The following is a 72,089-nucleotide window of genomic DNA, read 5'->3' as shown; positions in this document are numbered from 1 at the left end:
AGAAAAAAAATTCGAAAAGTTTACTTTTTCCTATGAAAAGCTTCGTCGATAAAGATTGTTTTAAATTTTTGAAAAAAAATTTGAAAAGTTTATTTTTACCTTTGAAAGTTTTCGTAGGTAAAAAATGTGTATAAGACTTTTACTGACGAACATTTTCATTGCTAAAAGTGTTAGATTTTTAAGTTAGAAAAGTTACGCAGTGAGTTTTACCGATGACACTTTTCATCGGTAAAAAGTAAAATAAAACTTTTGTTACATTTTTAAGTGGAAAATTTACGTGGTGAGTTTTACCTTAGGAAGAGTTGTACCGACGAATGATTTCATAGGTAAAAATATTTCAAAATACTTTTACCTATGAAATCATTTGTAGGTAAAGAAACGTGGATGAGACTTTTACCTATAAAAATTTTCATAGGTAGAAAAACGTGGATGAGACTTTTACCTACGAAATATTTCGTAGGTAAAAGCCTCTTTTTTTTGTTTTCAATATTCCTGCACAAAATTCCTCATATACACCTGTTACAATATATTTCATCATATTCTTCCTACTATACACCTGTTATATGATATATTTCATCATATTCACATTCACATCCATCTAAACCCAAACTACATAAATCCATCCAAACATAAACTACATCCATCCAAACACAGCAATCTTATCCACATCACATTCATCCACGCATAAATACATATAAGTCTAACATCATAAATAAAATACAAAAAATTATTCATAGCCTATTTCCTGGTGGGGCTCACAAAATTCAGTGTGGTAAACACATCGCCGACTGTGCACACACACCTAGGTCCTTACTCATGCCTTCATGGTATATTCAAAATAGTTTCAATACAAGGTCACGAGTTAAAGTACCCATTGTGGCCATAAGCGACTCTAGTGTGTGAGTGTGTGTTAAAAGAAAAAGAAAGAAAATGTTGATTTATCTTCTTGGGTTGAGCCTTATGGTACTTGGCGATTTCTCATCAGGTAAAAATTATTATTAGTTATTTTTAGAAAGGTGAGATTAGGCCACTTATAATTATATTAACATGATAAGATGTTGTACGTAAGCAGACACCACAAAATAAACAATCCTATGAAAAAAAACAAATGAAAAGAGAGAGAACATATGAGAGGTGATCCTTATCTCCTTTGATGGATTCAAGCTGCATGTGCCCTACCCAACTTCCTATAAGGAGAAGTTATATGGGTCTTGGAATAATGTTGGTGACAAATCCACCTTGTCTATTAATATTGTCATATTGTATTAGGACATGACTCTAAAAATGAGATAAATCCAAATCTCAAATAATCTATGCTATAAGAGATAGTGGAGATGGAAATGGATGCATTGTGATGCTTGAGTTCAAGTACACTTGCCAACAAAGCAAGATTTTCTTATTTGTAGCCATGTGATTGGGCTACATTATTACATCAATCGGGTTCAGGTTCGGGATCGGGTTTAGGTTTGGGTTTTCAAGTTTAGGTTTAGGTTTAGGTTAGGGAGTTGAGATTAGGATTAGGTGTAGGTTTAGGTTTAGTGATTTGAGAATACATTTAGGTTTTAGGTTTAGGTTTAGGTTTTAGGTTATAGGTTTAGGTTATAGGTTTTAGGTTTAGGTTAAGGTTAGGTTATAGGTTATAAGTTTAGGTTATAGGTTATAGGTTATAGGTTAAGGTTTAGGTCATAGGTTTTGGTTTAGGTTAAGGTTATAGGTTTAGGTTTAGGTTTAGGTTAAGGTTTAGGTTTAGGTTATAGCTTTAGGTTAAGGTTTAGGTTAAGGTTTAAGTTTAGGTTATGAGTTATAGCTTTAAGGAATTGAGAATAGGTTAAGGTTTAGGTTTAGGAAATCAGGTTCGGGTTCGGGATCGGGTTTAAGTTTGGGTTTTCAAGTTTAGGTTTGGATTTTGAAGTTTAGGTTTAGGTTTAGGTTAGGGAGTTGAGATCAAGATTAGGTGTAGGTTTAGGTTTTAGGTTTAGGTTTAGGTTTTAGGTTTAGGTTATAGGTTTAAGTTTAGGTTATAAGTGTAGGTTATAGGTTTAGGTTTAGGTTAGGTTATAGGTTAAGGTTTAGGGAATTGAGTTTAGGTTATAGGTTATACTTTATAGGTTAAGGTTTAGGTTACAGGTTAAGGTTTAGGTTTAGGTTATAGGTTAAGGTTTAGGTTATAGGTTTTGGGATTTGAGAATAGGTTTAGGTTATGAGTATAGGTTTAGGTTAATGTTGTAGGTTATAGGTTTAGGTTATAAGTTTATATTAATGTTGTAGGTTATAGGTTTAGGTTTATAGGTTTAGGTTTAGGAATTTGAGAATACGTTTACGTTTTAGGTTTAGGTTTAGGTTTAGGTTTTACGTTTAGGTTAAGTTTACAAGTTTGGGTTTAGGTTTTAAGTTTAGGTTATAAGTGCAGGTTATAGGTTTAGGTTTAGGTTAGGTTATAGGTTAAGGTTTAGGGAATTGAGTTTAGGTTATAGGTTATAGGTTAAGGTTTAGGAAATTGAGTTTAGGTTAGATGTTATAGGTTATAGGTTAAGGTTTAGGTTATAGATTAAGGCTTAGGTTTAGGTTATAGGTTATAGGTTTAGTTTTAGGTTATAGGTTTTGGGATTTGAGAATAGGTTTAGGTTAATGTTGTAAGTTATTGGTTTAGGTTATAAGTTTATGTTAATGTTGTAGGTTATAGGTTTAGGTTTAGGGATTTGAGAATACATTTAGGTTTTAGGTTTAGGTTTAGGTTTTACGTTTAGGTTAAGGTTACAAGTTTATGTTATAGGTTTAGGTTTAGGTTATAAGTGTAGGTTATAGGTTTAGGTTTAGGTTAGGTTATAGGTTAAGGTTTAGGGAATTGAGAATAGGTTAAGGTTTAGGTTTAGGAAATCGGGTTCGGGTTCGGGTTCGGGTTCGGGTTCGGGTTGAGGTTTAGCTTAAGGAGTTGAGATTAGGATTAGGTGTAGGTTTAGGTTTAGGGATTTGAGAATACATTTAGGTTTTAGGTTTAGGTTAAGGTTAAGGTTATAGGTTTAGGTTATAGGTTTAGGTTTAGGTTTAGGTTAAGGTTAAGGTTATAGGTTTAGGTTATAGGTTTAGGTTTAGGTTAAGGTTAAGGTTATGGGTTTAGGTTATAGGTTTAGGTTTAGGTTATAGGTTATAGGTTATAGGTTATAGCTTTAGGGAATTGAGAATAGGTTAAGGTTTAGGTTTAGGTTTAGGTTTAGGAAATTGGGTTCGGGTTCGGGATCGGGTTTAGGTTTGGGTTTTCAAGTTTAGGTTTAGGTTTAGGTTAGGGAGTTGAGATTAGGACTAGGTGTAGGTTTAGGTTTAATGATTTGAGAATACATTTAGGTTTTAGGTTTAGGTTATAGGTTTAGGTTAATGTTATAGGTTTAGGTTAGGTTTAGGTTAATGTTATAGGTTTAGGTTAGGTTTAGGTTTAGGTTATAGGTTATAAGTTATAGCTTTAGGGAATGGAGAATAAGGTAAGGTTTAGGTTTAGGAAATCGGGTTCGGGTTCGGGATCGGGTTTAGGTTTGGGTTTTCAAGTTTAGGTTTAGGTTTAGTTTAGGGAGTTGAAATTAGGATTAGGTATAGGTTTAGGTTTAAGGATTTGAGAATACATTTAGGTTTTAGGTTTAGGTTTAGGTTTAGGTTTTAGGTTATAGGTTTAGGTTTAGGTTTTAGGTTTTAGGTTAAGGTTAAGGGTAGGTTATAGGTTATAATTTTAGGTTATAGGTTATAGGTTATAGGTTAAGGTTTAGGTCATAGGTTTTGGTTTAGGTTAAGGTTATAGGTTTAGATTTAGGTTAAGGTTTAGGTTTAGGTTATAGGTTTAGGTTAAGGTTTATGTTTAGGTTATAAGTTATAGCTTTAGGGAATTGAGAATAGGTTAAGGTTTAGGTTTAGGAAATCGGGTTCGGGTTCGGGATCAGGTTTAGGTTTGGGTTTTCAACTTTAGGTCTGGGTTTTCAAGTTTAGGTTTAGGTTTAGGTTAGGGAGTTGAGATTAGGATTAGGTGTAGGTTTAGGTTTAGGGATTTGAGAATACATTTAGGTTTTAAGTTTAGGTTAAGTTTACAGGTTTAGGTTATAGGTTTAGGTTTAGGTTAGGTTATAGGTTAAGGTTTAGGGAATTGAGAATAGGTTTAGGTTTATAAGTGTAGCTTATAGGTTTAGGTTAAGGTTAGGTTATAGGTTAAGGTTTAGGGAATTGAGAATAGGTTAAGGTTTAGGTTTAGGAAATTGGGTTCGGATTCGGGTTCGGGTTTAGGTTTGGGTTTTCAAGTTTAGGTTGAGGTTAAGGAGTTGAGATTAGGATTACGTGTAGGTTTAGGTTTAGGGATTCGAGAATACATTTAGATTTTAGGTTTAGGTTTAGGTTAAGGTTATAGGTTTAGGTTTTACGTTTAGGTTAAGGTTACAAGTTTAGGTTATAGGTTTTGGTTTAGGTTAAGGTTATAGGTTTAGGTTTAGGTTTAGGTTATAGGTTTTGGGATTTGAGAATAGGTTTAGGTTTAGGTTTAGATTTTGGGTAGATCCAAAGCTCAAGTGGGCCTTGAAACGAATTGGGGCTATAAAAGTTTTCGATCAAGCTGATATTTGTGTTATTCCTTCTTCAGGTGTCGGTCTGTGTGAACTTACCAACAGGTTGGATCTCAAATATTCACCATGGTGGGTCCCAGGGAGGAATCAACGGTTGGGGGCACTGTCCCCACCATGATGTTTAGTTTTAGGTGTAGGTTTAGGTTTAGAGTTATACTAGGGTTTGTTCCAACAATTTTGAGCTAATACATAAACACAGCCTATCCAAATGGTCAAGCCACTCCAATGCTGTCCATAGGAAATGGACAACTTCATCATGGTCATAACAGCAGTTCCCATATTCCAAGGACCCCCGCTCAACATCCGGATAGCTCTGACACACATCCGGGTCTACTCCATCAGTTTCGAGCAAATACATAAACACGGCCTGTCCAAATGGTCAAGCCACTCCAACGCTGTCCATAGGAAATGGACAGCTTCATCATGGTCATAACAGCAGTTCCCATCTTCCATGGACCCATGCTCAACATCCGGATAGCTCCGACACACATCCGGGTCTACTCCATCAATTTCGAGCTAATACATTTAAAAACAACATAAAAGATAAGTAAAGCAAGAAACATCCATATGAAGATATTGAGGAGAATTACTAGTGTATCTATATTCCTTCTATGTAGGGTTGCTATTATCCTAATCTAAACAGTCAAGAAATTCAACATGATTTCAAAAGGGGGAATGCTATTATTCTCACTCATTCATTTATTTTTCACTAGTAATTGTCTCAAGTACAAGTTTCTGCTTCCATGGAGTTGGAACTCTCAACACTATATAAAATGACACTAATAAAGGCCCAACCTATTGTGTTGCTATAATTTCGAATGGAGTTAATGCTGAAAATGAAACAAGATTGGTTTTTAGTAAATTTCTGAAAATTGGGATCATTTCATGCATTCTTTGATGATTCTGATATCTTGTTTACTTGTAATTGCTTCATATTCAAGAATGATGAAACTTGTAACCATGTGCAAGAAAAGTAGACTCCAGAAAAGGGAAAAGTAAGTAAAATCAGGTTTGATAATGCTAAAAGCCAAGTCATATCTGACAAAAGAGAAATAAAAGTTGATGTGGAATTCCGAACAATTCTAGTGAGGAATGGTTAATTGATTCAAATTAACATATCATGCAGCATACTTTTCTAGCTCATTTCTAATGTCAAGTACTACTTCTTTGATAGCAATTACCTTATAAAGGCACTTGTAACTAAGTCAAGGGAAGAGGTTACTATTAGGTGGCCACACAACAGGAAATAATTTAGAGGGTGTGTGTTACTATTTTATTTTGGATGGCCCACCTAAATCATGGATCAGGCTAATTTTTAGTCCTTATCGCTAAAATAGGGTAGTGCACCCGATGATTAGGGTGGATTTTACATAAACATCATGATGGGCTACATATGAGAATTTTTAAATGTGTATGTAGTTTAGTCAATAACTTGCATAAAAAATGGCTTGAATTTGACTTCAAGAATTAGTGGACCCTACTAAAATGAAGTGATGCATCTACTAATCAAGGTAAATTTCATATAAACATCATATAAGCCACATTCGAGAGTTCCTAAAATTGATCTCATATCTTTACATCATTTTTTTATACATGAATTCCATCTACGTAATACCAAACATAACTAAGAATATCAATTCAATAAATTTCATGAAAGTATTATACTTTTCAGATAAGTTTAGGGCATTATCTAAAAAATGAAGCAGTTCCAATTATCAGATGGACCATAACATAGGAAATAGTGGTGACTGACCATTAATGTGCCATACAAGTTTTGGATCAAGTTTTGGAAATAGTGGTGATTGACCATTTATGACTATTGTACATGTGCCATATGCCAAAATGTGCAAGATATGAGATAGTCATTAGGTGGTCTTTGTCATGTCATTGCCTAAAAATGGTTGTTCTGCTTATATGTGACCCACCCTTCTATAACAAGAGAAGGGCAGTTGAAAAAGAAATGACAAAAGGTCCATCCTCAAAATACAAATGCAATAATGATCAAACTGGCCCCTTTTTTTTTCAACCAGAGCAAACGTGCCCATACTCAACATACATAGGATGTAACCTGGACTACACACATACACATGCCAGGTATAAATATGGGCATTCATTTCAGGTCCAACATGAGTACAGATATAGGTTTTAGTACCCTTGCACCTAACTCAAACAGGCCAATTGCAATACTTTGAAATGATTAAGCCTTGGAAACTGGTTAGCCTGTGGTTGGTTCGGGCCTTATAATTGAACTGGTTGGACTTTTTGGGACATTTAGTAATCAAATAATTGCAAAAAGAGGCATATATGATAAGTTCCCATTTTATGGGGGTTTAAAAGCATGTGTCATTGTAAAATATCAGTGCAATAGTAACCAGAATGAGTTTGTATAATATAAATGCATCCAATCCAATCATCCATCCATGCATATGTACATGTTTAACCATCCAACCATCCATCCATGTAAATCAGAAATCCCTAATTCTGGTTGGATCCTCATATCCCCAAAATCCTAAAATCCCCAAATCCTTAATTTGTAAAATCAGAAAAACCCCAATTCGGGGTTCACATTCAAATCTGTAAGCCCCAAAATCCCTAATTTGTAAAATCAAAAATCTCTAATTTGTAAAATCAAAAATCCCTAATTCTAGTTGGATCCTCAGATCCTCAAAATCCTAAAATCCCCAAATCCCTAATTTATAAAATTAGAAAAAACCCAATTTGAGATCCACATTCAAATTTGTAAGCCTTAAAATCCCCAAATCCCTAAATGAGGGTCCATATCAAATCAAAAATCCATAAATTACTAAATTCCCAAATTCCTAAATCGGTATTGAGAGAGAGAGAGAGAGAGATACCTCACGTTCGACAAATCCCTATCAACCGAGCTTCAAAGGGAGAGAGCGAGGGCGTACATGGGCAGGGCATTCATGGATCAAAGAAACACAAGGAAGGTTAGGGAGACAGAGACAGAGAGAGAGAGAGAGGGAGAGAGGATTAGGGCGAGAGAGAGAGAGGAGAGGGGGACGCGGATTAGCTACTAACAGGTTGAGAGAGAGAGAGAGAGGGAGGGAGAGGATTAGGGCGAGAGAGAGAGAGAGAAGAGGGGGACACGAATTAACTACTGACAGGTTGAGAGAGAGAGAGAGAGAGAGAGAGGGAGGGAGAGGATTAGGGCGAGAGAGAGAGAGAGGAGAGGGGGACGTGGAACAAAATCGAATTGCATACTGAGTTACTCGGTACGCTCTTATCGTACTGAGTAAACTCAGTTGGGCCCACCGTGAATGTATGTAGTCGATCCACACTGTTCATCTATTTTTCCAAATAATTTAAGGGGTTGAACCCAAAATTGAAGCATATCCAAAGATCAAGCGAATCATACCACAGGAAACAGTGGGAATAATGATTTCCACCGTTGAAACCTTACTAGGCCCCATAGTGATGTTTATTTGTCATCCAACCTGTTCATAAGATCGTATAGACATGGATGAATGGAAAACATAAAAATAAGCTTGATCCAAAACTTATGTGGCCCCCAATAATTTTTCAACAGTAGATGTTCAATTCACACTGTTTTCTGTTGTGTGGTCCATTTTAGTGTTGGATATGCTTAATTTTTGGGTTAAAGTCCTAAACTTATTCGATAAAATGGTTGGACGGAGTGAATCAAATACATAAATCATGGTCTACCTCATGGAGTTTACTCAGTACGCTAAAATTTGGATGTGCTCCATGAGCTGACAAAACGGATGAATGCTATGGATACACAAATATCATCTTGATATAAAACTTTTGTGGCCTTTAGAAGTTTTTAATGGTGGGCGTCACTATCCCACTATTTTCTGTGCTGGGGTCCACTGGTCCATTTCAGATTATGATATGCCTCCTTTTGGTCTCATGCCATAAGATGATCTTTAAAAATATATGGACGGCATGGATTACACACATACATCATGGTGGGGCCCACACAGCACCAACCACTTGCCATTGGATGGTGTAAGGGGAGTTGTCAATCCGTTCCCCTTATTTGTGGTGTGGTCCATTTAAAGGGGAGTCTTTAAGAACTAGTAAAGATCCTCATGACTAAGCATTCAATGCTTCATAGCATACAAATTTGCCAATAAAAGTGGTTGCTAGAGCACCAATGAATGCTAGAGTTCATTGTTCAATTCAAGCTTTGAATATGCCAATGATTACCTTTAAAACAAGGATTGAATGATAAACTCCATGAGAAAAGAGGGCATAAGAAAAGAGGTGTTTACTCTTCGCATTAACTATCTCAAAGCTCTCTTAATAACTCACCAAGTCACCAAGAAACAACTCACATCAATGTATAGAACAAATTCCCAAAGGTTAAAAGATGGGTAGAAAACAATCAGGTTCGAAGTTAACGAAGGGCATTTGATGTCATCGAACGACCTTCAATGACATCATGAAAATCAACAATATTTTAAATTTGGTTGTTGGACTATTTATGTTCTTTTGTCGATGCAATTGAATGACTTTCAATGTCATCAAAGGGGTCCTTCGACGCCATTATAAAAATCTGAATATATGACCTAAGGTTGTTACACATTTTGGGTCTTATTTCGATGTCATCAAAATGACCTTCAATGCCATTGCAAAAATTCAGATTTTATGTGATTTCTTGCAAGAGAATTTAAGCACTTCTTCGATGTCATCGAAGTTTAAGTTTTGATGCCATCGAAGAGGCTTCGATGCCATCAATAAAATCTAAATTTTCCTTGTTTGCTTGTTATACAAATTGTACTTTTTTTCGATGCTATCGAGGCTGCGTTCGATGTCATCGAAGAGGTCTTTGATGTCATCGAACTGGCTTCGATGCCATCGATAAAATCCAAATAAATCTTCAATTTCTTGCTGGACAATTGGAGGACTTTTTCTATGTCATCAAAGCTTTAGTTCAATGCCATCGAACATGTCTATTTTCAAATTTTAACATTTAACTCAGATATCAAACTTCATAACTTTTTAGTATATTTAAAGATAGTTTTTCTTATATGTTTTTAGTCAAGTATGGGATATGTTAGAAGGGTTCTAGTATAGGGTTTGGCGAGGTCATGAGGCTTTCTTACCTTGTCTTGAATCTGAAGCCTCCAATGAAAATAGTTGAAAGAGAGACACGCACCTGTGATTTTTATAAGGCCACCATAATGATTATATGAAATCCACCTAAATCATTAGATGCAAAACAAAAATTTTGTCTAGGGAATAAAAATTAGGCTCATCCGTGATTCGAATAGGCCGAACCAAGGGAAATATTTTGGAGGGTGAATGTTGCTCTGTATAGTTTCTAATTGTGTGGTCCACTAGAAAGATGGATAGGGCTAATTATTAGGACCAGTTCCTAATATGAGGTGACACACTTAGTGATTGAGACAGATTTCACATAAAGATCACGGTGTAAAAACAAAGTCAGATATTGTTACCATCGAGTACTATCACGTTATGAGGCTTTATATATATTTTTTTCATTATGGTGCTATGACCCATAACTTAATAGTAACGATAATGGTCATTACAACCACCATTACTGTTATTAATCCCCTAGCTAGGTGAAAGACAGGGTCATCTTACTGCAACATCAATCCTTGTCCTCCATCAGTCCTTGGGGGAGCCAAATTTGTCTACATGTTCATGCATTTCTAAGTCAGATTGTTGATGCAGCACCCTATGATTGGCCCACGGTGCACATTCGAGGAGGGCATATCGCTAATATTTACTCTAAACAACTTGGGCACTTGAAGTTTCAGCAGTGTGAGAAAGGGTAGCTCTTGTTGGAGGTGCACAACAGGCCTTGCAACATTGTTTGGTGTTGGCACAAGTTTGAGCTGCAATAGATGCCTAGATGGCTTTAAAAACAACAATTGATTTTAGCACTTTGTTCATTGCTACCAGTGTTCTTGATTGTACCTCATTAGTGTAAAAATTTTGCCTAAGAAAAGACACAAAAATGAGTTCTTTATGGGCCTTAAACCCTTTCGAATTGTTATACATACCCTTATCTTAGTGGAGTATGTAAAATATAAATTATTGATGGTTAAGAGGATAAAATCTGAACCGTTGATTGTTAAGCAACCCCACACCTCCAAATTACCTAAATGCCTTTAACTGTATTTCATTTCCCTTCTCATGTCCTTTGAAAATCCAATGTTTGGTGATCCATAAAGACTAATTATAGAGAAAAATTACATGTGGCTTTTGGTGTGTTAAAAATAGTAGAGAAGGGAATTGATGGCATGTATGGCCAAGAAAACCATTTGTTATAATAAAGTCAACCTCTATAGTCCCTACCTTCCAAAAATTCAAGTCATGATCAGGTGCCCCCATGGTTTTTGGCCCAAGCCCCAAAAATCTACTCCATACATAACTTAAGTGGGCTTCACCTGGAAAATAATGGAGAAGGCATGCAAACAGTTGGTTTCCACATGGGATATGCCATCCAATCTGTTCATTGTATCCTCCCCACATGAATGGAGGAGCAGAAGAAAAAAATTGGCCATTCTAGAAAGTGAAATGCCCCAAACTTCAATCAAATCCAACCATCACGTAAGCCACAATATGAATTTGGAGGTTTTTGGGTGGCTTTTCATATTTTACGGTGCAATCTTAATGTTAGGGGTATTCTATCATCATGGTGGGGCTCATGACTTTATGTGTGGCTTGGATAGCATACACTTACCGGGTGGGCCCCACTTTCATACTGAATCAAAAAGGAAATTGGATGGTGAATGAAAAATACTTTAATACTCTATCAACGTGTGTTGGACATTATCAACTAGTATTAATTCATAATTATAGTGATATAAATGCAATGCATACAAGTATCTTTAATTAAACTATATAAATTATGGGCTGCAATTAAGTGGAACATAAAACAAAACTTATAGCAGTTTAATCATAATGACAGGTAGTTGGTGGATATTTAATAATGAGAGAGGCTCAATTTTAATTTTAAATTTGAAATTGTATGGTTTTTTAACCCGATACTATGACACGCAGAAGCTTACAAAACTTAGAATAATGGCCAAGTCCTTCCGCACTGGGGGGGGGGAGTTATCAATTTTAAACAATTTAATCCACAATGTGAATTAGGTCCAAGATCATAAATTATAAAATATTCAACTATATGCAACAAGTTTATGAGGTAAGATATATTTAGTGTACAATGCATTAATTGCCTATCATACAATTTAATCATGCATCCATATTAAATTTACAAATAACAACACAAGAATAATAGAATTGCATCCACAAAAATAATCGCAGACATAAAGATATATAGTAGTTCGACTAAATCCCTACCACTCCTGGATGACGAACTCAAACTCAAATTTTTCGGATTTCACCATCTCAGTTGGTTTTCTATAGGTTCACCAATAAACTTTATAATGATTTTCAATATGTTCATCACAAACTTTTGTTGTCCTACACAAGGACCTACATGTACACACCCGTATTTGTGGTAGTCCTACACAAGGACCTACACGTACACATTCGTGTCGGTGGCTCCCTCGAAGACTCATAAAGTTTTCTATAGGATAACTAGGAATCTTGCACATATGCACCCATGTTAGTGGCTCCCACAGAGACTTGCAAAGGTTTTCTATAGGCTTACTAATAACCTACATGTACGCACTTGTGTTGGTGGCTCTCTCAGAGACTCTTAAGGTTTTCAATAACTAATTATGAACTGATTCGGTCCTACACAAGGACCTACGTATACTCTTGCCAAAAGCAGTCTTACATAAGGACCTACGTATACTCTCGTCAGAGGTGGACCTACACAAGGACCTACGTATACTCTCACTAGAAACAGTCCTACATAAGAACTTATATATACTCTTGTTAGAGGTGGTCCTACACAAGGACCTATTTGAGTTTGAGTTTCAAACTCAATGGACTCTTATTAAACTCTTACAAGTTTTGCATGAGCCCTGTTGATAGCTCCTTCTTGAGATGTTCAATCAATCTTGATACAACTTCTCTTTTGCTCATTTAATCTTTGATGTGGATCTTCTTCAGGTCCAACGATTGGCTACCTTGCAATGATGTACATATGAGAATGTCAAGATAATGGGAAGGTGGTGGAATCTCCTCCAACTAAGAGATAGTTGGTTTCAATGGGGGATTCACATATATGGGTATTCTAGAGGATAATAAACACAATGTTTTACCTATAGGGTTGGTGTCTAATATTTAGAAAATGCAAGAGAACATTGCATATCTTCAAATAAATCTTAAAATACCCATTAGAGTGATGAATCACAAGGAATATAACATGAATATCTTTGGTTTAGAGTTTAGAAGCATGTGATAAGATTTGTATGTATATAACCTCTAAAAACACTAAAAACCCATATAAAACGCAAATGTTTGATTGACTGTTTTATAAGAAAAATGCATCAATGGATCTATAACGGCTAATTGTTCGGTCAGACTAAAGTAAGTTTGGTTTGACCGAAAATAGCTAGAGAGAGTTCAAAAGTTCACTGGACGAAAGTCGACACTATTGGTTGGACTGAAAATGTGCAGAATTTTCTGATTGTTTGCTGGAGACTTTGGTCATTTGCGGTTAAACTAAAATTGATATAGGTCGAACCAAAAATCTAAAGCCTAGCTGATCTTATTCAAGATAATTCCTAATGCTTGAGATGATGAAATAAGGTTTTTCTATTAAATTGAATCATCTAGAGATATGTTGTTTTGGAACTAAAGAGGCATATGGTTAATTTCATCGAGGCACCACAATTTACCTGTGTCTTTGAACCTTGATGCTGCAAGTTTTCAAGTTTTTGGTCTTCTAATGGAAGCTCAACCAACTCAAGACACACTAAGACCCGCTTTTGACAAACTGAGGTACTAAAAAAAAAACTAATTGTAAATACAAAATCCAACTAGTTATGTTTGGGGCTCACCGTGGTGTTTGTATGACATCCAACCAGTTCAGCAAGCCCACCGTGAAAATTGCATGCCTAAAAATTAAGACAATCCAACTATATGGTGCACCACACCAGAGAAAACAATGAGCAACCAACTAAAAACTTATCCATTCATGTGGGGCTCAACTAATAGTTGGATACATTTGATTTTTGGTGTGTCCATTTATATGGTGTGGAGAATTTGCTAGACGGGTTGGGTGTCATAGAAACACCATGGTTGGCCCCACATACCCACTAGTTGTATTTATAAATTGGAGATTGCCTATACAAATAATGAAAATGCATGCTGGTCAGAGATTAACATTGCTAAAACTAATTCAATCAGAGATTAACTTTGCTAAAACCAATTCAATTTTTATATAACCTATTACAGTGAGTTCCACTCTGCCTGGTTTAAATTGGAGCTGATGGATGCCATCCATGTGTACAATTCTAAATTCCTATCTATCCACCAAGATGCTCTGCCAGGGTATCAGATCATTCCCCAGTTGAAAACAACTTTCCAAGTCCAAACTATCAAAAGAAGTTGGTGCATCCAAAAGTTGTGATCAGGAATTTGGATTCATTGTGCTTAATGATGGTGGAATTATTCTTTATTTCTTTTTTATTTTTAAATTTAAAATCATAAATAAATATCCGATACTTTTATATATTCCTAAGATTATAATAACTAAAGGAAAAATTATCACTTTCAATCCTGCTTGGGAAGGCACACCCATTGGTGGGTATGAGCATAGCCACCTGTAACTGACTAAGAGCTCTACTCGTTTAGGGCTGTTAATGGGCCGTGTTCAGCTCGGGTGTATACTACCATATCAGGGCTACCTAGGTTTGGGTATGGCCGGGTGCGGGTCTAGCTCTTGCAAACCCAGGCCCAACTCAGGTTCAGGTACCAATAAGTCTTTGGATCTAGGTTGAGTTAGGTTCAGCTAAGAGCATTTAAATGCCCACTTAATGGATAGATTAGATACGGATTAAAATACACACATGTGAGTGACTCTTCGACATGCGCATGGTGTAAATGGGCTCTCTTCTGTGCGGCTCAGGAAACTTCCTTTCTATATTAGAATAACCAATATAAATTTAATATGAATAACCGAAACTTGACTGAACTCAAATTTTATTATTATTATTTTTTTTTTACATACCAAAACCCACCTCAATTCAGGCAAAATAAATGGAACACAGACCAATTGACAATCCTAGGACCACTGCCGCCACTAGGGCAGGAACCTGTGCACATCCAGAAATAGGAGTTGTAGTGTTCATCATCATCTTCATCAGCTTAGACCCTGTTCGGTAGATGCCTAAAAATGAGTTCATCTTGGTTAAAAGAAATAGCTCTATGCATTCTTTTATCCGTAGAGTACATTTGAATGTACAGTAATGGCTATAACAGAATTTTTGTTATTGGTATTAATAGCTACTCTAGGAGGTAGGTTTGGAATTAGAGATCAAGATCTCAGACATAAAATACTGTTAGCTAAAATGGGATGGACTCATTTGTAATATCAATATCTCAAATATAAATTTCTGTTAACTAAAATGAGATGGACTCATTTTTAAGCAACTGCCAAACAGGGCCACTTTCTCCCATTATTTTGATATAGTTCAATGGCACATTAGCAAAACTTTACCAACGGCTGCATACCAAACACACGTTTTCCATTAAAGATTTGTTATCCACCCTCGTTTAATCATCCGAGCTCTCAACTCTGAGGTCAGAATCATTCAATCATCCGATGTCTGGATGATGACCTACCATTGAACATGTAAACAGTTTAAACTTGAGTCAAATGCATGCCACCACCTACAATTGAGTGCCCGCATCAACCATCAGACTTCGCAAAGTCCTTCACAGCTCCAGAGGGACTTTTGACACAATCAATGACATGCAAGTGTAAAATATCAGCTAACCATTGACTTAACTGCTTTTGAAAGTGACAGGGGCCTTCTTATTTTAGCTGAGGTTAGCACAAGGACCTAGCAGATCATCATCATCCATCAGTGGGAATTCCATATCATGCACCATCAGGTGCTGGGAATAATAATAAATAAATAAATAAAGTGGGGATGAACAGTAACTATTATGAGGCATGGCTACATGAATGGTGGAATGCCTGAGGATTTGCAGTCCCTCTTACTGGCCTTTTTCCCGTCTTTCCAATCCATCAAAAAAAAAAATCCGTCTGTTGAAAAAGCAAACCTAGGAAGGAGAAGGTCCAAATAAGGAGGCCGCTCTAGGCACTCTTAATCAGCTGTTACGAAGCACCTTGCTAAGATGTTATGAACCATCACCAGCAATGTGTTGTGATTAGACACGTCACATTATGTTCCAAGTACCAAAGAAAAAGGACTGAAATATTCCATCCTGCATAAATGGCAAGCTACCAAAGAGAGTCCACAGCAATTTGCCATCCTCCCCAATGGTGTTTGGAACTGACCCATTTACCCCCTATTAATACTGAGGAAATGGCTACTAGGCCATGAAATTCAAACATGTCTGCATCACCAGCGCATTACAATTTACAATATCAGAGATGCAAAGCATCTTTTTTTTTTTTTTTTGGTTGCAAAATTACAGTCCTCCCTAGCTAAAAAGGAGAGATGAGAGAGAATCAGTGTCAATCATTCAACCCCTTCCACCAAGTTGAGGAGGTTTCTGCTCACTTGCCTTTAGTTGTACTCCCATTATTTCCCTCTCTTTTTGTTTTTTTGTTTTTTTTTTTTGTAATTGCTTTTTCTTTCTTGGTTTTGTACATATAAAACAAGGGGGCATTCTTCCTCTGAAAGAATACAAGATATCTCTACTCTACTCCCGTTTGTCTTCCTCACCTTCACCAAGCCCAAACACATGATCTGAGGCACTTGCCGTCTTCCTCTCCTTCCTCTCCAGCTTGCTGACCATATCCACTGTTGCCTTGGCAACACTGCTCGTCAACGAAATGCCCTCCTCGTCGAAGTCGTCTCCTGTTTCCTCAGAATATGCATACCTGTAGTATATGACGACACCAATATTGTAATTAAAATAAATATGATGATCTTTTTCCTTTCATGGAAGTCATCCACACATTTGCAAATAACATGCGTGCATACAGGGCAGGCCATCTATATGCAGATGCATGCATGGTGTTCGAAACAGTTACATTACGGACCTAATGCCCATCAAGTAGCAGTAACAGTAACAGTGGTGACTATTACATGATACAGGGTTGTAATGCCCAATTTGAAAGGGGAAAAAAAAAGGCCCGTAATGGACCTGTAATGGCTGTAGTGGACCAACTAATACAAGCCCGCAATGGGCCAATACCGGGCGATACATTTTTTCCTCGACCATTACAAGGCCGCAATGGCCATTACGGGGGGTGTAACGGCCATTACGGCCCATATCGTAATGGACATAAGGCTGGCCATTACAGCCAGCGTTACCATTACTAAATACCTTAACTGCAAGTGACATGCCAGAACTAAGCTGTCCATTAGAGGGGTCCCACCAATCTAGATGTCCGAGAAAGGCAGGCTGCATATAGATGCCCTTCCCATTCAGGCAGTAGCATGCAGTATAAGAGTGTGGTTAAGAAGGGTTCTGTATCGCTTGTGGGTTAAGAGAGACAACAGCTTCAGAAGTGACTAACAACCAGCAAATACAGGGGAATGAGGGGTTTGGTTCTAGAAAGTCAGGGACAAGTCCTATGATGTGGAAGCAGCAATGAAGGCACATCTGCATGAGGTTGGAGCTTGTCGTGGTCAATGGGCAGGATTGGTTTGAATAATTTAGCATTAAAAGGGCCTCAATAGTGGACACCAGGTAACTCAAGGGAAGGGGGAGACGCTGCGTTCCTTGAACAAGTTAACCAACACTTGACGCCAGGAAAGGAACGCTTACCAGGCTAAGGTGTTGGAGACTATCACCACATTGCAACAATAAGTTGAGACAATGAGGGGTAGCGCTGAGGGAAGCACCCAAAGGGCAAACACTGGACCCCAGGACCTTCAGCAGATTGAGGAGCATGATTTCTTGAAAGAGCCATCATCAGGAAGTGAGCTTTTTTTCTTTTCTTTTTGGGAACAGTGATGAGTTTATTGCAAAGAGGCTGAAGCCTAAAGAATTACATAAAAAGAAAACAAAAAAGAAAATATAATCTACAAATCTACCCAACTAACAGGAAAATGAGCCGGAGAAATAGCCTTTGATTCGATTGCTTATTCTATAACATGCCCTTAAGCCAATTTGAAAACCTCCAATGGTCTCTTTTCCGATTCCTGAAACAGCAATTATTCCTTTCCAACCACAAAAACCAAATTCCGGCTAGAAGAGAGAGACGCCAAACCTTCCTCCCTATCTTTCCTTTTCCTCCACCATGCCCAGACAAGAAGAAGACTCAATGGACCCCAGCAAAATCCAATTAATGCCAAACAAGATAAAGAGTTTAATGCAGGAGCATTTTCACACCGGGCTCTAGTGGGGTGGCCTGTGGGATGCAGGCGCACACTTGAGGTAGGTGGCTCGTGTGAGGCCGGCCACATCCATGTGAGGCAGGTAGCTCGTATGAAGTGGAATCCATGTGAAGTGGGGCCCACGAGGGGAGTTCGGCCGAGGTCCTAACCCATGAGATGTGAGGCCTGGGCTATGAGATAAAGGGATTAATTTGTCATGCTATAGCTGTATGAGCTTCTAGAGCAAGTGGTTAGTTGTCCTACATCAAAGTGGTATCAGAGCGGAAGGTCTTGTGTTTGAGACTCACACTCGAGGTGGGCGTTGTCCTGCATCAGAATTTCTCCCACATCTTCTTGCGAATAAACAGTGGATGAAAGGATGATCCACCAATTCCTTATCTTGAGAACACATCAAGCACACATTTGGGAAAATCATCTCTTGCAAAGGTTATCAACCGTTAAACACTTTGTTTCTTCCCACTAGCCAAGCTAGTGTGGCCACCTTCGGGGAGCACCATATCACCACACATAGGTAGTGTAACTAACCCCATCAACATTTCGTCCACCACTAATCATTCGATAAAAGGATTCCACTAAAAACTTGCTAGGCTTGTCTTCCAACCATCTCATTGAATCCCTTTTTGATGTCATAAGGTGTACCATGCTCCACTTATCCAACAAATACAACTCTTCTTCTACCTCTTCATCATTTAAATTGCTCCTACAGGAAGGAGCCCAAAAAACTCCTTCCCCTTAAAAGGAAAAACACCTTGCCGCTATCATGGTTGACTCTAGAGAAATCCCCACTAAACGGGGGAATACTGTTAGTGCACTCATTTTTGCACCATTGTTTGTTAGTCACGTGAGTAGTTGTGTCAAGTAGTTGATTGAGCCTTTGTAAAGTACAGACCAAAGACACAAGCGAAGACGAAGCATCGAGCAGCGCATACAGGTAAACAGGTGGCCTTGGTGACCCTAACCCTTGACCCAAAACAACCTTATAAGCTCTAGATGATCTTGACCCAATAGATATATTAATTTGATCATCCCTTAGCCTTAGGAGACCAAGAAAAACAAGATAAAGAAGGCTAGAAGAGGTGAGAATCTGTTGTGTAGAAGATAGCCCAAAACAGCATATTTCAGGCCATGTTCGATGGCATCGAGTTGCCATCGAATGGTCTTCGATGGCATCAAAGACCTGGCCAATGACATCGATCGAGAGTCGGGAATGTCTAGCAACCAAATTGGATTTTTTGGTTGGAATTCTCGATGGCATTGAAACTTAAGTTTCGATGGCATCGAAGTCCCCTAGATGGCATCGATTAGATATCCGAAATTGTCCAGCAAGGTTTTCGGATTTTTCCCTGATTATCTCAATGGCATCGTAGACACTTTGATGACATTGAAGGAAGATGTTCAATGCAATCGAAGAGGGTCCGGATTTGTCCAACAAGCAAACATCATTTTTGCCTAGAAATTTCGATGGCATCGGGGAGCCCTTCAATGGCATCGAAGATCCTTTGATGGCATCGACAAGACCGTTTTCTGCTCGTTTTTTACCGTTGGATCTTGAACTGTTTATAAAGGACATTCAGTTCTTGGACTTTTTGATGGGTTTTTGGAGCAACCAGGGGTAGGGTGATTCCATATGCATATCCCTCATCCCTAGCCTCTACTCCATTGAAGTTCAAGCATCTCCCTAGAGATTTCAACTCTAATGAGGATTCCAACCTCACCATTGGAGATGTGCTTGAATTCATCCATTTCCTAGAGATTGGACTTAAGCATCTTGGTATATCATTGTCCAAGTCTTTTAGGAGACCCATCCAACTGAATTCCCTAGGATAAACAACTTCCCATTAGTTGATAGGAAATTCAACCCACTCCTATCACCCTAGTCACTTCAATGGAGCACAACATGCAAGGTGATTGATCTTGGAGTTGAAGCCTTGGCGAAGCTGCGACAGCATGATCGGGGGAGCAACAAGGAGCTGTTTGAAGCACGGGAGAGCGGAGATCAAGTGACCCAAGACAGAGCATCAAAAGGGACTCAATCCGACACGTGTCATGTGTAAGAGTCTAGTTTGTACTCCGACCTTATGTAGGTTAGAGTGCAAGAGTTCGTGTTCAAACTCACCTAGGTTCTTCCGTAGGACCTTTGCTCTTCCATAGGGCATAAATCCATGGTTCTTGCATAGGACCAAGGTTGTTGGGTAGCCTAAGGAAAAACCGACAGTAAGTCCTTGTGTAGGCCTCCAACGAGAGAATACGTGTTGGGTTCTGGAGTAGGACCCTTGCTCTTGTGTAGGGCATTAATTTCAGGTTCTTACGTGGAACCTTGGCTCTTGTGTAGGGCCTAAATGTCCAGGTTCTTGTATAGGACCTTGGCTCTTGTGTAGAGCCTACAGCATTGGGTACTTGTGTAGGACCCTTGTCCTTGTGAAAGACATAAACTTAAGTTCTTGTGTAGGACCTTGGCCTGTGTAGCCTAAATCATCGGGTTCGAGATTAGGACCCTTGTCCTTGTGTAGGACATAAAGTCTAGGTTCTTGTGTCAAGCATAAATTGCAAAGTCCTTGTGTAGGCATGTATAGGTTTGAGGTGAACCTGATTTAAAACCTCCAATAGTGAAATCCGATACACTCTGGGAGAGAGTACGTCTGCCGGGAGTGGAGTAGACATGTAGCCGAACCACTATATATGATCGTGTTTGGGATTGCTATTTGCGCATTTATTTAATTATGCTTATGTACTAAAATGCTTAATTATGATGCATGATTAGATAAATATCTAGGATTGATAGGAATCACATCCCACACACTCATATACACTAACTCTATAGACTAGTTGCTTTACTTGCATATCATTTGTAGTCTATATATGATTGGACCCTCTATTGGATTGGAAGCCTTAGAGTTAAATTGCCTTGCTTAGTTTAATTGGAAAATAGTTTAAGTAAGGCAATTTAGATTTTTAATTGGTATAATTTTAAATAGGTCATAATCACTCCCCCCCCCCCCCCCCCCTCGCGAACTTGGCCATTCATTCCTTACCTCCACCAAGCTTTCGCACTTAAAAGGCCAAATACCTCTCCATTTTCGCTCCCCTAACCAAACATCCTCCCGAAATCTAATATGCTCATTGTTACCCAAAGAAAAACCCACCCCTTCCCAAACCTTATTTTTCTTAGCAAGGCCGCCACTTTCCAAAAAGATAATGCCCTATACAACGATGAGGGCTTTATCCACCAAGATCCTTCTTGTACCCCATACTTCCTCCCCACCACTTCTCTCCATAAACTACCCTTCCATACCAAACCTCCAAACCCACTTACCCAAAAATGCTAAATTCATCTCTCCTTAACACCTTAGACCAGCTCCCCCTTGATCCCATGGCTTACATACTTTCTCCCACTTCATAAGATGAAACTTATGTTATTCTTCTACCCCTTTCCACAAAAAAGTCTTGGCTAATTTTTTTCCAACTTGTCCAACACTGCTTTCGGGCACTTGAAATGGACATGAAATAAACTAGTGTGTTAGACATAGCTGCCTTGATTAATGTTAACCTTCCTCCCAAAGAAAAGCATCTTCTCTTCCAACTTGATGGCTTCCTTTCAAACCTCTCGATTACTGTCCTATAAATGCTTAGCCAGCTTCCTCTTACATAGTGGTAACCCAAAGTATGTAAACGGAAAAGAGCCCTCCCTACATCCAAAGATCCTAAGCAAAGATGCCTATCTCTTCTCTTGATAAACCCACCCCCAATAGTTCACTTTTATTAATATTTACCTTTAACCCTGACGCTACCTCAAAACACACTATAATCATTTGAAGACCATTCACCTTTTCTTCATCGGCCTTGCAAAAGAGCAATTTGTCATCCACATACCGTAAATGAGATATTTGAAGCTATGAATTATCAACCCTGAAGCCTCTCACTAATCTAGACGCTACTCCTCTACCAATCATCCTACTTAGGGCCTCTACTATCACCACAAACAAACATGGTGAAAGTGGATCCCCCCATTGTTACCCTTTAGACACTTGACTATAGTCATTCGAGGAACCGTTTATAGAACAGAAAATTTTGCCGATTTGACACAAACACAACTCCAAGACCACCATTTCTCCTCACAATTCGACTGGCCCAACATATAATCAAGTTAGTCCCAATTCACATGATCATATACTTTTTCAATATACAGTTTGCAAATAACCCCCTTTATGCCTCTTCTATTAAAAGAGTCAATACATTCATGAGCTATCAATGCATTGTCCGTTGTCTATCTCCTAGCTACAAAGGCTCCTTGTTAGTTGGAAATCACTTCCACTAGCTCTACCTCGATCACGGATGGTTCCACTTCATGTCCTTCTCACCTTTGAGAATCTGACTCTAGCAAATTTGAGCTATTAGGTATCATCAATGCTCTATCCACCTTATCCATTAACGAAGGCTAGGCATAACCCTTGTGGTACTCTACAGTGTCAATTTGGCTCTTGGGGACTTCCGAAATGGAGACACACTCGATCGCCCTTGTCCCCTAGGCCCTACCCCCTCTCCTATTGAAGAAAAGTTGAGAAAGAAAGAAGGATAGAGACGGGCTACAATATCATTATATAAAAAACCCAGACACATGCCATCACTTATAATTTCACCTACCTATGTAAACCATACCACACGTGCCTCCCACCTGTGTGAACAACACCACACAAGAATCATCTTCCACATGAGTCGAGAAAGTCGGTTTAAAAGTGCCTCCCACCTATGTGAACAACACCACATAAGAATCATCTTCCACATGCGTTCAGAATGTCGGTTTAAAAATCCCTTTCAAACCTTCATATATCAGTGAAGGCCTCTCTTGTATGATGTCATCCTCACATGTGACACCCTCTCCTTCATCTTCATTAATTCGATCACAAAGTCCAACACGGTCCGATGTGTCTATCAAGCTCCTATATGCAACCTACGTGCATCTTCCCAGTGTAGGGTCTTCAAAGATGCATGAACATGCATATGGGGTCTTCAACATATCTAGGAATGTGAATTGGGCCAAGTGGGCCCCATGTAATGGTCGTCTAACCATAAGGAGACTGGCTAAGCCGTCCTCCTCTAGTATGGTGCTTGGATGTCCTCATCAATTCCCTTCGGCTGAGGAGATTTCGCTTATGGCAAAATAAAGCTGCAGTGATGCTCGAGGAGATTCGGGTCTCGTCATTGAAGCTTTGCCTCTGTGATCCATGTACTGTCTGACTTTGGTCTGCCCTTCCACTTGACAAGGTACTCTTGGTAACCTCCATGTCATGTGGAAACTGCTTCTTCATATAAGATATCCTCTATACCCTTTCTTCTTGTAGGTATGGATGGTACGAATGGTAAAGATTGAGAAGAGGGGTCAGGAAATGGCCATGGGTTATGGGACAGGTCAGGAGCATCATCATCAAAGTTCATGTGAGGGTTAGGGGAATGTACATGAAATGGTACAAGATCTTCCATATTAAATGTGGAACTGATACAAATGTTAGATGGAAGATCTATCAAGTAAGCATTCGAACCCAGTCTTTTCAAGATTTTATATGGTCCAGTGTTACAGGCCTGTAATTTTTTTATGGTTCTCTGTGGAGACATTTTTCGACGTATTTTAATCATGATCTCATCACCCATAACAAACTCTTTCTTTAAACCTATGGTGTGAGTAAGCAATCATTTTGTTTGTTTCATTACTTATATTGATTCTTTTTCTAATCTCCACATGCAAGTCATGCATATGTTGTGTAGATGCATGTGCAAACTCTAAAGGCCTATGGAACATAGACATCGGTATGCAATCTATAGGGGTCCTAGGCTCATCTACTTATCTTTCCAAATTCACTTCCTCCCCATGACTCATTTGATCGTGATGAAGGTTTAGTAGAGTCAATGCGTGAATGTCCCGCACGGGTGTAAGCTCATCTGGCATGTCCACTGAAATAACAACACTGGACTCCTCCAATACCGGACTCACCTCATATGGTAACTCTACATTGCCATCGAGTGTACCTCAGGTGGCATCTCCATAATAACCTCACTTGCCACGTGGGCATACAACATCAAATCAGTTTTAGTCTCTCTTTCAGACTCTTTGGCATTAACTATAGGAAGAGACTCAAGCTGGAGTTTCGTCACACCTTTGGGACCACGTTTCTTATTGTCCTCCTTTTCCGAGGTGCTTTTGGGCAAGAGAGGCTTCAAGACCATCCATTTGCCTCTATATAGAAATGATGGGGACATCATGCGCACACCCCCCACCCTACGCACATATTCAAGGAGGAGGCAGGCCCCACTTTCAATCGGGATCGATAACAACATCTTTGGAGGGCCTCACAATTAGGGGCTACGCTATAGGGCTTTGGAGTGGACCCGATCATCACATAGATTCTACCATCGGATCTCATGATCGTGGCCCACTAATTTAGATGATCTAGGATTTTGAGTTTTGATTACTTTTGTTATTAGAAACTTCATGAACGGTTTTGATTGCTTAGTATTTATTTGCTTTAAGTTTTGGTATTAGTGCGTGCACATGGCGCAAGGGTAAAATATCTTTTGGGGTTTAGGGTTTTCTTATAAATAAAGCAACCCCATGTAGGTATTGGTATGAAGTTTATGAATAAAATTCCTGCGTTTTCTTCCTCTCTATCTCTTTGGGTTGAAGAATCAAATTGGGTGCGAAACTCTCCCTTCCTCGAAGGGCTAACTACCGTGGTGTGAAGCCACACCCGTTCCAAATCACCTCCACCTCTTTACACCCCACATCCATCATCTTTTACATCCCTTCCATCTTCAGATTCACCCTCTCTCATACCCAAGTTCTCTTCTACAACAGTGCACAACAAATTTCCAGATTCTGGTCCATCTGGGGGGTTGAAACTTCAACGGAGTACCACGCACTCGCCTGGCTACGGATCGATGCGAAATTTGGCATGGAGGCAGCCCTACCCTGGTCGATCCTAGCCTAGAAGTCAGTTCCTAACTTTGTGGGCCCCACACACATGCGAACGGTTGGGCACCCACGTACGCCCAGGGCCATCTGCTGTCCAACGCATGTGGCTCATCTCAGGTTCTGTTTTCCTCTATTTTCCTTCTCTTTAGACTTAAATCAAACCCCTTAATCTAGATCTTTAACCCTAAGAGTCCCAAATCCTAATTATTCCCAATTTTCGAACCCTAGATTTTCTCCCAAATTGAAACATGGTGAATCTCTTGAATTTGGGAACAATCCTTTGCAAGAATGGATGACTCTTACAATCCTTTGGGCTTGTTTGGTTTATAATTTTAATTTGATCCAACCCTAAAATTGTGTAGGCTTGGACCCCCATAGATTCCCCTTTTTGAATATTTGATCGTGTGTAGGATACGGAATTTTGTGATTGTTTAAAATTGGTATAATCCAAAGTTTGAGATCTTGCATGTCATATTTAATTTCATGTCCTGCATCAAGAAACGAATACGTATTAGAGCGACCGAGCAGTGTTGCATCCCTGTTTGCCCAAAATGATGTGGCCTCTATCCATAGGCAAAACATCACACCACAATGTGTCCATATAGGAACCAAATTGGATGGGAATGGGACAACGCTGAGAAATCGGAATTGAAGATGCATCAACCCATAAGACTCAATAGGGCTGAGGGTGAGGAAAGACTAGCATGCCTAAGCGGTCCACGGTGCGAGCAGATACAACATTGATGCAATTGCCACTATTAATGATCACCTTACAATTTTTGCTACCACACTTGGCATAAGTGTGGAAAATTGAATTCCTGCGCCAATCAACACTTTCTACAATTTGGCTTAAGGCACGGCTAGTAATTACAAGTGGCAGTCTCAACTCCTTCAATTTGATCCCCGGCTTGTGATTGGACATCTTCCCCAATGTCGGGCTTCACCTGAAGGGGGGCTTCAAGCTGATTGACATGCGCATTAGTCACAATCAATTGAGTTGCGGTGGTCTTATTGTGCACTTCAATAGCCTTCAGATGATTATTGATATCGTTAAGGGCCTCGGCAATCTGTTCTAGATTCATAGTGGGACGTAGGCCAAAACCACGTCCTGAACGACTGAGCATACACAAGGACACTCTGAAAGGAAAACCTACATCTTAGGATAATGTGATAACAATGATAGTACTAACCTAGAGATCACGCTAGACACACTAACCAGAAAATTCAGCAAGTCGCTATCCTCAAATCTTATGTTCAAAATTCAGCAAGATAGTAATCCGAGGGTGCTAAACTGAAAATTCCGCACGAGTGTAATCCAAAAATTACAAGCTGAAAATTCAGCAAAATGTGACAACCTAAAATTACTATGCTGAAATTTCAGCAATGATACGAGTGGGGCCACAAACTGAAAATTCAACAATAAGATACTCCAACAAAAATTCAGCAATATGATCCCATATGCAATCCATACTCTATTAACCCTAGATATGACTCTTAACCTAGATGCAACACAAATATCCTATGCTAAACCTATTCTCTGATACCAAATTTGTTGCAGGATAAATGATTTAATGCTAGCAAGCAACATGGAGATTATAAAAGACTCCATAAAGTAATTCAATTAACAAAAGAGGCTAATCAACCAAGTAATTAAGAGTAAACAATAGGCAATAAAATCTTATTTAACCAAAATCATATGCCCATATGCTAAGAAATCACATAAATCAATTAAAACTAGGCCCGATTGAAGGATAAACTTCCAATTTAACATAGGCACGTTCCACATTCAAGGGACAGATTTTTAGATTTTATGATTAGGGTTAGGAATGGGAAAATCTGAAATTTGGAAAATTAGGGTTTATGGGAATTGAGGATTTTGGAATTAGAGTTTTTAGAAATTGGGGAAAATAGGAAATTGGGGATCTAGGGTTTAGGGTAGGGTTATGGATGGGAAATCAAGAGATTTTTATGGGGAAGCAAGTGGATATCAAAGGAATGAGCGGTTGTCCATGCGGTTAGCCTAGGGGCTTATACGTGTGGGTCGTTGGCTAGGCTTTTTAGGTCCTCAATGGTTGATTTCGGTTGGGGTTGAAGTTGGATGATGAGAAGTTGAAGAAAAATATGATTTGGATGGTCTTGGATAGGAAGGGAAGAAAAGAGATGACGTTTTTGGAAAAATACCTCTTTTGGATAGAAAGGAATTGAGAAGGAAGATGATAGATGGAGACCTCGCACCTTCGTTGAATGGGGAATTGAATCACACCACACTCAAGCTCCAAATCACATGGAGTATTCTTCAAATCATATGAAGAAAAGAAAACACAAAGCTTCTTTTTTTTTCAAAATAATGGCATTAGGGTTTCACACACCCATCTTTCTCTTTTATAGTATCAGAAAAAACCTTTTACAAAAAGATGCTCTCAGATAAGATTCTCAACATAAAGACATTTAATAAATTAAAAGTTCTTATCTCCCTAATCTCAACACAAATAAAAGGTATATCAAAAATAATGAAGCATGTAAACAATCTAAACAACTAAACTATTTCGCGGCCCATGGGGGTCTACGATCAAGATGTCCGATGATGATGATCCAATGGTCCGATCATCGTGTCCACCCAATCCAATGGTCCGATCATTGTGTCCACCCAATCCAACGGTCCGATATGTCTATCAAGCTCTTATATGCAGCCCATGTGCATCTTCCCAATGTAAGGTCTTCAAAGATGCATGAACATGCACGTGGGGTCTTCAATGTAGCTAAGAATGTGAATTGGGCCAAGTGGGCCCCATGTAATAGCCGTCTAACCATAAGGAGACTAGCTCAACCCTCCTCTGGTATGGTGCTCGGATGTCCTCATCATTCGTTCTCCGATTCGGGGTCCCCCTCTTTCTCCCCATCTATTCTTTTGGATTTTTATTTTCCCAATTTTTCTTAGCCCCCTGCCCCCCAACAAGCTAATTCCTTGGTATTACTATTTCTCTTACTTTCCCGAATCTCCCAAATGCTTAGCGAAAATGGAGATCATTCCAATCTGCCAGAAAATTATCAACGAAGGCAGTCGGATGTACCTTTAACTGCCTTCCCCACCCCCACCCCCCCCCCCCCCAATTGTCAAACCCACCAGGAGGACAATAGAGCATTTCTCCATTTCTCTTGATATGGAATGTAGGACATCAGGTGCTTGCTCCAACCTCTTATCCTAGTGTTAATCAGTTTTCATCACTATCCGAGTCATCAAGGAGAGGCTTGCCTATTGAATGATGGACCGCACTCCCTCCATCAATGATACAAAGGAAATGAGTTCTTACATTTCACTTCCCCAAAAAGGAGGACATCAATGATTTTGGACTGATCACTCCCAACTCATATCAGTTTCATCCTATTGGATGACTTGTATTACACAGAAATAAGGCAAGCCATGCAAAATTGGTCCAACTAGGACATGTGGCTCCGAGTCGAATAGACAGACAGACAGACAGGTGATAGATAGTCTTTGTTCCCTAAAAAGACGTGATGATTGCATATATGAATTATGAAGAAGAGGAATTAGGCTCTTCTGAACATGTGCGATGTTTAAGAATCACCAAGAGAGCATTAACCATCTTTTCATTCATTGTGATTGCAGGAGACTTGTGGGATCATTTGCTTCAACATTTTTGGTCTTGCGTGGACCCTTTGTCACTCCCTCCTAGAGGTGATTTCTGGTTGAAATGCAGACCTTCAGGGTAGGAGAAGAATTGCATGGAAGATGATTCCATGTGGCATTTTTCTAGAGCTTGAGGATATTCAAAGAAAAATTCAACTCAATTGAGGTAGTTAAGAAGAGCAGGTCCAGTCAATGACATTCTTAGGTCATGCCCCTCCCACAATGAGGCCAATGATTTGAGCAGTTTGGATTTAGGTAAATGCATGACGAATGTATAGCGGGCAGGTAAATGAATATGGTTCATCATAAACTGCCAGAGTATAATATGGTTCCACAGTGTGTTATTTTCTCGACACCAGCATTTCACACTCCTGGTAGATTAAGAAGCCAAGTGATGACAGAAGCTGTCTTTTAGTGTGCAAACTACTGTAAAGGAAAATGAACCCATCAGTCTACTTAAATACAGCCATGATCTGGGCCACCCAAGCAAAATCAAAGTTTTGAATAGGCTGGACTGACAGGCCTAGCCTGACCAGTTTAAAATCTGGGTCCACACTATGCCAGGCTACCAGATCTTTTACAAGCCTATACTTGAGCAAACCTGTGCGAGTGTTATCCTGACCTGAACCATTCACATGTTAAAGTTTCCTCCAAAAGCAGCACATATGATTTTAATTTCCTAGATAAAAACTGGACAGTTTAGACCTCTTGCCAAGACTCAAAAGCCAGGAGTAAACCCTAATTTGCAACAGCAGCAACATTGAAATTTTCAGCAAGTAGTAGACAAGGGAAAAGGAAAAGCTAAAGATTCCAGAAATTACCTAGTTGGGTTATGCGATGGGGCCCAAAGGATACATATTACAACAAGTAACAAGTATGCAAGGATGTTCCAAAAAGCTGGGATGATCCAAGCTCTTTCCCACAGCTCGCTCAAGGGATCTGATGCATTGAAGTACAGCTGCATTTTCACAAGTACACAAAGCTAGGATCATTAGCACTCATGAATATTAAAAATAATAACAAAACAGAATCTAATATTCCTTTTTATTAACTTGACCACTGAATTTAAATTTAGTAATACCAAAAGAGGCAGGAAGAAAGATCAAAAGGAGCAAGTACAAAACAAGCTACTGTATAACCAAAACAGTGAAGGAACCGTGAGTAAATGTAAGGGGGAAATCCACCATAACTAGAAGATTCCTAAAAGCAATCAACAAAGAGAGAAAATGATTTGCACAACCAATGTTCAAAAACTCATTACTCAAATGAGAATTTTCCTTAATTGACTTGATTAGCTGTGCTCTTAAGCCACAAGAGTCCTAATTGCAACTCCAAACTTGAATTTCACAAGAAATCAGTCATGTCAACTATCAAATAGGCCGGGTTTCTCAAAAGTCAGTAATTCATTGACTTGGCCAGTTGACTGAGTCACATTGGAAATGGAAAAGCTTCCATGTTTAACGTTATTGAACATCTCAAGGAAACAGCAAGAACCAAGAAATGGGATTCATGACACATGAGACAAGCTTTTGCATGTTGGTGTGCTTAGAGACCTTTCATAGTGCCTACTAGCTTGGCCAATAGGGTTGCAGATACTTTTAAAGAAAGTGCTTTGTGATTTTCTAGTAACAAAGGGAATATTCGTATTAGAAGCATATGACATCATGGATTCATGGTAACTTAATAGGTGCAATCTTCTTGAAAAGAAAAAGTAAAAAGTCACGTGACATGAGCAAGGATAAAACACAACCTCATAGCCAATCCAAGCAATAGAAAGCAGCACACATACTGCAAGGGAATTGGTGAATTTACGGTACAACTCTAGTTTGGCTGCACTTCTCCGCATCTGAAACCAAAATAGAGGGAGAATGCATATTAGATGACAAATGAGCCGCATTGAAAGATTAATCTACAGCTACTGAAAGAACACCAGGTTCAAAATTCAGCCAGGCATACATGATATTATTCAATGAATAGGAAATCTAGATTTTTAAGACTCATCCAATATGTATCCCTCCTTCCCTCCCTCCCTCGATGGATAGGAGTCTCCTTCCCTCCCTCTCAGTGCATATGAAAAAAGCAGTTGTTTGATACTGATATGTGAGCACTCATAAACTGTACACTGACATACATTAACTTGAATTACACAGCTTGAATTACAGGGCCAATGGTAGATAGGTAATCATTCAAAAGTCAGATTCATCGAAGCATACTGGCCTTTGTTTGATGGGCGCTTCTTTTAAAGTTCAAACCATTGGATACTTTTCACCTTACAATCTATTATACATTCACCAATCAGCCATTTAGGATATTAAATAGTTCTATTTTTTAAATCCTTCTAAGTTGAGACCCACAACTTGGATGGTTTATTTAAACTACATTGTGCCATGCGTACGAGTTCTTACTGCTTGTGTATTAACCATCGTACTTGGTCATATTATCAAAGCATTTCTCATACCAATGAGGGGTCACTGTCTTGCTGCATGGGGAAAGATGGCTGTCTTGCTGCATGGGGAAAGACGGATGTCTTGCTGTATGAGCAAGGGTGGTGAGTCTCCCACGACACTTCACCACCAATTTGAAATTGGTAGCACCAGTGTACAGCTAGACCATCAAAACTGTGTATGGAGAATACTTCCAAAACCATATTGATCAAGCAATCCTAAGCTGATGGCTATCAAATGGATGACTAAAAGAAAAATAACGAGTGGTCCAAATTTTAAGTGCAAAATCAGAAAGTTACTATCATCTTCTTAGTATAACTTTTGGTTTTGCCTCCATCCAATAATGATTTGCTCAATTTTAAATGCTTGCTACATTCCCACCAACAGTCTTTCAATGAGAGGAGATAATACATGCACTGACTCTCACCACGCGCATTGAGGCTGGGTTCAATAACAGCTCATAAAAAGGCATAAAATAGAACTACACATCAAGATGGATTGCAATGCACTAAAACTGTAAAAGTGGTATATAAATAATTCAGAAACCACGAAAAAGAAGAAATAAACGTTTGCCATAATAGCTGCATAACATGTCTCTGACGCATTGCATCTGAAAATGAAATCTTCTAAAGACCAGGTCCTAGTTCAAACATCCAAACTGGTTCTATAGTGTGAAGTCTCAATACAAATAATTTAGTAAACACGGTAAATTCAAGAGAGTGTATGAACATTGTACTAGAATATACATACATACATACTGTGTATTGGCGTTGCTAATGTCCCCCCATTTACGGGGATGTTAGCAACATCCCCAAAGCTGCCACATGGAATGCCCAATCATCAATCAGGACAGTTCATTCAATAGTACAACTAGGAGCAATCCATGGTGCAAGAATCATGCAATCAGATGATCGTAACCCCTCAAATGGGGCCAATTTTTACAACCATTGGCTGTTTACAGGCCATAGATTACATGGTTAGGATCATCACACCAATGTGCTACTTTGGAATCATAAACAATACAAAGTGAGATCTACTGAGCAGATGTTTCAAGACTATGACTGGACCTATTTTGTTTCTCTGTTCAATCTTGACTGTCCATTTTTCATGCTATTGATCAGATGTTTATAATTATGATCATCCTATTGGTGTGAATTATGCACCAAGGCTTGCTCCTTTTCTTGGTGGTGTAGCAATGCAACATCTCTGCACCATTTTTCAATAAAACTACCATTATGTTTCAACAAAAAGGAATGTTTCAAATCAACAATAGGTCATCCCCATATGTCATTTAAAAGCTTTGGGGACATTGTTAGTGTCCATGTATGAACATACATGTGGGCATGCAGTATAGAAGGATTCAAACCCCAGTAATGGAGGATGAACAGTATGATCCAAAGACCAAAGTTGAAGCTTATGAGTACATCAGTGACAAGTGTTGCTGACACCATACAGATCCCCAGATTTTGCTACAAAGTTCAAACAAAAGCAAGACCTTTACTAAGTGCAAACACGTGTGCAATAAAGCTCATGTACATGTTGAATATGTGACAGCATAGCACATACACGCGAGATCCAATCCATCCATCAGGTTGGTCTGACCTTGTACATGTTTCCGAAAAATAAATCTGGTCCACTTGGTGAGTGAGCCCTTATATTGGAACAGGTGGATGGGTTAGAAAACATCAGCCAACTTTTCAGGCTGTACATATTTTTTGCAAACTGTAGCCCACCTTACCAGTGGATCAACCTTTTTTTTTTTTTGTTGTTAGCTTGTTAGTACACCCCACTGTCAGTTCACAGTTAGCCACCCCCACTAGGGAATCAATACCAAGACCTCAGTGTTGAAACGAGGTATCATTCACCAAGTCTACCACTTGAGCCATGGATCAGGATGTACCAGTGGATCAACCTGATTCTTGGGCTAGGGCATCAATATAGTGGTGCCATTTGATAGATAGATTGGGTCTCAGATCTATCATGCCCGGTTGCCATACGCATGGTGTGTACATGAGCTTCATTGCACATGCATGTGGGCTTAGCAAAGCTCCAAAAGTAAAGGGGAAAAAATAGGGAAGCTACATAAAAAAGGGACAAAACCATATCTAATATTTTGTATGTGTATTTTTACTTACCGCATTGATGTCTTGTGACTCCTATGGTTTGAGATTTTTTTACTCTACCATATCAATAATTATATTTTTCAGTCATGTTCTACTAAAAGCGACACGATTCAAGACCCTAAAGCACTTCTCCAAACTCAAAAACAGTGAACTAAAAGAGAGAGAGCGAGCGAGCGAGAGAGAGAGAGAGAGAGAGAGAGAGAGAGAGAGAGAGAGAGAGAGAGAGAGAGAGAGTTATGTTCTACTAAAAGCGACACGATTCAAGACCCTAAAGCACTTCTCCAAACTCAAAAACAGTGAACTAAGAGAGAGAGAGAGAGAGAGAGAGAGAGAGAGAGAGAGAGAGAGAGAGAGAGAGGAGGAGGAGGAGGAGGAGGAGAAGAAGGGGGACTCTCGGCAAGGTATATCGATTTGTAGCAAGCAAAACGCGGAGAGGGACAACATGGATGCATGCATGCATCTAAGAATTGAAAGAAATGAATGGTTAATTCTCTGTAATTGCTCACACCGCTTGGTCTAGGGAGAGGCTTCAAGAAAGGGAAGCACTTCATTTCACTTACTTGAACTGGCTTAAGAGCTGAAATTTACAGGCTACTACCAAGCTACCCTTGATTGGTGGTTCGTTAGTTGTCTTTTCAAAAAAGGTACAGGAATCATCAATAAATGAGAGTTAATTAGAGGTGTTTCCTTTAGTCAATCTATCAAGTCAAGTATTCTTTTAGCATTGTTAGTGTTAGAGAAAATTTTCTTTTTTAGGTTTGATTATGTTAGCCCTTGTTCCAAGCTAGGCTACATTAGGATGCTCCAGCTTGAGAGCAAGTGTTGAAAGGTTGATAGTTGAACAAGGTCCATTGGGCCCAAGTCCATGTAATAAGGCCCAAACGGCGTTAACGTTATTACTATTATAAATAATAGTAGAGGCTTAGGGTTTCCATACTCTGGCCCAAACGGCGTTAACGTTATTACTATTATAAATAAGAGTAGAGGCTTAGGGTTTCCATTCTCTCTCTCTCTCTCTCTCTCTCTCTCTCTCTCTCTCTCTCTCTCTCTCTCTCATCATTCTTCTCCTTCTCATTGTAGCTTCTCGTAGGCCCTCAAGATCAGCACCATGTAATTGTTTAACATAGTATCCGAGCCTAAGTGCACTCAGGGTTTCTTATTCTTTTCGCTTTTCTTCTATTCTCTTCACCTTTTTTTCCTTATTCGTCTTCGATTCTTTTTTTGAAGATTCTTTTCTAAAGGTTTTACTAATTTTTGTGTTGCCTTGGCCAAGATTTACTAAATTTTTCCCGTTGAAGCAGATTTTTGCATTGCCTTGGCTAGGGTCTACTGGATTTTTTCTGTTGAAGCTGATTTTTGCATTACTTTGGATAGAGTTTGCTGATTTTTTCTATTCATGCAGATTTTTTGTGTTTCCCTTCCTAATCCTCGGTGGTTCCCTTCTTGTCCTTTCTTTTTCTTTTTCTTCTTCTTTCTTTCCTTCTTCTTCCTCTTAATTCTAAAAAAAAAAATTCTTCTAATCTTTCTTAACAAGTGGTGTTTCCCTTCCTCCCTTCTTAAACTTCGGTGGTTCCTTCTTTCTCTTCCCAATCTTCTTTTTTTCCTTTCCTCGTTCCCTCTTTCCTTCCCTGCACAACAATAGCTTATTATTAACTTTCCCTTTCACCCTTTATTCTTCAACAGGTGGCGGTTCCCTTCCTTCCCTATACAATAATATCTTCTTATTAAACTTTTCCCTTTGACCCTTCATTATTTTTATCATTCTTTTTCTGTTTTGAGACTCATAAAGCTTTTTCCTCACTAACTCGTGATTTGTAAAAAGGGGGTGCTTGCGATTGGAATTTTTTTTCGAGGTTTTGCATCATGTGTTGCCAGATTTAAAGCCTCTTTAATATGCAGTTGAAGCCCTTGTTGATTTTTTCGTTGTCCAATTGATGATGTTGCTGAAAATTCTTATTCTATTTCTTTTTTTATGAATTTTTCCAAGAATGTGTTATTTTTTGCTAAATGGTTGGAGGAATTGTTGGACGTCCAGGTTGGAAGTATTTGACCGGATTGTCTCTTGCTTTGTGTGTGTGCGCGCACGCTTGCCTCTTCACCACAACCTCCTTCGTCTACTTGGCAGCTTCTTAGTTTCAGGCTCTCCTTGTCAAGATATGTGATGTGACTAATATTTATATCAAATAGTTGGCCCAGACCCATTTATGTACCGAATAGCTGGTACAAGCTTGTTTGGATTGAGTGGTTGTTCCAGCCTCGACTTAGACTTATGATTGTACTGGGCTTGTTCACTCTTAGCAATTGGCTCATACTCGTCATTTATATTGGACAGTTGGTCCATTCTTATTTGTTTCGGATCATTGTCCAAACTTACGATTGTGTTGCACAGTTGGATCTAGACTCGTTTGTTAATATTGGACAGTTGGTCTATTCTTATTTGTTTCAGATAGTTGTACTTAGAAATGTGTTAGGTAGTTGGCCCATCCATTGTTGAGCTGAATAGTTTATCCAAACTCATATATGGCGAAGGTTATTCTAGTGGCTCACATCACTGAAGTTGCAGAAGTGCCTGTTCACATGAAGTTATTCGTCGTCTCATCGCCTCCACTTCTCATCCCCTCACTCACCTCTCATCATAGCCAATGCTACTCATCTCCACAACCACATTACTTTTTAAAGTTATTTTATTTTATTTTATCTCTATATTTAAGAAATCTTTTATTTGCCACTCCAAACTCAAGTTCATCTTTTCAGATTACCTTAAATTTTAGGAGTGATGCTAGAGAAGAATTGCTTTCCATTTTAGGTTTGATTATGTTCGCCCTTGTTCCAAGCTAGGCTTCACTAGGATGCTCCAGCTTGAGGGGAAATGCTGAAAGGTTGATAGTTGAATAAGGCCTGTTATGGGGAAAAATGGACCGACCTATAATGAAAGGTTAGGTCGGAACCTTGTGCGCTCGACCTCGCGAAAGACCAACATGAAGCTTGGATCCTACGAGAGGCTGCTTCCTACTCCCAAACCGTGACAAAGAAACATGCCCGCAAGAGCACCACCTCCGTCGACTCCAAGATCTCTAGAGTTCGTCAGGACCCTGTCTTCCTACTTGACCAAGAAGGCAGGTCGGCGTTATCCAGGTCGGTATGCCCGGGTCGGCCAAGGATACTTTAACCTCCTACTGCATGTCTCCGATGGTTCCAGGGAGTCAAGCATCATCCAAGAGAGATCCGCCCGAGGTCTTCTCCAAAAATCTCGGGGGATATTTGCGACACGCTCGGAACTCGAGATCCTCGCCCGGGATCTCGGAACGTCCTCCTATTAGTTCGGGATCTGAATCCCTCTGCAATACACACCTACTAAATAGGTAGATCTCCTCTACACCACCACCTCTCATATTCTATAAATAGAGAGGCCTCTAATGGTGAAAGGTACACACAATCTCTACCCTCAAACCCTTCACTCGACTAGACTCGAATTCCCTACTTGACTTGGGCATCGAAGGGTCCCCTGCTCTAGTCAGGGTCTCCTTTGTCTTCTTCCTATGCAGGTACTCGAAGGTCTAAAAAGGGTAGACCAGATTTTTGCATCAACAGTTTGGCGCCGTCTGTGGGAACCGGCATTGAAAGCTGCTCTCATTTCACCATAAGTTCAACAATGGCAAAAGGGAAGAAGAAGGCACAGGCCTCCTCTGTTGCGCCTGACCTTGCACAGCCAGATCAGTCTGCCAGCCATCAGGACTCCACTTCCCAGATGCAAGCTGATTCTGTAACTGCAGGGCTGGTACAACAATCCCGTAATTGGGGAGGACGGCTGGTCTCCCTCGAACAACAAGTCGAGGCGTTGAATAATAACATGAATTCCATGAAGCAGTTCTTGGAACAACTACAGCCCCGACCTGCGCAAGGGGTCGAGCAAGCAGTGGGACCAACGGTCCAAGAGGCCCCCGAGCCTTTTGATGTGCTCGCTGCCTCCCGCAGAAGCCTGCAACTCATAACATCAAGGCTAGCACCTTCTCACATCTCTAGCACCACAACACTGGCTGCTTCCAACCTCCATCATGAGTTCGATAGGAAGAAGCACGACAAAGCTCCCGAGGTAGCTGTTGAGGCTATGGCCAAAAGTGGCGACCCCTGGGAAGCCAAGCTGAACGACCTGTGGGGCTAGATCGACGACAAACGGCAGGCCTACCATGCGAACGCTCCAACCTCAGTAGAGGCAATACTGGAAGAGATCAAGCATCCGTTCACCGCCGACATTATGCACGCGCAATTGCCACCAAGATTTCGTATGCCGCAAATAGCACAATATTCCGGAACCACCGACCCAGCCGAGCATTTGGAATCCTTCAGGGCTTCGATGGAATTACACGGTGCATCGACCGCGGTCATGTGCCGCGCGTTTTCACTAACCCTAACAGGAGCAGCTCAGAAGTGGTTCCGACAACTAAAGCCGCAATCGATTAGTTCTTTCACGTAGCTCATCAAAGCCTTCATCACCAACTTTATCAAGGGAAAGAAAGCCTCAAACAGGCTTTCCATCTCCTCCACATTATCCAGAAAGAAGGCGAGCTGCTCAAAGACTACATCAAGCAATTCAACCTAGAAACGATGCAAGTGCAAGCGCATTCGGAGGATATTGCCTTGACCGCCATGATAGGAGGACTGAGAGAAGGGAGATTTCTCTTTTCGCTCGACAAGAGCCCTCCCACGACGATGGCCAACCTCCTCAACAGAGCCCAAAAATACTCCAACGCGAAGGAAGTCGCTGGCCTGCGGAGAGAGGCTCGGCGCAAGGGGAGCTCGATCAAGGAAAAACGACCCAATGAGGAACCCAGTTTGGCCAACGAAAACAAGAGGAAAGATGACATGCCGCAAAGGAGTCAGCACTCGAGCAAGGGACCTGATAGCAGATTTAACTCATACGCTCCTCTCAACAGGATGCCCGAGCAAGTCCTCATGGAGGTTCGAGATAAACAGATCCTTAAGTGGCCAAGCAAGATGAAGTCCAACAATGACAGGCGAGACAAACGAAAATACTGTCATTTCCACCGAGACCACGGCCACTCGACCATCGACTGTTTCGACCTTAAGGAAGAAATCGAAGCACTTGTCCGCAAAGGGTAGTTCCGAGAATATGTCAATAGAAGAGAAGAACGAGCTGATTCAAAGAATGAGAAACCCATCAACAACGAGCCGATCGGAGAAATCCGCACCAACTTCGGCGGGCCCGCCGAAGGAAGGGACTCGAACCGAGCTCGGAGAGCCCACACCAGAAGTATCTGCCATTGCAGCTCAGAGCATCAGATCCTTGTCACCAGCAGACCCTTGAAAGAGTAGAAGGTAACATCTTGCGATCTAACCTTCACCGAAGAGAACGCCCGAGGAGTCCATCATCCCCACGACGATGCACTTGTGGTTACTATGACTATAGCTAACCGCAAAGTATTTCAGATCTTGGTGGACACCGGAAGCTCGGCCAATATCATCTTCTCGCCGAAGCATTCGACAACATGGGAATAGGACGACCTCGACTCCGAACCGTCAAAACTCCCCTGCTTGGGTTTGCAGGAGACAAGATCACTTCAAAGGGTTGATCCATCTCCCGGTCACAGTTGGGGATGGGCAGAACCAAATAACGACCATGATCGACTTCCTGGTGATAGACTGCCCGTCCATCTACAATGCCATTCTTGGACGACCTTCGCTCAACGCTCTGCAAGCCGTTGTGTCGATGTACCATCTTGTGATGAAGTTCCCCACCAAGCAGGGTACCAGACTAGTCAAGGGAGACCAATAAGAATCTCGGTAATGCTATACCATGGCATTACAGACCTAGCAACAAGCAATGACGATCACCTCCCTCGATCTCAGAGAAGACTCAACCGAAAGAGGATGTCCTATGGAGGATATTCCTCCCACTTGATGATTCAGATTCGACCCAAACAGTGCAGATCGGGTCATCCCTGACGCCACCGTTGCGAGACAAAATCATGAGCCTCCTCCGACGATACGCCGATGTATTTGCATAGTCTCATCACGATATGCCCGGCATCAATCCAAAAGTCATGGTCCACAGGTTGAATGTCGACCCCAACCATCGACCTATTCGACAGAAGCAAAGAGCGTTCGAACCCGAACGGTACGCCATAATCGGAGAAGATGTCGAAAAACTTCTCGAAGCCGACTTCATCGAAGAGATCTACTATCCGGACTGGATAGCCAAAGTAGTTTTGGTTAAAAAGTCCAATGGGAAGTGGCGGGTCTGTGTTGATTATACAGACCTGAACAAAGCCTGCCGCAAAGATAGCTTCCCTTTACCTAGGATTGATCGGCTTGTCGATAGCTTCATGGATGCCTATTCAGGCTACAACCAAATTGCAATGCACCCATATGACAAGCAGAAGACGACCTTTGTCACCGACAAGGGGCTCTATTGCTACAAGGTCATGCCTTTTGGATTGAAGAACGCCAGGGCTATATATCAAAGGCTTGTCAACAAAATGTTTGCCCGCCAGATTGGACGTTCCATGGAAGTTTACGTTGATGACATGCTCGTCAAGAGCATTAAAGCTACAGACCATCTCCTACCTCGAAGGGATGTTTAAGACCCTTCGGGAGTATAAGATGAAATTGAATCTGAGCAAGTGCACCTTCGGTGTCAGCTTTGGTAAGTTTCTCAGATTCTTGGTCAGCCAGAGAGGAATCGAAGCGAACCCCGATAAAATCCGAGCCCTACTCAACATGAGCTCGCCCAGGACAACGCAAGAAGTCCAATTCCTCATAGGAAAAGTAGTTGCACTGAACCGTTTCGTATCTCGAGCTACAGACAAATGCTTTCTCTTCTTCAAGCAATTGAAAGAGAAGCAAAAGACAGAATGGCCAAAGGAGTGCGAGCTCGCCTTTCAGCAACTCAAGCAATACCTAGGGTCACCGTCATTGCTCTCGAAGCCAGAACAAGGAGAACCAATGCTGTTATACCTAGCAGCCAGCTCGGCCCTGATCAGGGAACAAGAAGGGAAATAACTCCCAGTATACTACATCAACAAGGCCCTAGTCTCTGCCGAGACCAAGTACCTAACATAGAAAAGTTGGCGCTAGCCCTTGTCATTTCATCCTAGCGCTTACGGCCGTACTTCCAAGCCCATACCATCATCGTTCCAACCAATCAACCTCTCCCCCAAGTGCTACAGAAGCCTGAAGTGTTAGGGAGACTAACAAAATGGGCAATCGAGCTTAGCGAGTTCAACATTAAATATCAGCCCCGAACAGCAATCAAAGGCCAAGCAGTGGCTGATTTCATTGTTGAGTTGTCTCCTCTCGAGCTGGGTCATGCCGAGCTGGATGTCGGGTTTTTCCGAGCTGGAGTCCAATCCCGACAATCGGCCCACCCACGCCGAGCACCAGGCGACTGTCCCAAATCAACCGACGTGGACGCTTTACGTCGATGGTTCATCCAATTCTAAAAGCAGTGGGGCCAGAATAGTTCTGGAAGCCCCTAACCAGACATGTGTACAGTATGCCTTAAGATTTGGATTTCAAGCTTCAAACAATACAGCGGAGTACGAAGCACTACTGGCCAGGCTCAGGTTGGCAGCCACCATGGGAGTCCTATATTTGAAAGTTCACAGCGACTCACAGCTCGTCATCAACCAAATAGCAAACAAGTACCGGGCCAAAAAGAAACGAATGAAGGCCTACCTGCAAAAAGCTCGAGAGTTGATCGGCAAGTTCCTGATGTGAAGCATCAGCCTGATCCTCAGAGCAGAAAACTCTAAAGCAAACATGTTGGCAAAATTGGCTATTGCAGATGAGGACGATATCCCAAGATCTATCCCGATCGAGTTCCTTACTGAACTGAGCGTCAACGAGTCTGATCTGGCCACAGCTCTCCCGATAAACTCAGAGCTGACCTAGATGGATCCAATAACCGATTACCCCGAGGAGGGAAAATTGCCTAAGAACCGTCCAGAGGGACGCAGGCTCCTGGCCAAAGCCGCTCGTTACACCATGATCGAGGACATCTTATACAAAAAGGGATTCTTCCTCCCCCATCTCAAGTTTCTCTGACCCGAGGAAGCTGAGTACGTCCTGAAAGAGATCCAAGGCATTTGCGAAAATCACTCCGGCGGCTGAGCCCTCGCCCACAAGGTCATCCGACAAGGGTATTTCTGGCCGACCACTCAAGTGGACGCCTAACAGCATGTTCGGAAATGCAACAAATGCCAACGGTTTACGGCAATACCCCGACAGGCGCCTGAACACCTGACTCCTATGACCGGACCATGGCCATTCGCCTAATGGGGGATCGACATCATCGGCCCCCTACCAACCGGCAAAGGACAGACCAAGTTCGTGGTTGTCGCGGTTGACTATTTTACTAAATGGAACAAGGCTGAGCCCCTAGCCAAGATCACCGAGCAGAAGATTACGGACTTCATTTAGAAGAACATTATATGCAAGTACGGGATCCCCCGCACGATCATTTCAGACAAAGGGAAACAATTCAACAATAAGCAGTTTTGAAATATGTGCGAGAACCTCGGAATCCAAAACGTCTACGCGTCACCTCAGCACCCGCAGGCCAACGGACAAGTCGAAGCAGTCAACAAGATTATTAAAAATCACCTCCGAGCAAAGCTTGAAAAAGCCAAAGGGTCATGGGCAGAAGAGCTCCCTTAGATCCTCTAGGCGTACCGACTACCAGTGTTCGAATTATCTCCGATATTATCTTTATCTACAGCTCAACGATATAGATAACACTGGTAATATCAGAAATTCCAAGTATTAGCAATGTATCGCTAAGTATCACCAACGTATCAATATCGTTAATGTAATAGTCAATATTTTCAACTATGTAAATTCTAGGTATCGCTTGTATTGTCAATGCATCAATATCGCCCAATATTTTCGACTATGTAAAATCTAGGTAATGCCTGTATCATAAGTGTATCAACGATATTTCAATAATATTGCCAACGTACTAATATCATCATAATTTTGTTTATTAGAAAAAAATTTATTTCAATTTTATTTTTTATTTATCATGGGCACATGGTTGTCTATAGTGTTCAATTTGTCATTGATAATATTAATAGTATCTCGATATTATCGATATCGCAATATTGAGACAACAATCTTTCATTTTCTTTCCAATTGTTGATGATTTCTTGGTGAAATATCATGTGTTGTTAATATTTTGCAATATTGATAAATGTTTGGATGGAAGGTTGGATGGTTAAATAGGCTGGTTGAATTGATTTCTTACAACAACACATGCTTTTCAGGCCCCATTCAATGGAAACTTGTTATGTATGCATTCTTTTTGCAATTGTTTTATTTCTAAATATGCAAATATGTACATTTTAACATCTCCTAAAGTTTCACTAAAAATCCCACCATTTTTCCCATGTTTCCTAGCGTTTCCGGTTATCAACGATATTATCGACGATATCGATATTGTTTCTATATCCCTGGCCAGCGATACCGATACTTCGAACACCGCCAACTACTGCCTGGACGGCCACAGGAGAAACTCCTTTTTCCTTGGCCTTCGGCGCTAAGGCCGTTATCCCAGTTGAGATCGAACTCCCGACTGCTCGGACCCCTTCCTACGATGAAGAGCAAAACGCCGAACTGATGGGACTGGATCTCGACCACATCGAGGAAAGAAGGGAGCAAGCGCGGGTCAAGGTCACGATTCGACAACAGCGGATCGCACGTTTCTACAATTCCAGGGTTTTAAAAAATAAAAAAAAAAGAAAAAGGTTCCGAGCTGAGGACCTAGTCCTCCGAAGAACCTTCCAGAACACCAAGGAACCCGGCTCGGGAACCTTGGAACCGAACTGGGAAAGACCCTACGTGGTGATAAGCACAAGCTGATCAGGATCGTATCAACTTGAGGACCTAGAAGGTCGACCCCTGCTACATCCATAGAATGCTGAGCATCTCAAAATCTACTACGCATAGGGGTCGACTTGCCCCGAACGCGAGATCTACTTACCTACTATGTTTATTCCAGCATGGAAAGTTTTCTTTCTACTTCAATATCAATAAAATCCCCAAGCCGTGACAACTTTGCTTTCTACTTCGATATCTACAAATGGACCATCTACTAAAAGTCTGCTGAGGGGTTCCCATGATATACAGGAAGAATAGCCCTCATTGATGGACCGGAAGAGGTCGGACCATATACTATCGTCACTAATTAAGCTACGTAATTCGCATATCTGACCTTCCTACTTAGAAAATTCGCACAAACGAACAATATGGCAAAAATTTGTTGTATTAATAAAGCTCCAAGGAGCACATTACATAAAATAAAAAAATAATTAAAAAATAATTTAAAAAAAAAAAAACAGCGATAAGAGGGAAAGCAAAGCCATGAAGCTACTCGGAAGGCATGTACTCTAGGGGCACCTCAGAGTCGGAGTCGGCCTCCTCGAAGGACGAGAGGTCAAGCTCAAGATATGCTTCCTTCACATCATCGAGGCACCTCTCGTACCCGGCGCCATACAGAGCATCCCTGTCCTCCATATACTCTTTGGAAGACTTGAACTCCTCCACTGCCGCAACTCGAGCTGAAGCAACAACTGTCTGGGCTTCTTTTATCTTCATGTCAAAAGAACGTGTCATGGCAGCCAGGTCGGACTTCCACCGAGCCCCCCTCTCCAAGGCCTCGTTGAGCAACTTCTTAGAGGCCCCCAACTCGGCCGTCAAGCTCTCCAATTGAGCCTTCAGGGCGAACCGAAGCTGCTTGGCTTCGGTGCTGGACTGAGTGGCATCGGCACGGAGTTGCTCGACCTCGACGCCCTTCCTCAACAATGCCACTTCCACCTCCTTGACTTCCGTCTGAAGGCGCATCAACTCACGATGCACATGAAGCAAGGAAGAGCGTACTGCAAAGTAAGAGAAGCAATGTCAGAACTAAAACAAGACGAAAATGACGAGTCATCCCGAGGAAGGAAAACCCACCTTAAAGAAAAATTTCACCACCTGATCGATGATTCCGTCTGGTGGCGTATCCATTACATGGGCGAATTCGGCATCAGGGATATGCCGATCTACCCAGGGCAGGAGGCTCTCTAGTAAGGTTCGAGAAAACTTGGGAGACCTCTGACCCCCTTCACCGGATGAGCCCCCTGCTTGAGGCACAAGAAGCTCAGCAGACGTCCCCACAGCAGCCGGGGCCCCAGCAGAACGGGCTTTACCAACCGAAGTCGTTTCAACAACCTCCTCAGCCACCTCGGGAACAGTAGCCAAGGGAATCAAGGTCGACCTCTTGAATCACAAGGGATGAAGGTCCGACCTTCCCCTTGCTTTTAGAGGTCGTCTTCTTCTTCTTCTTCTGGGCCAGCTCGGCTGGGGCGGGTGCCTTGCATTTCGACAGCCGCCTTCAAGCCTAACACGCTAAGGTACTTGGGAAGAACTACAGAGAAGATATACTAAGTCAGGATACAAAGAACGACCAAGTAAAAAGAAAAAAGGAAGCTAAGTCCTAACACTACCGACCTGGCACAAAGCTGGACATTCTTGGCACTTCCCAATCTCCCGACGCCCAGAACCATTTGTTCTTCCAGTTCTTTTTGGAGGTCGGGACATCCATGATCAAGGCCTTACCAGTCCCCCGCCAGGCAGAGAAGTAATACCAACCCTCATGCAGAGGGCTGGATTTCACTTGGTATAGGTAGAGAAACTCGTCCACGGTCAGCTCGGGTTGGTCAAGCTCGGACCAAAGGATGAATGACCCCACCAGCGCTCTCCAAGCGTTGGGGATTAGTTGTCCTGGAGCTAACCCCAAATGCGCAAGTACTTGCCTCACTATCCTCTAGAAAGGAAGCCTGAGGCCGCATTGGAGGGCGACTTGGAAAATGGCCACCTCTCCTTCAAGAAGCTCGTTGGGAAGCTCGCCCGATGAGGGAGCTCGGAGTACCACAAATTTTGGGATATGGTACCCCGACCTAAGTCTCACCAGGTCAGCCTCCCTCAGGACAAACTCTATAGGCCCCTTCTCCTCCAACTCCAACGGGAATTCCCAATCCTCCTCCGCCGCAAGGAAGTCCACTTCCGCCTTAGTGGGCCGCTCTGTCAGGGACCATTCAAGCACCCGTGTAGCCTGCAACGTCCGAAAATCGACGTCACTCATCATCATCAGGGATGATGGCTGGTTCGACATGGGGCTCATGGGAAGGGATCCTCATGCCATCGAGGTTTCTGGCATGGCTGTGGGCCAAAGAATGCCGGAAACGAGGAGAAAGAACAAGAAAATAAAGGGGAAGGGAGGAATGGGGCTCACCGAAGAACAGTACCGCCTAAGACAGTCGCCAAAAATCGCCTGACGCCATAGGAAGCAAAGAACGCGATAGCAAGGAGAGGCAAGTAACCCCGCTCGATGATTAGGGCATCCCTTTTTACAGAGGAGCCACGTGTACAATCATTTATTGCTCACAATCAATTCACGGCCGGAAAGCGGCTCCTCGACTCTCCCGTTTCGACACGTGGCGCGCTCCCACTCGCCGCACGACTTTACGACCGAGGTCGGGGCCACTCGTCGCTACCTCATTCGCCTGGCGCCTAAAAGGCACCCTAACAGCCCACGTGACCTCAAGCCGTGGCACGCCACCTCGAGGGTGTCGTACTATGATTACTGGAACGCCTCGATACCCACACCTGCCGCCTTATTCAGCATTAATGGTGAGACAATCCGACATCCTGAGCAACAACAATCCGACCTGATAGGGTCTGACCTACTTCTCAAGCCTGTTCTACTGACTTGGAAGTAGGGAGGGCTTACTCTTATGGGGAAAAATGGACCAACCTATAATGAAAAGTCAAGTCAAAACCTTGTGAGCTCGGCCTCGCGAAAGACCAACACAAAGCTCGGATCCTACGAGGGCCCGCTCCCTACTCCCAAACCGTGACAAAACGACATGCCCGCAAGAGCACCACCTCCGTCGACTCCAAGATCTCCAAAGTTTGTCAGGAACCTATCTTCCTACTTGACCAAGAAGGCAAGTCGGTGTTATCCGGGTCGATATGCCCAGGTCGACATGCCCAGGTCGGCCAAGGCCACCTCGGCCTCCTACTGCATGTCTCCGATGGTTCCGGGGAGTCAAGCCTCATCCAAGAGAGATCCGCTCGAGGTCTTCCCCAAAGATCTCAGGGGATATTTGCGACACGCTCGGAATCCCAAGATCCTCACCCGGGATATCGGAACGTCCTCCTACTAGTCCGGATCTGAATCCCTTTGCAATACGCACCTACTAAATAAGTAGATCTCCTCTACACCACCGTCTCTCATAAGCTATAAATAGAGAGGCCTCTAATGGTGAAAGATCCGCACAATCTCTAGCCTAAAACCCTTCACTCGACTAGACCCGAATTCCCTACCTGATTTAGGCATCGAAGGGTCCCCTGCTCTAGCCAGGGTCTCCTTTGTCTTCTTCCTGTGTAGGTACTCGAAGGTCTAAAAAGGGTGGACCAGATTTTTGCATCAACATAACTTATTTTGAACAAAGGGTGATCAAGTTGCAAAAATAAAGGATTTCTAACCATTTCTAGTAATTATAATGAAGATAAACAAATGGGATGGAGAAGGTATCCATATTAGGGGTGCACATGGTTCGGTTCGGTCCGGTTCTGGGATGAAACCAAAACCGAACCATTCCCAACTATTCCAAGAAAACTAGAGCCGAAACCGGACCATTTGCACCCTATAACCGAATCAAAACCGGACCGTAAAAAATCAGTTCGGTTCCGGTTCAATTCTACGGTTTTTGGCCTTTTATAATCCAGTCCAATTGCATGGTTTGTTTTTATAATCTAGCCCAATTACATGGTTTTTTTATAATCCAGTCCAATTGCACAGTTCTTGAAAGACAGAGAGGCCACAAAAAAGGGGGAGAATAAAAAAAGATTAGGGGTCACTTGGCACCATGGATTTGGGGGGATTTGAGGGGATTTCAAATCCCCTGGTTGTTTGGCACCATATAGTAACTGGGGGGTTTCAAATCCCCTCAAAGAGGGGGTTTGAAATACACAGTGAGAGCTTGGATTACATCTAAAATCCTTACAAGAGTTGCATGTGTAACATGTATGTCACCGGACTATTATTTTATGGGGCACATGACCCACTAATGATGTCCCAAAACAATTAGATTATCAATTGCATCATTATAATTACTTTAATACGATGATCAACACCGTCCAAACATTGTCCATGTAAATCAACAGTTAAAAATTGTTGGTTAGTCTTAGACATGATTTTGTTCTTGTGGCCCATCCAAGACTTGGAATTTCATCATTTTCGACCAAATCAGATATTTCTACGGGCCTATTTCAAACATTGTATTAAACATTACATATGTTCACTAATTAGAGATATTAAAGTTGATTTAGTAATTAAATTCAATCCCCTGTAAATATACCATGCATAGCTACTTTTGGATTAAAGTTGATTCCCAATTGAGGGTGCCAAACATATAGGAGGATTTCAAATCCAGGGGATTCCGAATCTAGGGGGTTCCAAATCCACGCTCCCAAACAGGCCCTTGTGGTTTTTTTTTTTTTAATTTTTTCTTTTTTATGTTTAAATAAATAAATATATATATATATATATATATTTTGACCGAGGGACCCAGTTCCAAGTTCGGATCCAAGGTTCGGTTCTACGTTCCAGTTCGGTTCTACAGAACCCCAAACCGAGAACCAAACCGAACTAACCGGTTCTTTGATTTTCGAAACTAGAACCGGTGCGCTTCAGAATCGGACCAAATTGTGAGGTCTGATCGATTCCAGTCTGGTTTACCGATTCCACCAGTTCCGTGTGCATCCTTAATCCATATAGATCCTCCCAACCCTATAGTTTTAGTAATCGGCCTCCTCAACTATATCGATTCTAATCCCTGACGTTCTATGGTTCCTAGGGGTGGCTAGGAGTGCAATCCATTCATTAAGTGGAATACCCGACAAACCACAATTTGGGGTCATAACAGCAAAACAAAGGCAAAACAAGATCAATAAGATTGAAGCACCAATATACAATATGAGTTGGGAAAGGGAAATGACTCGCTTTATGTTCATCCATCTGCATTACATGCATATATACTCGTTCGGTTGGATATTATTAGGGTGCAAAAGGTCAAAATGACAATTTTAATATGGGTTTACAAGTCATGTCGTTGCCGTTGGTGATGGATAAGGATCTCGTTACCTAACAAGCGATCTCGGGACCACCTTAAAGAGCTCTCCATCCATCTTGCTGAAGATGTGGATCTCGAGCTAGTTATGGTTCTGACATGCCTAATGCCGATCAATCTATAACTTGAGGAATGATGTCATATGTTGCTTTAAAGCGCTCTAACTAAAAGGATCATCACTTTCTTGTGAAACTTCTTCTAGGTCCCGTATGAGTTCATTGTACTTGTAAGGCCATGAGGCAAATGAAAGATACATAAAGGTTGAAGAACTGAGCTATCTCATGATGTTCTAAACCCAAATCATGTACCACTTGAATCAGAGAACAATTGAACCCATAGGACATTCATCAACCCTGGGAAAGGGAAGTGACTCACTTTAAGTTCATCCATCTGCATTACACATATCTATACTCGTTTGGTTGGATACTGATGGGGTATAAAAGGTCAGAATGACAATTTTGATATGGGTTTACAGGCCATGCCATTGGTGATGGATAAGAATCTCATTATCTAACAAGCAGTCTCGGGACCACCTTTAAGACCTCTCCATCCATCTTGCTGAAGGTATGGATCTCGAGCTAGTTATGGTTATGACCATTGTTTTAAATATTCACAATATCGGCTAATATATCTTGTATCCCACTCGTGCGATACGAAATGCACAAGTAGTGCCGATATGTCCCACCTATTCGATTCGGTGAGCGTTTTCAATTTTTGATCCATTTTTTTTTACTATAAATCACATTAAATCAGTGTCAAATGGTTACAAATATATGATTCTTCATGTTTTCCATCAAATGGAGCTTTAATTTCGAGATTTGGGGGAGATGGGGCAAGTTGTAGAAAATTGGGGGAAATCCAAATTGAGAGCATTTTCGATTTTCAATCCATTTTTTTGCTATAAATCACGTTAAATTAGTGTCAACTGGTTACAAATCTATGATTTTTCATGGAAAATGATTCTTCATGTTTTCCATGAAAAATCTTGGATTCGGATCTTCGATTTCGAGATTTGGGGGAGATGGGGCAAGTTGCAGAAAATTGGAAAAAATCAAAAATTCTCAATTTCTTGCAAATCATTTGCAATCTTTGTATACAAACACAAAATCAAACATGTATGTAATCTGATCTAATGATTCTTCTTTTGTTTTTGAATGTATTGCTTGTGTTTTCATACATGTCTTCTCACATTTATAAATGATATGAATAGACTTTAAATATACTTGCATCAGTTCAATTGGACAGTGCATGTATTAGGACCCATACAAAGGAAACCCCTATTACGTGTACTTTTTTTTGTAATGTTTTGATTTCTAAGTGTGTATTAATGGCTTTTTCAACAATCCTTGAAGTTACCATGAAAAATTCGACCAATTTCCCAATGTTCACATGTTTCCCAACAATAACAATACATTACGTGATACAACCGATATATCCCATGTGATAACCGATATGTATCTGCATCCCAAGGGTGCGATACATTACGCAATAACGATATTTAAAACATTGTTATGACATGCCTGATGTTGGTAGATCTATAAGGAATGATGTCGTCATGTTGCTTTGAAGGGCTTTAACTAAAAGGATCATCACTTTCTTGTGAAACTTCTTTCATGTGCCGTAGAGTTCATTGGACCGGTAAGGTTGTGAAACAAATGAAGGATACATATTGGTTGAAGAACTGAACCATCTCACAATGTTCTAAACCCAACTCATGTACCACTTGAACCAGAGAACAAGTGAACCCTTGGGACATTCATCTAACCCAGAATGTGATGAGTCAACATCGAGATTTCAAACGACTTCATTCATAAGAACTGTTGGGAATCGTGTATACCTAGTGGCATATTCAAGGAGATAAAGGTAAGTTGGCTTGAGAGATTGAATGAAGCCATAGTGGACACGATCAAATCATTAACCAGCACCCCACAGACGTTCAAGCTATAATGCTGCAACTAACCACTAGCACTTCCATTTTTTACGTCTTCTTTTTCATTCTCAATTTTCTCAAAGGTTGGGAGTCTAAACAAACACCCATCCTAGGATATCAACTTGAGATACGGAGAGATGGATGGCCCAATGACTCAAGAAATCCAGTGCTAAAAAATGCATTGACAGTAGTGCCCAATATAGACCAAAGCACTCATTATTGGATGAAACTTACAGTTTTCTGGTCTGGCAGGACACAAAGTTTCATGTTTCCATTCTTTGAAGCCAATATGCAATGCTCAATCAGTTTTTTATGTGCCTTAAATAATGAATATTACATGTTAGAAATGATTCGCAAGCAACTCAAGCATTTCTCATGTTGTTAAGTATCAAACTTAAGAATCCAAGCCAATGTTATGCACTAATTTTGAAGTGTGGAGGTAACACAGCAAAGAACACACTCTTCACATCAAGGCAATTTCAAAAGCATAATGTGACCCTCGATCTGTGAGTATGGGCACGCACACATAGCTGTGCATATGTGTGTGCATTTTTACATGTACTGCCAGTGTGAAATTGGAATACCTGAAGCTTTTCTAAAGTTTTTGATAGTGATGAGAATATCCAGAGAATAAAGCATGCGTCCAAGATAGCAACAGGCAGCACCAGAAACAACTTTGCTTTTCCAGAGAAATCATTGATATTTCCCAAATGTTCAACCAGCTCGAGTGCCTCTGTACCCACAAAATATATCACACCAAGAAGAGCTACTTTGGAGGTTATCCCGCCTAGGGTTGGACGCACAACACCATAGCCCATTGACACCACTAAAAGAAGAAGGCGAGATACAGTCTTCTTGACGGCAGTAAAGGTAACTGCCCACATGGTGATACCCATAGGTCTGCTCCCAGTAGAATTGAAATTTGCATACTCAAAATACCAGAATGCCATTTCACACATCCCCAGAGCAATTACCAAAGTAATGTGATAGTGCAACTGTAATATGTCTTTCCAAAATCGTACGAACCGGAGAAACCATACAAGACCAAGAACAAGATATGCTAAAGACATGAAGCCGTAAAATTTCATTAATGGTGCCATCTTTCCAGGTAGATAACCTTCTGGATTTCTCCATACAGCTCTTCCTGTGATTGTTGTTCCCTTGAGTTGAGGGTCACAATACATAAAATATAGATAGTACATTCCAGTACTATTTATCTCTACATCTTGACTAAGCATTTTAACTTCTTCACTATTTCCTTCGAAAAAGGTCTGAACACGCCTTGGCGACCCTGGGTTGTCTAGGTTTGGACGAATGATCACCTCTCCTACCTTACAAGAACCGTTTTTGGCAAGAGCAGGAGAACAACATATATCATCAGAATTGAGATAAGTACCACCGATCTTCTCCCTGTCTCTAATTTCCACAATTATAGCTTCCACCAAGCCAGTCTTCTGCTGCATGGAATTATGCCGAGAAGAGGACTCTTTTGTCCTCCGGAAAGTGACAGACTCAAACCTGAGGCAAAGGGTCAGAGAGATCAGATAGAATGCTTGAGAATAGCCTATTTAGGGGCAGTTATATGATGATGTAGGATTCTATCAGAACAAAATAAACTGCTCTCAAATCTTGAGATGCATCTGGGTTAATCTCAGATGGGTTAAGATATCAATGTCTTTATACTTATATTGGGATCTTCAGATGAGATATGCTGAATTTGAGAACAATGCACATGGACTATCAAGTTTCAAAATACTTTTAGCAGATTTCCTTACTGATGGTATGTTAACCAAGTTCATTGTCGCCATCACAGTCTTATTCCTGAAATTTGGGGAACTTATATTAATATGAGTCGAGTTCAGGAGAAAAATGGGGGGAAAAAAAAAAAGGGTGCTCCCAATGCAAAAGCAGGATGGTTGCTGGAAAATGGGAACTGTAAAATAATTTAGATTCACAACAACAAAAAGACAGTAAGAAGCTTCTCATTTTGTACTGTTAAAGTTCAATAACAATGTCAACTATTAAAGTTAGCAGATCTACTTACAAAATCTTACTGAGTAAATGCATTAAACTTTTCTAGAAGTTTCGCCGGTGCTATTTTGTTGTACAGTTGCTGTTTCATGGAGTTCTCATAATGTGTCCCGACCCGAAGACAGATTTTTTATGCTTTAGCTGACACTCATTATCACTATCTCAACTTCTTAGAAGCCATGCAAGGTTGGTTGCACATCTTTCAACCATGGATGAAACTAAAAGCTTATGAGACAAGCAAGTAGAGATTGGTCAGTAAATAGAACTTGAAATGCAACAAGATTCCTCAAAAATTATTGTAGTGTCATGCTCCCCATGAGTCCTTGAAACAACCATACATCTTACTCACACATAATGGTCCATGCCACTCGCAAGAAGTGCAGCAACGGTCCATATTGCCCAAAAGAAGAGGTCAATTTTGCAAAAATTTATTAATAATAAAATCCTGAAAAAGGATTGCAAATTTGCAAATCATTTGATCTTTCGTTATTCAAAGGAATGCAAAAGGTAACCCACAGGCTCTCCTCTCCAGCATCCCTCATCTGGACATCCTGCGGGTGCAAAATTCTTACCGATCCAGTAACCTAGTGGGCACCAAAAATGAAAAGTGCCAACCCTTCAAATTCAACAAGAAATAGTCTGTTGAACAGAGTCTAGAATGTCTAGTGATCAATGCTTTTTCTTCCATCTGCTACTGGCCATGCATCCCACCAAATGAATGTTTCCTGGGGGGTTAGGGAATGTCCAGCACAACCTGCATACTATATTTACAGTAGCCCTACACATCACTCAACCAGTAGCCTGTTTTTATTCCTTAAGAGGAGTGCTCCTTTGCAACCAATGTTGCATAAAAGTTCCACGCAGTTCCCACAAGGTGCAAGTGGCAAAAATGCATTGATCGGGACGTCTCTCATTGGATGGCTAAGACAAGCCATTCCCCTTGATTTTTGTGGTATGGCCTATCCATGTGATGGCTCACCAAAACACTAGTTGTAATCACCACACGTTCGTCATGTTCACTCCGAGGGTACTACATAGAATTTTTATGTGGCGGAAACTGCATGCTACCTTTCCTCTTCTTTCCTAATTCTCCAACTTTTGGCTGATTTGGAAACTTAATATTTTATCTGATTTAGTATTTTAAGATTTAGGGTTTTGCCTTATAAGGGCCTGTCTTTTGATGGAATTCCAAAGAAGAGCCTATCCTTTTGCTATTTCCAAGGGCTTAAACTTTGCACTGTTAGTAAAAAATGGTCCCGCCATTAGGAATTTATATGATGGGTTGATGTATTTAAATAATTCGCAAAATTCCCTTGTATGAATTATATATGGAGGTTGTGTTTCCCAAGGACAAGTTTACGGCAGCTCCACGGGGTTTTGCCTTCGTTAGGATGAGTTCGGAGGATGAGCTTGCTCGTGCTATGGAGCAGCTACAGGGGGAGAATTTTGGGGGAAGAACGCAGTTCGTTTAGAGAGGGTGGTTCGGGCCTAAGTGCAAGAATAGAGAGGGGTACAAGTATGAAAGGAATAGGAAGCATGGTATCTCGAAACCACATATGATTGAGGAGATCGTGAATGCAAATCATCCGCAAATGACTACTTCGACGCCTATTGGAGATGGCTCTTTGTCGTTCAGGGACAATGGCAAGTAAGGAAAATCCGATAGTTTCATAGGGAAGGAATGATAGCATTCCAAATTTGACTAAGGAACCAGAGGGGAAGTTGGCCATAGCAGGGAATAACAAGGGAGAAATGGTGGTCCACATCAGTTAACAAGTCGTGTGACTGGCCGCAATTTTCGATTGTCACCATAACAAACGAGAAAACCATTTCTCAGGTCTAAGAATGGTTAGACAATTATTGTCACCTTTTGCCAAAACTATAAACTATCAAGCCAATCAGTCGAAATGAGCTGTGGATTCGTATGAGCCCGTCGATCAATAGGGACATGGTTCCAATGGCTGGAACCCTCCATAGAGAAGGTCCGATCAGTTACATGTACAGATGGGAGGATTGCTCCATTTTCAGGATGGACAAAGCTTGGTATCTCATTTGGGGGGGTGTTTAATGCAAGGGCATTTTCACACCGGCTTTGAGTGGGTCGCCTATGGGATGCAGAGGCACACTTGGGCTGGGCGGGGCCCATGGGGGAGGTCTCGTGTTCGAGACTCCTCACTGGGGGTGATTAATGCGCATTTCACACCAAGCTCGAGTGGGGTAACCTGTGAGATGCAGGGACACACACGGGGTGGGCGGCCTATGTAAGGCGGTACCTGTGTGATTTGGGGCCAACGAGGGGGGTTCGGCCGAGGTCGTAACCCATGAGATGTGGGGCCTGAGCTATGAGATGAAGGGATTAATTCGCCATACTCTAACAGTTCGAGCTTTTAGAGCAAGTGGTTAATTGTCCTGCATCAAATTGGTATCAGAGCGGGAGGTCTCGTGTTCGAGACTCCTCATCGAGGGTGATTAATGCAAGGGCATTTTCACACCGGGCTCGAGTGGGGTCACCTGTGAGATGCAGGGGCACACTTGAGGTGGGCGGGGCCCACGGGGGAGGTCTCGTGTTCGAGACTCCTCACCAGAAGTGATTAATGCGCATTTCACACCGAGCTCGAGTGGGGTAGCCTGTGGGATGCGGGGACACACTCGGGGTGGGCGGCCCATGTGAGGCGGTACCCATGTGATTTGGAGCCCATGAGGGGGGTTCGGCCGAGGTCCTAACCCATAAGATGTGGGGCCTAGGCTATGAAATAAAGGGATTAATTCGTCATACTCTAACAGTTCGAGCTTTTAAAGCAAGTGGTTAATTGTCCTGCATCAGTGTTGCTCGAATTCTGGTTTCGAGATTTCTTCTTAGTGACAGTGGGATGCTTAGGTGAAAGTCCTTGCAATTGACCCTGTAATGGAAGTTGGGGAGTCCGAAGGAAGAAGGGTCTGGATATTCCTAGCTCGATTTCAACAATGGTCAAGGACAAAAGGGTGGTGATGTTCGTGCATAAGGTAGAAGTGAGCATTCCTTCAATGCATTGGCGGACTTCTGGAGGCAAAAGGATGGCGAGGGACCACTTGTCCACCATGAAAGTAGATGGCGGGAGGTTGCACGTGCATGATTGAGCCCTGCCCTAGGAGCACTGTGCAATAAGATCCCAGGCATCCAAACCTCATTACAAGAGAGGGAATTGGTGAGGGTTTTTCGGCTCGAGAAGAAACAGGTGGCTCTCCAAACTCTACGGGAGTGCCGGGCATCCAGTGCTCTTGCCCGAGCCTGATTTTAGCAAGAGATTCGAAGTCCTAGCCTACTATGAATGTGTTTCATGGCAGCGTGTTAACGATAAGATTTGGCAATCGGGACACATGTCGCGAAGATCCCGATCCCAAGACGTCTTCTCGATCTCCACACCCAAGTTTTGAATTAGGAGGTTCCAGTTGTGACACATGTTCGGAGGAGAACGAGTCTCTCGACAATGGACGCTTGAGGTGTGTTGCACATGCCAATGAGCCGCATGAGTAGGAGATTGTTAACATCTCTGCACATGAGGGACTTTTTAAGTTGCCCGCACGTGATAATCCACACCTTCTACCTTCGCTTCTTATATTCTTTTCAAATGAGCGTTGCTTAGAAGGCGACTCTTTCGATCTTCGAGAGAGGACTTTGGGAGTGAGCCAATTCAAAAGTGTACCTCAACCGTCTTGATGGTGGTGACTATCCCTGTTTCGATTAGCACGACGAAGGAAGGGATCAAGTTCAAAGTGGCCTTACCTCTGCCACTCGCAAGTATAGTGGATGATAAGGGTGGGGACAGTAACTCCTTAGCTTTGGCTGTAGCTGAAGTGATAGAGTCAGAGGAGGGAGAAACCCTATCGAATGTGGATCAACTCGACGATGACTTGCTTCAAGAAGCGTTGGTCGCCACCCCTTTATGTGCTAAAATGACGTACGAAGGTCCAAGTACAACTACTGACTATGATTCAACTGCTGCGTTGTTGGAGTACAAGATAGAGGGGAGGAAATTTTCTACTTCTGAAGAGCAATTTCAATGGACAAAGGATGTTCTAATGCGGGTGGGGGGACTGGTGGGAATGTCCTATAGAGTCCAAGACGAAGACGTTTTCAAGTTCTACCATTACGTGCGGGCGAGGACCTCTCAGGGCTTAGTTCTAAGAATTCAAAAGCCAAGAGATCTCCTAAAGGTTGGAGGGAGCTATTGAATCTCGAATGTTCAATCAATTACAACACGGCTTCGACATCAGGTGCAGGCAAGAGGGGAGCTCGGGCAAGGTAGGTGAGCAATGTTGATCGTATCATGGAATGTGGGCCTGGGCCTGGGGAGTTTGGCGAAAAGGGCTCAAGTCAAGAAGACGTAGAAAATGAAGGTCGATATCATTGTTATTCAAGAAACAAAGCAGCACGATGTCAACAAATGTATGATTGATTCAATTTTGGGAATTAAATGTGTTGATTTTCTTTCGATTAATGTTGTTGGATTTGCAAGGGGGTATTATTGTAGCTTGGAATTCTAAGGTTTGGAAATAGTTAGATTCCTTCTTTGGGAGTTTTTTTGCCTCAGTTCTATTACGGGAAATTTGTTCGGGATTCCAGTGGGTCTTTACAACGTTGTATGGGCCCTGCGTGTACAATTAGCGAAATTTGTTTTGGGAGGAACTAGACAAGGTTAGGCTGAGATGGTACTTCCCTTGGTGTATTGGTGGGGACATGCTTCTCTGATGAGAAATCTGAAGGGGGAACATATCTAGTAGCATGCTCAATTTTTTAAAATGGGTTCAACACCATGACCTCGTTGATCTTCCGTTTTAGGAGGGGGGGGGGGGGGGCAAATTAACTCGGACTAATGGCCAAGAAAATGTAGTAATGTCTCATATTGACAGATTTCTAGTGTTAACAAATTGGATCGAGAAATTCCATTTGGTTAGTCAGTGGGGTCTCCCTAGAGTGGTGTCAGATCATCGTCCAATTGCGTTAGAGGCAAAGATCGAGAATTGGGGCCCACACCCTTTCAGGTTTAAGGTAACCTGTATGGAAGTGGATGGGTTTGACAGGTTAATTGTTGATTGGTGGTCATCCTTTAGAGTGGAAGGGTATGTTGGGTTGAGAGTAAGCAGGAAATTGAGGCTCCTAAAGGAAAAGCTCAGAGTTTGCAAAAAAGAGTCTTGGGTCTGAGGGAAGAGGATTTCAACAAATGGCTGCATAAATTCATGAGTTGGATCTTTTAGAAGAAAGCGGTGGTTTATCCAAGGGAGACAGGCTGAAAAGGGCAGATCTTTCTAACAGATTCGCAACCCATGAAAAGGAGGAAATCAAATGGCACCAAAGGTCAAGGACAATACGGTTGAAGGAAGGCGACAAGAATACGTGGTATTTTCATAGTATTGCCAACGCTCAAGCCCGAACTAATAGAATTTCTACATTGATCGTTGACGGGATTCTACTTCAAATAAGACTAAAATATGCGCCTCTATAAGGTCCTATTATCAGAAGTTGCTATCGAGGGAAACGTTGAGCCATGCAAGACTAGACAACCTCCAATTTCACCAATTGTCCCATGAGGACGTGACAATGTTGGAAAACTCTATTTTGGAAGATGAAGTCAAAGCAGCCCTAGGAGCTATGTGTGAGGACAAGGACCCGGGACCCGATGGCTTCCCAATCTTCTTCTTTTAGAAATTTCGACATATCATTAGGGAGAACGTTATGGAATATGTTCAGTAGTTCTCCTGCAGGTGCCGATTGTATGAGTTAGGAGCATCGTTAATCGCTCTCATTCCTAAGGTGGAAGGAGCAGAGCAGTTGAAAGACTTTACACCAATGTGCCTTGTTGGAGGCCCCTACAAACCTTTAGCTAAAATTCTTGCCATACAATTCATGGGGTTTCTTGCCATGGTTATTTCAAAAGGTCAAGGAGCCTTTGTGACGGGCAAGCAAATTTTGGATAGTGCTCTGATTGCTCACGAATGCATCGATTCTAGGCACATGGAGAAGAAGAGCGGGTTAGTGTGCAAACTGGACATTGAGAAGGCGTACGACTGCGTTAACTAGGACTTTCTTGACTACAAGCTAGACAAGCTAGGGTGTCGCATTAAGTGGAGAATCTGTATTAGAGAATGCAATCCGCATCATTCTCTGTTCTTGTTAACAATTCACCCAAAGGATTTTTCACAACTTCTTGTGGCCCAAGGCAAGGGGTTCACCTATCTCCTTGCATGTTTGTGGTTGGTGGGGAAGCCCTCAATATGATGCTATGTAGGGGCGAGGAAAATAGGCTCTTTCGCAATTTCAAAGGGTCAATTGACGACGACCGTATTTCTCATCTCAAGTATACTGACAATATGCTACTCTTTTGTGATGCAACGCCTCAATCAGTAAACAGTCTCTGAAAAATTTTGTTGTGTTTCGAAGCAGCCTTGGGCTTGAAGATAAATGTTGTCAAGTCTGAAATGTTGGGTGTGAATGTTGATCAGGATGAACTAGCTTCACATTCTAGTATTTACGGGTGCAGAACGGGGGTTCTTTCCGTATGCTTACCTCGGGCTCCCTCTTTGTATTGGGAAACCGCCAAAGCACTTGTGGGACAAAGTCATCAAGAGGATTGAGAGGAAGCTGGCTTCTTGGAAGTGCCTATACATGTCATTAGGGGGTCATTTGAGTATGCTCAAGGCGGTTGTCTCCAATATGCCGATTATTTTATGTCATCGTTCAAGTGCCCAGGGTTTGTATTGAAAAGACTAGAAAAGATTAGAGGGGATTTCCTATAGAGGGGAGCAAGTGAGGACAAAAAGTTTCATCTCCTCAAGAGGGAAGAAATGTGTAAGCCGATCAAGGAAGGGGGAGTTGGGCTAAAGCTTCTCTTTGTTATGAATAACACTTTATTGGGCAAATGGATTTGGAGGTTCGCTAAAGAAGAAAGCAGCAAATGGAGGGAGCTGACTGCTAGCAAATATGGAACCCAAGAGGGGGGCTAGTTCGTGAGAAGATTGTCCATGTATAGAGCTTCGGGAATCTAGAAAGCGGTTACGGCCACAGAATACTTCGTTCACAAGGATTTTTCCTTCAAACTTGGGAGTGGAAGGCTAATCCGCTTCTGGGCAAATGTGTGGTGCAAAGATACACCTCGTCAAGATTTGTTCCCAAGAATTGCTCATATAGTCATTGATTGATTCACCGTAGTAGTAGACTATTTCTCAATTGATGTGTTGGGGGTGGTGTAGGCCCCTCGCTATTGGATGGATTTATTGGACGATGAGATAGGCAAGGTAGCTTGCCTCTTGGACCTTTTAAATTCTTGCAAGCCAGACTTTCAATCAGATGATCGCATTTCCTGGAGGAGACTATGGTCTGGACAGTTTTTTGTCAAATCACTTTGTAATATCATATCCGACTCAAGTTCTGATCTCTCATCTTCCCCGTTCCACCATTGGTTTTACAGTGCGCTGCCTCAAGCATGGTGAGTCGTAAAAGCCGTTAGGTAAAGGTAACGATGGCAACCGTTACACGTTACAGCAGGGTCATGATGGTCATAAGGGCCATTATGAAAACAAAAAAAAAAACAAAAAAAAAAAAAAAGACCAATAATTATTGTTAACAGCCCGTTATGTCCCATGTAAAGATCGTAATAGCCCCATAATGGCCTGTTACAGGATTAACATAGGCTTTTCGGATTATTTTTTTTCAACACTATGGGGCAAATATACGTTTTTTGAGTTTTTCCTTTTCATTAAAATAAAAAATTTAAAAATTTAAATTAAAAAAAAAAAAAAAGAGAGAGAGAGAGGCTGTGACGGCCGTTATGACCCATATCGTAAAGGTAATGACGGAGGTCGTTACGGCTACCGTTACCATTACGGAATACATTGGCCTCGATTGGCAATGTTTGTTTGGCTCGTGGGCAAGAAAAGGATTCTCACATTTGACAACTTGCAAAGAAAAGCCCTCATACTTCCCAATGTTTGCTTGTTGTGTATGAAAGATGAAGAGACAATTGACCACTTGTTCATCCACTGTCCATTCGCGGACAGAGTGTGGGATCATTTCCTCAGCCTTCTCTGTATGGCTTGGGGTAATGCCAAAGTCAATTGACATGCTTCTTTGAGCCTGACATGGGGGAGGATTAGGGAAGGCAAGGAAAGTTTCATGGAGACTTCTAATCATGGCCGTATTTTGGGTGATTTGGGGTGTGAGAAATGGGAAATGCTTTTAAAACTCTCAAGTCGAACCTCGAAAGGTCATTTGTAAAATCAATGGTCTCCTTTCAGATTGGGTGGGAAATGTATAAACAACTTTAGTTGTTCACTCTTTAGCTGTTTTGGTTTCTTTTCTTTGGCTTGTATTCTTTTCTCGCTTTCCGCGAGCTTCTTGATAAATTGTTATTACCTCTCAATTTATTTATAAAATTAATAAATAAAAAAAAAATTTAAAAAAGATAACCCATTAACTAACACATAACCCCTAACCCATCAACTCATATGAAATTGGCCCTAATGCCTCTCATCTCTCTCCCTCTCTGTACACGTGGGCTGATGGTGCATGTATGGCCCACTATACCCATGACATTGTAAATGATGCTATAGGCCCATGGTCTAGTGATCTCGACAATTGACTTCAATGATGGAGCCCAACTAGTCAGTGGATGAGTACTGATTTTCAATGATTGTGATTGCCGCTATGGGGTATACTGTTTGCATGGTGTAAATGTCCCACAAGTACAAGTGGAGCCCACCTAGTGAGGGGATGAACCTGCGTTTTAGGAATGATGATCGCCGCTATGGGGGCCTACCTTTTGCAGTGTGCGAATGTCCCCCAAGTACAGGTGGAGCCCACATAGTGAGTGGGATAAACCTGATTTTTAGCAATGGTGATCGTCCCTGCACATTGTTTGCATAGTGTGGATGTCCCACAAGTACAGGTTGGGCCCAGCTCAAGGTATTCCAAAATGGTAACGTAACAGTTATTAAATATTTAAAAAATAAAAATAAAATAAAAAAACAAAAGTGGTAACCGTTATGTTTTATAATGTCATAACAGCCATGAGTAACAGAAAAAAGGACCCGTAGTGGTTCGTTACGAAGTCAAAATAGGTTTTTTCAAAAAAAAAAAAATTGTATTGTACTGGTAACAGTGGTGGCCGTTACGACCACCATTACCATTATGAAATACCTTAGCCCACCTAGTTAGTGGACAAGCACTAATTTTTGCATGGTGCTCCTATCCTACATTTCGTAGTGGAAATGTAAGTCGATCCACGGTGTATTTCTTTGCCACATATTTAGTTCACAGGGCAGTAATGCTAACGTGTGTACAATGATCCCCGCCATTATAGTGTCGTGTGTACCGTGAGTCCGGCCCATACAGTGCCACATGTGCAGTGGACCCCACATATACTATTGGCCCCAGACATGTGTTGCATGTATCCAGGGGTTTCATGCAATCCATGTCCATTGGCATCTCCTAAGGTTGTCAATGGGTCAGGCTTTGGTCTAGCAAAATCAAATTTTTGAATAGGCTTGGCCCAAACAGTTCAAAATCCAAGCAAAAGCCAACCCAAGGCCTGACCCGTTGGCAGCCCTAGCTCCTCCCTTCAATGCCACATGTTTAGTGGACCCTGCTTAAATGTTGCCACATGTACAGTGGGCTGAGCCATCAATGTTATATCTACAGCGGCCTCACTTTAACACTACGACATGTATAGTGGGCACCACTTTAACGCTAGAAGCCACTTCATGCATACATAGCTCAAACATCCCATACATCAAATTGGCACACGTGCAATGTGTAGAAGTTTGTTTAAGGCAGTCGGTTTAAATCTTCATAACTTTGCACATGTTTAGTGGGCCCTGCTTTCACGCTACCACGTGTATAGTGGACCTTGCCCATCAATGCCACATGTACAATAGGCCCGTTTTAATTTTGCCATGTGTATAATGGGCCCCACTTTAACATTGGGTCCACTCACCACACCTACACTAGGCTCCATATAACAAAAAACAATGGGATGAAGGCACCCACCACTAAAACCTTCTTCAGACGAATCAAGTTGATATTTGTGTTTTCTATTCATCTTGGTGGGAATCACCTAATGAAGGGGTTGGATTGAATACAAACATGACGGTGGGCTTCAAAATGTTTTAATGGTGGACATTTTTATCTCTATTGTTTCATGTGGTGTGGCCCACTCGAGTTTTGGATCCACCTCATTTTTTGTCCTAGGTCCTAACATCAATTGGCAAAGTTGATTGAAGTGGATGTCTCAAAGGTGTCATCATGGGCATAAAGTTTTGTTGCACAGGTGATGTTGTAACTAGTAAGATCTCGAAAATTCATGTCCCTTCGAATTTGCTAGATCCACTACAACAGTATTTTAGGCAACTTCAAAATAGAGACCTTTACTTAGCACATAAAACGTTCAAGCTCTATGGGGCCTACCATGTTTTATATGGAAAATCCACACTATCCATCAAGTTCTATCCTCGATGCTAGGACCTTAGCCAAGAAATAAGCCAAATCCACAACTTTGGCAGGCCATACATGGACAAATGGGGATGCAATGACAACCATAGGTTTGTGTGTGGGGAAGAGGAAAAGCTACAAAATTCAGCCTGATTCAAAACTCAAGCGGGAGACACCATGTGAATTTAGAAGTTTTAGGAGAATTTTACATTGTTCCCATTTTCAAGGCCTATACAAGTTTTTATCTTGGAAATATTTAGTATGTAATGTTAAATTAAAGAGCTCACCTGATGGATGGAGTGGATTTTACATATAAAACATGGTAGGCCCACAAAGCTTGGTTCTTCCTCACACTGTGTGAAACAGGTGTTATCAATGATCCAATTGGATGCAACTTACCTCTTAACACGAGATTAGAGGAATCCCTTGTAACCCTAAGTGGGGCCCATTGTGATGTTTGTGTTATATGCACTCCGTCCATCCATTTTGTCCATGGTATTCAAAATCGGTTGTTACATAACGGTAACAGTCGTAACTGTTGTGTTACAAGGCCGAAATGGTCATTATAGAAAAAACGAGTCGTAAGAGCCCCATAACAAATTATAACAGCCCTGTAACGATCCAGAAACTTTTTTTTTTTCAAAAAAAGGGGTTGTAACAACTGTTGTTACAGGGATCGTAATGGCCAGTTACAAGTCGCCCCTTCACAAAAGAATCCAGTCCAATGCATAAGGGTCTTTTGGAATGGCTTGGGTCTCCTCCAATAAGCTTCTTCGTGAGATGATCAGCTGGGATGGATGGCAATTTAAAGATGAGGTAAACTTCCATGGTCATAACTTACTCTACTAGAAGATCTGGATTGAGAGAAACAATCGTATCTTCAAGGAGAATCCCCACAAATGAACACTTCTAGAAAATCAATTGTAGTGTGATCTTGTGGGCAACAGGCCATGCTCTTTTCACAAATGCTAATCACTCAAAGATTCAAAAAGATTGGAAGAAATGGCTAAATACCCTATGTCAGTATTCCAATGATTCTAGCAACAAGAGGCTCACCATCGGCAAAGGCATTGGATTTCAAATGGAGGTTTTTTAGTACTGTAAGATGGGCGGTTTGCTTCTGATGAGTAGACGTGTACATGAACCGAGCTAGCTCGGTTAGCTCGCTCGACTCGACTTGAAAAAGCTCGATTCGACTAGGTTCGAAGCTAAGTTCAAGCCGAGTCGAGCTGATTTTTTGAGCTCGAAAATGAGTTCGAGCCAAGTTCGAGCTAGCCCCAGCTCGACTCAACTCGGATCAAACCCAGCTCGAATCGAACTCAGATCGAACCAGTTCGGTGACTCGATTACTTTGATATTGATGTTGCTCACCAAGTGTTTGATGAAATGACTCAAAGAAGTGTGGCCGGTGGCAAGGAAGGTATGTATATGAAACCAACACCCTTTTTTTCTTGATTTTTATGTTGCTTAGAAGGTGTTTGATAAAATACCTGTAAAACCATTGTTGTTGCCTCAAATACAGTGAGATTTTGAAGGTGCAATCCAGATGTTTGTGAAAGTGCTGCAATGGCGAACTCCGCTCAATCTTGGCTCCAACTCAGCTCGAACTGGCCCAAGCTGCTGACCGAACCGAGCCAAGCTGGCCAGTCAAGCTCGAGGACCGAGCAGAGCCGAATTCGAGCTGAGGTCAGCTAGTGACCAAGCCGAGTCGAGCTGAGGCCAGCTCGACTCGGTTCAACTCGATGTACACCCCTACTGATGAGAGTGGATCAACATTGAGGGCTTTTTGTAGTCCTGTAAAAGCATACTCCAAGACCAAAGCCATCTCCTAGCTATCAAGGAGGCAATGGGGGCCATTCACAATCATTTCCATTAGCTACCCATAGTGGTAGAGGTCCCTCATTGAGAAGTGTGCTCTTGTGTTTTGGGGAGTAAATATCATCTCTGGGATTCTAATTGTATTTTCAAAGTGATTAAATCTTGCTTAGGGTTTAAACATATAATTTACCCCTTCAAAGGACTTGCCTAATCCTCTTCTGATTAAGCTTGCTTGTTTTGGGGCAAGCTGCCCTTATCTTCGTTTCTAGAATTCACTTCACCTTCTTTAATTTAATGAATTTCATTTATCCTTTTAAAGATAATGATAATAATAATAATAATAAAACAAGGCAAGTCATCTCCCTTTGAATCTGTCTACATTGAAAACAGCGAGTGCATAGATGACCCCAGTTTAATGCCTCCTCTCCGTTCCAAAAGGACAACAAGGGAAAAATCATCCCCAGGAAGGGTAAATTCGTAATTTTCAAAGGGTTCTTAACACCTTCCTCTCTCTTCCGTTTTGGTCAAAGTCAAATGTGGGCATTTGACTTACCATATATTGAAATGGTAGGCACCAATTTAGAAATGACAAAAGGATAGGCCCTTACATGGAAATGGCAAAAAACAGGCCCTTATATGACAAAAGCCCTAAGAAATATTTAGTTTTTAGGGATAATTAGTGGGATGCCTTAGAAAATATCTTGGGATATCTTGTGTCAGGGATATTTTGTTTATTAAGTGGGGAATAATGTTAATAAGGTGTAAATTTGTAAATAGAGAGTACAAGTTTTGACTGGGTCATCTTCCATATTTGGATTAGTGGCTTATTATTATAAATATGAGAGTACGAGAGAAGATTAGATGAAGTCCCGTGAGAATGTTTACCCCTTGAAGTGGCAATTCTATCAATAATATTTATTTTATCTCTTTATTTTGTTATGTATCGATGTCTAATCAGTAAGAGAAGACCTAGACAACTGAATGCAATGAAACCACAATTAAGCTCCAACCAGCATGAATATTGAGCTAACACCTCATATCCTCTATTTTAGGGATGTAAGGGATGAGAGGAGATTCGTAAAAATTTGAAAGGGCCAGTTCACTTGGCTTTTTATTAGCATTAGGAGTCTTATTTGGTAAATTCTGAAGGGTTAGGATTAGGGTTCAGAGATGCATGTGAAGGCCTACTTTTAGGGTTTGTAGAGAGAAAAATGGTAGCAAAGAAGTCATCAAATAAATTGTGCAGAGGTTACCCTCCAAGGGGCATCTTATCAACTAAACTTCATTTTATTCCTTTACTCAGGGGCAATTTTATCACACTCATACAAGAGATGCCCGACTGAATGGACAGGTCAGATCCACCGACATTTGCAACAATCCAATGGCTTGTAAAAGCATCACCATTTCTAGACTCTCTTCTGTTTTTTCCTGCAACAACGCCAGAATTATTATCTCCGAACGCAACTCACATTGCTGAAAAGAAGCATAAAGAACAAGTTTAAGAAATTCATCTCGTGAAAACCAATCACAACCATTGAATTTTCTAATTGCACGAAAAAAAAAAAAAAAAAGAAAGAAAACTAAAGAGAGAATGCACAAAATGCATTGTATCACGGCTGATGAAAGACGAAATGCAGAAGAGCTGAGATCGAGATCTGACCGAATGAAGGACTTCCCATTGGAGGAGGAGGAAAAAGAAGACCCGGCGTCGCTGCCATTGCCGTTGCCGTGGTCGTGGATCTTGGACGCGTAGAGGCCCTCGCTGCCGCCATGGAAGAAGAAGGAGTTGAGCTTGGGATAGAAAGCTTCGTTGGAATACTCATGGATCGAAGCTCCGACATGAACGATCAGGGACGAGTTGCAGAGAATCAGAAACCCTAGAAATAACCCAAGATCGGGGGGGAGAATATCTCCGCGACGCATCTCTCGCTCCCTGAGATTTGTCTGGGAAGGAAAATGGTACAAGTACTGGGCGTAAAAAGGAGAAGAGGTACTTGTATATGAGAGACGTTCACAACGGAAGCGGATTGCGTACAGCGTAAGCGTGCAGAGTAAACTCCTAAGGCCCTTCGTGATTTGTGTTTTGGTTCGATTTACCGTTTCTCACGTGACAAGTGCGGGCGTGTGACATAATTGACCTCGCATCTCAGTTCAAACCGAACAACTCTGACTTCGCACGCCCGTATAGGTGCATACGTAGAATGTGGCTTAGATTGAGTGATATTAGTCGCCGATTCGACCAATTCAGTGTAAAAATGACAAGGTGATATTACGATGGGTAAACTTTATCATCTAGCAATGAATTATATCTTCGCCGTCCATGCCTTCCATGTAACATAACTTTTTAATACAAATAAAAGAGAAGCATGAAAGATGATTTTATAGTCCGTTGTAAATAATAATGGCAAAATACCTTATTGAATGGAGAATTGAATCCAATATACGAGCGTATATCTAAATTATAGTTAAAGTCATCTAATTGATTAATGCTATAAATTACACTAAGGAATGTAAATAGTAGACAAAAAGTTAAGGATTACGATAAAAAATGTGATTGACGGGTAATCGATGGGTAATTAAAAGGATAATTGAAAGATATATTGAGTTTAATTGAGTTGGAATGAGACAAGATATTCTTGCTGAATTCATTTGTTATTTATAGCCTCAATCTAGCTATCTGAATGCTTCTCATGTTCTGAAAGTTGTTGTAACTGTTTAAGAGTCTTAATCCTCTTTGCTTCTACTCTTACCATATATCCTATAATCGCTTTTGCATGATCATTCTTCACTTGACTGCTTAGTGGATGACGTTGTGTCGCTTGATACGCTATATAGCTATATTATCGTAGAATCCTCTTTGTATATCCCCAAAGATCTCCAAATACACCATGCAAATCCATCTAAATCATATGCAACTGGCTCTGATTGGCTTTTGCAGGAATTGGCGACAATGGGGATGATACATGCAACCCCTCATTAATGCAACAGTCCTTCGGCACACATGGCGATGTCATAGCAATCGTCTCTAGCCGATTACCCTACATGTTAGCTCTAACCACTCTTTTTCGAAGTAAGGGTTAACCCCGTTGCGACGTGTATACTCGTATCATACAAATAATAATAATAATAATAATAATAATGCCCTAATAAATACTTCATCTCCTCGGCCGATACAAGCGTCGTTTCAAAAATTCTTTTCACTCCATATTTCCTTCTTTATCATTCCTCCCCTAAATCCTAACTCCTCAATTCTCTCCTCACCTTAGCAATGGCTGCCTCATCGTCATCTATCCCATCTTTCTATCAAGATGATTTGGTCACTGTAATGGATGATCTTTCGGAGAAGTTCTCCAATGAAATAGTCTTCAAATCACTTACTAGATACTACTATTGTATGGGACCAACGTTCTTCCCAGGGATTAATACTGGCGAAGTCAGTATGATGGACCCTCTATTTTCCTAACTGTTGGGGTGAATCCATACTGATTCGATTCTAATCCGTCCGGAAGCCATCTAACGCTCTAAAGAACCCTCGATCATGGCCGAAACCACTACCATAATGATACATTTGGTTCAATCGCATTCCTTCCCAATATGAGGCAACATAGAGGAACTTTGGCAATTACGAGTGTATCAAACTCTCCATATATGAGTATCTATCTGACGTTGCTCTTCTCACAGTGTCGTCGACATTCTAGAGCTCATTCATTAAAACATTCTTCTTTAGATACGGCCCTATGAGTCCAACAATTTTGGACATTGTAGCTCTGACCCAGCTCCTTCCCTTCGGCGAGGCAAACTTTACAAGCTTCTCTCAGAAGGAACCAAGACACTTTGCTAATAAGGACGGCAAGGCCTATTCACACTTCATGCAAGTGTACCGCAAACATGAAAGCTCAGTCGATTACGAAGAACACACGCCCTTCCTACTGCTTTGGATATGCCGACATTTACTATGTGAATGCTCTTCAGATCACAAATGGGTATGTTCAAGTGGTCGGGGTGCTTGCATGGGGTCGAAAACTTGCTCTGGCACCTTTTGTACCCGGCCACCTATACATAGGTATTTTTTAAATTACCTCAAAGGTTTGTATCTTAGAGGAGAACCACTATAACTACTCCAGATGTGGATCTACGAGTATTTCCATAATTCCCTTGTACATGCCCTCATTCATTATGATATCATTTATTCTTTTTACAATCACGTATCATTCATTCCCCTCGAGAGATTCATACATTTTACATTTATATGGACTCCTTATTCTTTTCTCTTAATAAAAGTAAACACAGTCAATCATTCACCCCCTTTCATGATAGAGAGTTCGGTCCAGCTTGGTTCATCAACCGGTATGAGGATGACGACAGCCAGGAACATCTCAGATGCACCTCGCTTGGGAGAGCTACCTCATTTGTAGGGATCTCCCCTGTGGTGGCATAATAAACACTAGCAAGAATGCTAAAGTTGAAATCGAGCAATGTTGTCCAAACTTACTCGCCTGCCAATTTGGTCTTGTCCAGTGCATTCCTTGTCCATTCATTCAGAAAACTTGTAACTAACCTCCTTTCACTCGGCAATTGCCAATCGAATTGACCTATATCATTCTCTTCATTCTACTTTCTAGTCGACCAATCTGACTCTCTATAACATCTCAAAAAATCCGTACAAAGACCCGAGTGTCACCTCAGGCAAAAATCACTAAGGACTGAATCATTTAGAAATTAGACGAAAATTAATTAAGTACTAAGCTGAATTAATCGGTAGATTAACTTGAACCGCTTTCTATATGATCTGTAAGACCCAAAACTAGTAGAATCGCTAACGCTACATTACCTAGAAACCTAGGATCAATCTTAAAACCCAGTTGCTCTCGGGAGCACATTGAAACTCCGTATCGGACCTGGACCGCACGTTGAAAGTCCGATTAATGCGAAATTATACAGTTATGACCGCCTTACTGGGCTTGACAACCATCTCGGAAATCAAGTCCCAATAGTATCCAAAAACGCATAACTTGAGCCCGGAGCGAAGTGTGTGAGAAATGCGAATATCTTTAGAAAATGAACTCAAACTTAAGTGAATTGGGCCGTTTGCTTGCGGGCTAAATTTAAGGGTTCAGACCATCAAATTCTGACTAAACTACACCCTTGGATCAGGAAAAATTTTCAATACATGCCAGTGCACTTCTGACCCTGATCGAGTAACGACGACCGTTGAACTGAAACAGGTCCTCCGCGGTTAATCCGTAAATCCGATCAGAATAAAAACTTAATCTGACATAGATCCATTGTCAGGAAACTTTCTCTGGACCGTATATAGAAAATAGGCCTCCAGATGGGCTCTGTTGGACCGAAACAGCCACTCTTTGGCTATAACCTAAGTATACCATGTCCCTGGGGCCATTTACACCAATTATGGGCCTATATAAGGGCCTTTACCCACCCCTCTCTCATTCCATACGAAATTCCTAAACCGTAGGGGAGAAGAGAGAAAAGAGAAAGAGAAAGTGAGGAGAAGTGAGAGAGAGTTGTGGTTTGTCACCGAGATTCGATCCCGTCACTCCACGTGCTAAATCATCCTACTTGCATCGCTATACCGGTGATTTCGATTCTGTTCTTAGGTAAGAAATCATAACCTTAATCTGTTTTAGGTATCCAAATGGAGTAAATGATGAAATAGCTAACCTATTTCATGTAATAGGTTGCCGTTGTGCCGTAGACGAAGACTTAGTGTTCGAACTGAGTTCGATACGAGTTTACCGGTGAAAGGTGCGGACTATAAACGTTTAGGTTATGGTTTTCAAGGCTTTCAATGTCAGTTAATGATTTATGACTGACTTGATTGCTATCACATATGCTTAGATGCGATGTTTTCCACGTATTACATATATGTATGAACTATGTTGAAATTAATGCATTCTATGTGTTTGTTAAAATGTTTGTATAAATATGGAATTATGATTTGTGCTTGCCATGATTGTTGTTGGGAATAGATTATTGTTGTACATGTAGCAACTCCCTTGCGAAAGGATTTGCTATAATATACGTTTTAACTAATTTATTACATGTATGTGATATGTGTAGTCTAAGTGTTTAATAAAATGCCTGAATGAGAAAATGCTTGTTGAAATATATTTAATGAAGGTGTTGAGAAAGGATTCTCAATTCCCTTATCTATAGTTACAATTTTCTTCATATAACCTATCTTACTACTACGTGCCTTATGGATGAAATGCGTATGTATACATGTGCACTGTGTTTGTTGAAATGCTCAAATGAGATTTATATTTAGATTGGTTATCACATGCTGTCTTGGACTATCACATGTGAATGTTATTGTCTTGGAATGTGATTGCGGCTATGATGTAGTCCAGGTAATCGGTAACGACTTTCGATCAAGTGGCTGAATCAGTTTAGCTACCACGGACACGTTCGATGAATCTGAGTCGTACGGTGATTATTGATAATAGTTAGGTCACAAGGAGTGCGTATGCGTTCCATGTCAATTAATTCAAATGCGCTCGTACTAGTCAAGCTTGTCAAGTAACCCGATTGGCCTAATGTATGTTTACCATGTATGGACACTACTGCTTGAATCTAAGGTACCAACTTACCAATGAAAAACCCGTTTAACCTTGGTACCACGATCCACCAAGACTCATGAGGTGGGCATGGTGGTATGGGACATTGTGGTCAAGCTGTCGATCTACGCTGGGGTGACGAGCATCCCCCGTAGTGACCGGTGAGCAACCTAAACTCATAAGCCAAATACGATGGTATGAGACACTGTATTCGAGCTGTCGGCCTACGATCAGGTGACGAGCCTCTTGTAGTGACCTGAGTATACGCTAGGACTACGTTAAGGTGATGAGCCTTTCCGTAGTGACCTTAAGTATAAAATAGGCCTACCCCGGCGTAGCCTAGCTGTGGTCCCTAGTCGGGTTAGTGACGAGCCTTCAAAAATAGACTGTCAGTTGGCAGAGCGTTGGTGATGTGACCTCGAGTATGATTTAAGCTTACGCCGAGGTGACGAGCCTCCTTTAACAACCTATAGTATAAATTCACGAACTTGTCTATCGTATGTGATTAACTTGGATTGACGACCCTAGATGGATCATCGTTTGGGTCAATGATATAATTAACTTGGATTGACGACCCTAGATGGATCATCGTTTGGGTCAATGATATAAAGGGAGGTACCTTAACTTCCCAAAACTGCTGTATAAATAAGCTTAAATAAGAACTTGGCTAACATGATCATGCACCGCATTGTATGTGCTTTGGTAAGGAAGCACACGTTTACCGAGAGTGTTGCATGCACAATCATGAGATGATGTCGCTGAGGGAGTGCAGGCGAGGGCATACATCATTGTCACATACCATTCTTGCATTGACAAGAGTACTTAGGATATGATTGTTGCACTGCTTTATCATTACTGCTTGATTGAATTGATAACATGTTAACCT

At 41.3% G+C, this 72,089-nt stretch overlaps 1 protein-coding gene across 2 annotated transcripts; it reads right to left on the bottom strand.

Moving 5' to 3' along the window:
- Positions 1 to 16,259: 16,259 nt before the first annotated feature.
- On the bottom strand, positions 16,260 to 66,692 carry LOC131223867 (uncharacterized). Of its 2 annotated transcripts, none has more exons than XM_058219395.1 (5): positions 66,286 to 66,692; positions 50,899 to 51,832; positions 30,377 to 30,472; positions 29,448 to 29,584; positions 16,260 to 16,548 (listed from the first exon to the last, which is right to left on the bottom strand). In XM_058219395.1, exons 1-5 carry the CDS (start codon positions 66,546 to 66,548, stop codon positions 16,368 to 16,370), a joined length of 1,611 nt encoding a protein of 536 aa, XP_058075378.1. In that variant the 5' UTR covers positions 66,549 to 66,692; the 3' UTR covers positions 16,260 to 16,367. The 2 variants fall into 2 exon arrangements, with proteins under 2 accessions (XP_058075378.1, XP_058075379.1); XM_058219396.1 differs by lacking the exon at positions 66,286 to 66,692 and adding an exon at positions 52,090 to 52,141.
- Positions 66,693 to 72,089: the final 5,397 nt, after the last annotated feature.

The sequence above is a fragment of the Magnolia sinica genome, chromosome 13 (assembly GCF_029962835.1).
Source record: "Magnolia sinica isolate HGM2019 chromosome 13, MsV1, whole genome shotgun sequence".
NCBI lineage: Eukaryota > Viridiplantae > Streptophyta > Magnoliopsida > Magnoliales > Magnoliaceae > Magnolia > Magnolia sinica.
The sequence above is the reverse complement of the archived record's forward strand: the minus strand, read 5'-3'. Positions and strand labels throughout refer to the sequence as shown.

Excerpts from the sequence above, each read along its gene's own strand:
- LOC131223867 (XM_058219395.1), bottom strand. The coding sequence starts at position 66,548 with ATGCGTCGCGGAGATATTCTCCCCCCCGATCTTGGGTTATTTCTAGGG. Across the intron at positions 30,473-50,898 it reads AAACTTTAGAAAAGCTTCAG|ATGCGGAGAAGTGCAGCCAA; the intron begins GTATTCCAATTT and ends TTTTGGTTTCAG. Across the intron at positions 16,549-29,447 it reads CCATCGCATAACCCAACTAG|GTATGCATATTCTGAGGAAA; the intron begins GTAATTTCTGGA and ends CATATACTACAG.